The 72,089-nt window shown below is 32.6% G+C and overlaps 1 pseudogene; it reads left to right on the forward strand.

Moving 5' to 3' along the window:
* The first annotated feature begins 22,605 nt into the window (after positions 1–22,605).
* On the forward strand, positions 22,606–30,082 carry LOC120174236 (annotated as a pseudogene).
* Positions 30,083–72,089: the final 42,007 nt, after the last annotated feature.

The following is a 72,089-nucleotide window of genomic DNA, read 5'->3' on the forward strand; positions in this document are numbered from 1 at the left end:
TTTTCTTAAATGTTTTTTTATATCAAAAAGGGAGATTGTTGAAAACATTTTGATGTTTCGATATAATAAATTAAGGGTTATTGAATTTTAAGATTTCACAATCATTTTTAAAGTATATTCGATTCAATTATTCGAATATCAAAATATTACTCCAAGTTTTTTCAAAGATCAATTTCAATCTTTACTAAAGTGTAAAATTGTATTTTAAACTGAAAATATTTTTGAAACAATTTTTACAAAGTATTTCAAACCAAAATCGAGCCAAAAATTAATTTTCCAAAGTGATGTACCGATGCACTACATGATGCATCGATGCACACCCATTTCGAATGCATTTCGTGTACCGATGGACAATCTATGCATCGATGCACTCTTGAATTTTTTTGAAACATCGAATACATTTTGTGTATCGATGCACAGACCATGCATCGATGCACTCCAAGCTCATTTGAAACATCGAATGTAATTAGTGTATCGATGCACCCCCAGTGTACCGATGCACTAAGTCTTATAACGGTCAAAATATTTGAATTTTAAACCTAGTGTATCGATGCACCTTGGTTATGCATCGATGCACACACGCTCCCAACTATTTTATTTAATTGTTTTCACACACTAACGGCTCTATTGACTCCACTAATGATCCCCAACATTCAAAAGTGATCCAAGGAGTATTTGAACAAGCTTAGGAGCCATTGATCAACAACATTTAAAAAGAGAAGCTAGAGAATCAAAGAGAAAGCATCAAACCTCAAGTTTGAGTATTTCAAGCCAAAATTTCATTCAATATTCATTTTTCTTTCAAGAACACTTATTGTGATCAATTGTGTTCATTTTTTAGTGTTCTTTCTTCGTTCTAGAATTGTGCAAACATCTTACCTTGTGAGGTTTTCTGTAAGTTTGCAAATTTATGTATTTCTCTTTGGGAGAGAGTGTTCTCAAGAATTTGGGTATAATTCTTGAGGGAGTTATAAGGTTTTCTTTGTCCTCAAAAGAAATAACAAATTAGTGAATTTGTTGGAAAATCCTTAGTGTGGATAGCTAAGGTAGTGGACGTAGACTTTGGTTGAGAAAGTCGAACCACTCTAAATCACTGCGCAAATATTTTCAATTTTCTGCAAAAGCTTCCACCAAATTTTTTATTTCCAATTCACCCCCTCTTTGCTATTTCGGCGATCGATTAACTCAAAATTAGGGTATCTAGGGTGAGATCTGGAGCTGCATCGAAAACTGATAACTTCGTAAAAATGCTATATTTAGGGCCTTTCCACTTAAGTTATTGGCTATCTTAAAGCGCATATAGGTTCTTATAGACGCATTTAGGAGCATGTAATTGCATTTGGTGGATTTGTTTTTTCTTGGCATTTTATTTTGTGAATGGTGCTATTTTATGGGGAATGTCTGGTTTGGATGTTGATGTGCATGTTCTAAGAGCAAGGGTGTGCAAGGAAAATTGTTGTGGCAAACTGGATGAAAAAGACATGGCATTTCTAGGTGGTGTGCAAGGAGAATTATCGTGGCAAATAGCACTAAAATGTCGAGGCATTTCTGAGCGATAAAAAATGACAAAGAAGTTGAATATATTTTCACACAAGGCCAACTGTCTTTTCACCATGTGTTCTTTGCTGCCAATCGCCTATGAGGGGGGCACTGCCAGCTATTGTACTGCCCCTCACATGTGGGAAATGTGACTTAGGGTACCATTGGAATTTTGGCACAAAAACTTAATTCCCTTAGTATATATAGATTATGATGCCACAAATAAAAGGGGGTTTCTTCCACAATCTTCTAATTTCTATTTTTGAGCTAAAGAGGCGACTGAAAAACTTATTCTTTTTTTTATATTTTATTTATTCGTGGTGCTGCCCTATTAAACAAGCTTGAGGGAGTGGCGAGCTTGGTGTCCGAGAGGAGCAAGTAGCGCAAAGGCGGTTCGTGGTGGTCGAGGAGCATCTGTGCTCAGTCAGCTACTGAAGTGCCTTGGCACTGACTTGGATATCCACTGACTGTCATATTCTACTAAGGAGGAACTCGGGTGTCCTGACTATTTCTCGAGCATCAAATAAGGCTAGTTTTATGTAATTCTAGTTATTATTGTTTCTACTGTTCTGATACTTATTATTGTTCTCACTTGAAATCTTATTTATTGTTATACTAAGTATATGGGGTACCTCGAGTTTGATCCCTTAATCCTTGGATTATTTATCCAAACCTTTTCGTAGGTATCGATACTGACCATTCAATATCGATAATAAACCTTTGGCATCGATACCAACCTGTTAGTATTGATACCCCCTAATTGATGTGGATTGTTCGGTTGAGGCAGTATCGATACCCTAGGATGAGTATCGATACTTTGGTGATGGGGTACCGATACTTGGCTGAGTATCAATACCAAATTTTGGTTCTATGAATGAGTATCGATACTACTCCTTTAAAATTGTTTAATTTTTGCCTGAATGAAGAACATTATCGATATTGTCATAAATTAAAGAAAAAGTTACGACCATAAATTAAAGTTATAAGTGAATTTTATTTAACTTTATGATTTACATTAATGGTGATAAAAATTGTATTCACTTCATATATAATTTCACATTAATAGTGATAGATGAAAGGTTAATTTTCTACCAATTAAAGTTATGGTCAAAAATTAAAGAAAAGTTATGACCATAAATTAAAGTTATAAGTGAATTTTTCGTAACTTTATGATTCACATTAATGGTGATAAGAACTATATTCACTTCATATATCATTTCACATTAATAATGATAGGTGAAAGGTCAATTTCTTACAAATTAAAGTTGTGGTCATAAATTAAAGAAAAGATATGATCATGAAGTTATGAGTGAATTTTCTTTAATTCTATTATTCACATTGTAAGAAAAATGTACTGCTGCAAAACAAAATAGTTAGCATTGACTATCAAATAATTAAGGAAATAGATTGATTTACTGTGTCGTGGTATGAAAGCCACTGCCTTAGAAGCAATTTCGTTCGAATTGGTGTAATCCCGAAAGTGGACGTTTCTCCCAAGGTTAGCACAATCTTCCACACCTCATACACCCGAAGTAAGGAAGTGAAACCCTTGTGTTGCACTCTTCAATAATAAATTTTTGAGAGAAAATAATGAAACTGTCAATTTATGTGTGTTCTAATTAAGAAGTGGGGCTACCTTTTATAGGAGTATTAGAGGGGTAAAATTATCAAATGACAACTACCCACTCCAACTACTTCCTAAAAACGAGTAACATACTCCTTAAAATACCTCTCCACTATTTTTATTACCATCATATATTAATGGTGATAAGAATTATATTCACTTCATATATCATTTCACATCAATAATGGTAGGTGAAAGATCAATTTCTTATTAACTAAAGTTGTTGTCATAAATTAAAGAAAAAATGATGACCGTAAATTAAAGTTATGATTGAATTTTTTTAACTTTATATTCACATTAATGGTGATAAAAATTGTATTCATTTTATATATATTTCAAATTAATGGTGGTAAGAATTTTGTTCACTTCATATATTATTTCACATTAATAGTGATAGGTGAAAGGGCGATTTCCTACCAATTAAAGTCATGGTCATAAATTAAAGAAAAAGTTATGACTATAAAATAAAATTATGAATGGATTTTTTTAACTTTGTGATTCATGTTAATGATGATAAGAATTGTATTCATTTCATATATCACTTCAAATTAATAGTAGTAACAATTGAATTCACTTCATATATCATTTCACATTAACAATGGTAGCAAGGTCGGTTTCTACCAATTAAAGTTGTGGTCATAAATTAAAGAAAACATTATGACCATAAATTAAAGTTATAAGTGAATTTTCTTTAACTTTATGATTCATATTAATTATGATAAGAACTGTATCACTTGATATATCATTTTACATTAATAATGACAAGTGAAAGGTCAATTTTTTATCAATTAAAATTGTGGTCATAAAATAAAAGAAAAAATTATGATTATAAATTAAAGTTGAGTGAATTTTCTTTAACTTTATGATTCACAATAATAGTAATAAGAATTGTATTCACTTTATATATCTTTTCACATTAATAATGGTAGCTGAAAGGTCTATTTCCTATCAATTAAAGTTGTTGTCATAAATTAAAACAAAATTATTACCATAAATTAAAATTATGAGTAAATTTTACAACTTTATTATTCACATTAATGGTGATAAGAATTGTATTTATTTTACATATTATTTCAAATTAATGGTGATAAGAATTGTGTTCACTTCATATATCATTTCACATTAAAATTAGTAGGTGAAATGTAGATTTTCTACAAATTAAAGTTGTGGCCATAAATCAAACAAAAAGTTATGATCTAAATTAAGTTATGAGTGAATTTTTTTAACTTTATGATTCATATTAATAGTGATAAGAATTATATTTACTTCATATATATTTCAAATTAATGGTGGTAACAATTATATTCATTTCATATATCATCTCACATTAATAGTGATAGGTGATTTTTTACCAACTAATGTTATGATCATAAATTAAAGAAAAATATATGACCATGAATTAAAGTTATGAGTGAATATTCTTTAACTTATTCAGTGATAATAATTTTATTCATTTCATATATCATTTCATATTAATATTGGTGGATGAAAGGTCAATTTCCTACTAATTAAAGTTGTGATCATAAGTTAAAGAAAAATTGCAACAATAAATTAAAGTAATGAGTGAATTTTCTTTAACTTTATGATTTACATTAATAGTGATAAGAATTGTATTCACTTCATATATAATTTCAAATTAATGATGATAAGAATTGAATTCACTTCATATATCATTTAACATTAATGGTGGTAGGTGTAATGTCATTTTCCTACCAACATAGTCAGTGGCGGATCTAGAAATTTAAGAATTTGGGTCCAAAATTTTAATTTTCTTTTCTTAAAAATAATGAGTATGCAAAATTGAATTTTTTTCTTTTTCCTTAACACATTAAGCTAAATTTAACCACTTTTCCAAAATAATAGGGATGCTCTTGGCCCCATGGGGGCTTAGTGCATCCGCCACTAACTATAGTTGTGGCCATAAATTAAAGAAAAAAGTTATGAGCATAAATTGAAGTTAGGAGTGAATTTACTTTATGATTCACATTAATAGTGATAAAATTGTGTTCACTTCATATATCATTTTACATTAATGGTGATAGGTGAAAGGTCGCTCTCCTAGCGATTAAAGTTGTGGTTACCTTCCAGGATTGTCGATGACCCTCTACAAGCGAAATCTGATAACTGAAATTGGTGAAAGTATCGGCGGAAAAAGGACGTCGAGGCCGTTTCACTAGAATGACGGTAAGCATCAATATGAAAAAACCTTTGGTCTCAAAACTTCTCATTAATAGTCGTGTCCAAATCATATAGTATGAATCACTTCCTACGATTTGGTTCTCGTGTTAAAAATATGGTCATGTGCAGGATTTATGTTTGAGTAAGAACCGGAAAACCAGGCCGATACTTTTGAATGATTATGTCCCAGCCTTAGAAGTTCACCCTACTCCTCCTGCCTAGACAGCTACTGAAACTTATGGTCCATGGATGATGGTTGAAAAAAAGACAATCAAAATACTAAAACATATTCACTCGAAGAACTTGACCAAGGATCCTTCTGGTTCTAGATTTTAGCCCATCTCTGATTTAAACTAATGTAACCGCTAATATTCAACCAACTAAAGCAGCTAACACACGCTCAACCTCAACATGTGATATCCCTGGAAATGGTAAACCAACATCAATTTCCCCAAACCATGGAATGCAACCAAAAACAGTAAGGAAAAGGATTGTTAGTGGTCCGGAAACAACTGACTATACCTATTGTAACTGTTAAAATATCAAGATCTTTCCTGGGTCAATCCAGTGGTTCTTTTCATCAACCTAATATACCTTCTTGAGTCACAATTATCGACAGGGCTAAGCACTCAACCCTTGTACTCCCCGAGAATGTCGATCCAAATGTCACTGGAACTGTCCCTCTACGTGAATCCACCTTTGGACATCATATTGAAAAATAGACTCGAATTCTTCCAGATTTAAATCTGCCTCTTAAAGATTATAATCTCCATGAACGTATTGCTATGAATGTTGACTCCTATGATCAAGTTGCATGTGCCAAGCATGATGTAACCAATAAAAATCATGATGATATCATGGAAGCTTAATCAGGTCCTTCCCTCTCTTAATATCTCTTTTATGGATTTTAAGATTATATGTTGGAATGTACATGGCTGTGGTCACCCCCGATTTCACATGACTGTCTGTCAATATTTGAGAGAATTCAAACCTAACTTGGTTGTTTTTGTTGAAACACGAATAAGAGGAACCCATGCTAATGTCTTTAGTTCAGCCATTGATTTTCAGCATTCTCATCGTGTAGAAGCCGTTGGCTTCTCCGAGGGAATATGACTTTGCTAGTTCGATTCTATTCGTGTAAAGATATTACTCAAACCACTTTCAATTCATTCATTGTCGTATCTCGCAGACTCATAATGGATTTTCTATTTTGGCTACTTTTTTTTATGCAAGCCTGAATTCCACTAAGCGCAAGCTTCTTTGGCCGCACCTCAATTCTCTAGCTTCTACTATCACTACCCCATGGATCATCATGGGTGATTTCAATGCTACCCTCGTTGTTTCTGATAGAAGAACCTTCTTTGGCATCACCCACCCCAAAAAAGATTTTTAGGACTTTATTTTGATAGTGGTCTGAGCGATATGGGATTCCAAGGAACGGAGTACACTTGGAATCGCATGTTATCTTTTGCCCACCTTGATCGTGTTCTTTGTAATTGCCAATGAGACGAGTCTTACCCAGAATCCACGGTCCGACATCTCTATAAAATGTACTCTGACCATAGACCTTTATTATTTGTGTGGGTACTCATTCTTCTCACAATCGATCCTCACAATTCTGATACTTCTCACGTTAGTCGCTTCACGAAGACTTTGGCCAAATGGTTGAGGAAAATTGGCACACCTCTAGTTCACTTTCTAAATCCATCGCCAAATTCACTACTATAGCTGTGAATTGGAATAAACTGGTTTTTGGATATATTGGAACAAGAAAGAAAATTGTAATGGTGAGGCTTAGGGGTGTTCATAAAAGCTTGAATCGTCATCACTCTAATTTTCTCATTAATCTCGAAACTGAGCTGTTAATAGAACTTGAACATCTTCTTGATTTAGAGGGACAATTCTGGAAACAAAGGACGAGGTCGGACTGGGTCTCGCAAGGTGATAGAAACACCAAGTGCTTCCACCAAAAAGCCTCGCAATGGAAACAAAAGAACAAAATTTTGGCCCTCAAGACCATCTCTGGAGATTGGTGCTACGATGACTCTAAGCTTTGAAATGAAGCTACCCGTCTCTTCTATTCTATGTACACTTGTGACGAAAGAATTATTGGTACTGTTCCCTTCACTGATTGTTTCCCAAAAGTCCTAAACTTGATCATGAACCCCCTTACTGGAATATCTCCTCATTTTGAGATATGTGAATCCCTCTTTGACATGTCGCCCTTGAAAGCGCCAGGCTATGATGGCCTGCATGCGGAGTTTTTCCAAAAATAATGACATTTAGTAGCTAAGCAGTCTGAAGCATAGTACAGAGTCTTTATCTGTAGAACCATTGAGCCCGAAATTAATAAAGCAAACGTTGGTTCTCATTCCAAAAATTGAAGCGCCAATTACTTTCTTGGACTTCCGTCCAAAAAACCTATACACCGTCATGTATAAGCTATCAAGATTATCGTTTGTCGGTTGAAGCATGTGATACCTTTATTGATAGGACTAAACCAAACAAGCTTCATTGTTGGCCACTCAATAACGAAAAATATCATCATCAACAAGAAATTGTCCACTCAATGCGCAATATGAAATGCAAACAAAGATGGATGGTGATTAAAGTTGACCTTGAAAAAGATTTTGATAGAATCTGTTGGGATTCATTAAGGATTCTCTCATTGAAGTTGAACTCCATCCCAATATGATCTACATAATAATGCACTATATCTCATCCTCCACAATGCAAATTCAGTGGAACGGTGGTAACTCCGTCTCTTTTAAATCTGAAATAGGTGTTCGCTAAGATGATCCTCTATATCTTTATATGTTTTTCTTGCCTTGGAAAGACTCGAACACATCATATACTATCATGTTCACTCTGGGACTTGGAAAGGCTTCGCTCTTACTCGACATGGTACCCCTATTTCCCATCTTTTCTTTGCCAATAACTTAATGTTATACACCAAGGCGGCTCTTAATCAAGCAACTATTATTGATAAAGTTTTGTCTCAGTTTGGTTACTTGTCGGGCTATAAAGTGAACAAGAGGTAAACTCAGATACATTTATCGCCGAACACAAATACATACATAAGGGACGCCATTAGCACTGCTTTAGTATTTCAACAATTTGACTCTATAGGAAAAATACCTTGGCATCCCGGTTCTCTCTGGCAGAAATAGGTCAAATTATTTCAAATTCATCTTTGTAAGTTCCAAAAAAGATCAATGAGACGGCGGTTAAAACTCTCTCTACGACTGGTCGAGTTACTCTGGCGAAATCAGTTCTTTCTGCAATCCCTGTTTACTTTATACAAACTTTTGCGTTTCCAAAATAGGTCTGTGATGAAATCGAATTGCATATTAGGCAATTCATTTAGGGTTCTTCGCCTACAAATAAAAAGGTCTCCGCGGTTCGTTGGGAGGTTGTCTACCAACCAATCGAAAGGGGAGGTCTTGGTATCATACATCTGTTCGAGCAAAACAAAGCCTTCCTTATGAAGCTGGGTTACTCATTACTCATGAAAAACGCTCTTTGGGTCAGCCTCCTAAAGTAGAAATATAGATTTCATGAAGAATGTCACGACTCTATCACTCGTCCACATTGTTTTCACCTTTGGAGAGGTATTACCAAGGTTTGGTCTACCCTGAAAACCAATCTTACGTGGATTGTGAATAATAGTGCAATCGTTCGATAGTAGGATGATGTCTGGATCCCATCACTCGACCCCCTCCACGATTTTTCTATCAATCTGAACGTTGACTTTTTTTAGAGATTTCATGACTAATAATGGACAATGGGATACTACTGCTTTGTCCAATTTCATAACCCTAAGTGCTATTGATCACATTGTCAATGTGAAGCCTCCAACCATAAGCACCACTCCTGATCAACTCTCCTGGCGGTGGACCAAGGATCTCAATTTTGACTTGAAGTCGGTCTACTCCACTTTAGTTAAAAATCAATGGGAGCCCAAAGATAGAATCTGTAAACAAGTTTGGTTCTTTCACATTCCTTAGGGGTGTTTGGTTCAAGTATTGTGGGATTCTCATGGGATGGGAATCCCACATCCTCATGTTTGGTTGGCCGGAAATCTCATTCCCGGTAATGTTTTATTACCAATAGTAGATTTTTTGGGGTATATTACCGGGAATGTCATTACCTCCCTTCTCTTAGGTATTGTAACATTACCGGCGTTTTGGACTAAAATGCCCTTAAATTTTATTTTTTTTCAAAAATATCATTCTTCTGTCATTGAATAATAAAAATTCTACGAAGGTTAAATTATAAATTTATCCTTAATTATTTTAAATTTTTTAAAAATCTATAATTAAAATTTATTTGAAGTTCAGGGGTTAATTTTTTTTTACCCTTTTATTAAACCTTTTTTATATTTTTAATTTTGTAAAAAATTTATATAAATATTATGAATTTAATTTTTTAAAGAAAATATATAAATATTTTACAATTTGTAATATTATACAAATATAAATAAGGACAAATTGGTCAAATATACATTCCAATAATCTTTTATTCCTTTAACCAAACACGGTATCTTACATTCATGTTAAACCAACCAAACACAAATACAACATTCCCAGTAATCATATTCCCTGGTAATCTTTTATTCCCACTGGTAATCTACATTCTGTGAACCAAACGCAAGGCTTCGATTTTTCCTTTGGCTGGTCCTCAAAGAGAAACTCATGACCGACTATGAGCGAGGTAAACGAATGCTTATTGACAGCCTTGCTTGTCCCTCATGTGGAACTGCTATTGAGACGGTCCTACATGTCCTAAGAGACTGCTATAGAGCTTGCAACTTATGGCTCCAATTCGTTCCTCCTGGAATGCGGAGATCTTTTCTCACCACTACCTTCGAACATGGTTAATGAACAACTTATTCTTGATGAAACCCTATCAAACGGGGAGCCAACTTGGTTTTCTTTCTTTATTTCAATCTTATGGCAAGTTTGGAAACAAAGGATGATCTTGTCTTCAACGATGTCGCAACACCAGCAGAGGTAATCTCCATATAAGCTATAGCTGGGCAAGGTGTTATGAGAGCCAAGGATGGGTACAGTCAAAGACAGGAGATCGAGAACTGTCAATGGATAAAACCTTCTATGGTTGGATTACTAACTAATGGAGTGTTTCTTCCAACAATAGAAGAGGTTGAGGAGTCCTTTGTGATTAGAGTGAAGATTGGATTATGGATTTAGTAAGAATAACGGAATCGGCTCAGTCATCCAAGCGAAACTTTGGGGCATTCATGAAGGTCTTCTTGTTGCCTGAAACCTTGGCATACATCGTGTCATTGTTCAAACTGACAGCTCATATGCTATCAGAATGATATCTAAAGGTGATCCCGCATGCAACCCGCTCTCATTAGTTCGAGATTTTGCTGCCTTGTACAATCACCCGTGGGAACTTCAATTCCAATGGATCTCAAGAAATGCAAACAACGTACACAATCGAACGACCAAACTAGCATCTGATCAACAATACAACCTAGTGCAGCTCAATTCCCCCTGTGGGAACTCTCCACCTGCTCACCTTGATACTACTGATAATCGACAGTCGTTTCCACTTAGTCCTAGCTTATTGTCTTAGTCTCTTTAGAATTCAGAAAAAAAAAGTCATGGCCATAATTAAAATAAAATTTGTGATCACAAATTGAAACTTTTTTCTTTTAATCTAGGGTGTTTAAAAGTGACAATATATGTTTTAAGAACTCTCAATCTTTTGATAATGAATGTTCAAATACCCTGTAATATTCGATGTTTAAATTTGAAACCTCTAAAAATAACAACAATTCTTTCAATTATTGAGGTCGCTTGGTTCATGCATAAATTAAAAGTTGTTGATGCAAGAACTACTAAAAATATGTATAAACCAATGAGGTCCTTAGTACAAATATAAGTTCATGAAGTATATCACCAAGTGATGTGTTTAAGTGTTTAGAAGACTTTGATATTTTAATTTTTTTTATAGGTTTAAGGGTCACTTTTACTCTTATTGTAGATTCAATGTATCATTTTCGTCCTTATATTATTTCGTATCAATTTAGTCCTCAAAGTTATTTATTACAACATCTTATACCCTAAACCATAACTTAAATCTTAAAATTTTAATCATGAACCCCAAACTCTAACTCTTAGCCCTAAACTCTAATCATTAACCTTAACCTCTAACTTAAAACCCTGCACAATAAAATATTTTAAACATTAATGCAATTGAGAAAATACGAGAATTACATGATACGAAAATATCATAGGGATGAAATGATAAATTTTGTCTACTACAAGATAAAAGTGACTAATGTGATTACAACATCCCAATTGGATTTTAATTAAGACCAAAATTAGAAATATATTTTTAATTTTTTTTTGGTGTTTTCATGTTGAACACATTTCTAGTTACGTATTTATCTTATTTCATGGAAGGAAATTATATTTATTTTTTATATTATTTGAATAAGAGAATATGAAAGATATGAAACAAAAGTTGAGTTTGAGAATGTAAGCATCGGTTTCGTTGCTCAGCCCTACACCATCCCATGTTCATGTCTCCACCAACCTTCTACCATTCCATGTTTCCTTTTCCACTACCTTCCTTCCACCATTCCATGTTTCCTTTTTCCACTACCTTCCACCATTCCATGTTTCCTTCTTCCACCACAACAATTATTTCTATTATATATATATATATATATATATATATATATATATATAATATATATATATATATATAAATGTATTAGGCTATAAAAGCCAAGGAGAAAATGTAAAAGAGAAGGAAGCTTTCTCCCGAGAATATGGAAAAAAGGGTGACATTTTGGCTCATTTTATTTTGTCTCCATTTTCCTCTTTTTATTTGCGGTTCAATGTGGTCCATAGGAGGTGGGTTTGTTGGTCAGTTGAGCTACCCCATCGGAGAGGGTGTCACCGAGGTAGTCGGGATGTTAGCCGGCGGTGTTGAGCTTTGAAGCTTGGTAAACTTCTTGGATGTTTACGTAAAATGTGGTAGGGGGGAAGTATTTGGTTTTATGGAAAAGGGGAAAATCACGTATCTGGTCCCCTGTTTTAGTATGTTTATGTTTTGTTCACTTAGTTTTAGGGTCAAATCTCAGTCTAGGTCCTCATAGTTTCAGCATGTTTTACGTTTTGATCACTATCAGGGTAAAAATCTTTAAGCCCCTTATTTTAGCTTCTTTTACACTCTGGTCAATCACTTTATTGTTTATTTCGAATCCATATTGATTTTAATAATTTTAGAATTAGTCACTATTTATTTCTTATTAACTATGAACTTTTATTTTCTTGCATTTTAGTCAATGTAACTGATTTTAGCAATTAGGTCCTTGACTTATTTATTTTATTTGTTATTTATGTTGTTTTTACTATTTTATTTTTTTATTTTTATTTTAATTATTTTAAGTAAGTTTATTATTATTTAATTCATTCCATAGTTTAATTTTTTTAGATGTAGTTTAATTTAGATTAATATTTGAATCAAGTTTAGTAATTAGGATTTCACCTTAGTTTAATTAGGAATGATTCGATTCGAGTTTTCACATAAAATTCCCTATTACTCGAATTGATTGTTCGACTCTTAAAATTTATTAATAATTAATATTTTCTAAAAATACTTTAGGTTTAATAATTAGGTTTTAATTAGCCCCTAACTTTAGAATTTATCAATTTAGGTCCTTAAACTTTTAAATCTTTTAGAACTCGATTTTAGATCTTGACATTTTTTAGTCTCGAACTTCAATTAGTGTTTTAATATTGACATAATTAAATAGGTTAATAGATCCTCCATTTAGGTTAGATTTTAAACTAGTATTTAATTTAGGGGATAATTCGAGTCGACCCTCACGTAAATGCTCGGAGACCATCTCGATTATTCAATTCGATAATTGATTAAAATAAATAGAGTTAATATCAAAGCCTACATTTTTAGGTTGAGCCTTTAGGTCCTTTAATTTTCATAATTTGACACTTTAAGTTAGAAAATAACCTTAATTTACTTTAGTTTAATTAAGATTAAATAAAATTTGTTTGATCACATTTTATTTTCAAACCTAAGGCAATGTTCACTTATTAGGGAATTAATAGTATATCTCCCGCAATCATGCTCAGGGGGTGACTACTGATGATTCCCTAATTAGGTCAACATCCTTTTTAAAACCGCATTATATTTTATAAAAAACAAGGCAATGTTCGGTTATTAGACACAATAGTTGATCTCCCGCATTTACGCTCGGTGGTGAATGCTATCGGTCTCAATAAACGAATATCATTTTCAACTTTGCACCTATAATGATTTTCAAATTAAATAAAGATCGAACTCAAAATTTCCAATTTTAAATATAGGGTAACTAACTAGGTACCAATTTTTGGGCGCTTGTGGGGGTGTTAATCATTCCTTACGCGTAACTGACTCTCAAACCTGATTTCTGGATTTTTGCATATCTCAAAACTTGGTATTTTATTAAAATCACCCGATTTTTATGGTGTTCCAATCTCACCTTAAATGATTGGTGGCGACTCTTCACATTTCGAAATATTTTCAAAGAAGAAAACCCCGAGTTGGTATCGCTTTTCCCGCCCGGGCGAAACGGTGTCGACAGCTTGGCGACTCCACTGAGGACTTTTGTTTTAAACAAATTGAGAGTCGAGCCACGAGTTGGTTACCCTATATTTTATTTTGGAAATTACGAGTTCGATTTTGTTTAATTTATGGTTCATTATGTTATTTCATAAAAAAAACAGATTTCTCTCTGGTTAATGCTTACACTTTTGTGAATATTTAGGACTGTTGCATATCATAGCTCTAAACCCGAGCTCAAACCCGGTTTACCTAAGTAGAAAGAAATGTCACACCTCACGAGGAGCATTGGCCTTCCTTGTGTGGGTCTAATAAAGTATCTCTGGAAAGAACACGAAGTTGCTTATCCGGATATCAAATCCAAGATACGTTTTAGTGGTGTGATCTCCTGAGCTGAACCTGGTTCGCAAGTCTATAATGGGCCAGAATCGGGGGTAACCTTAGCATGTTGTAAAGATGGCTTGGGAACCTTTGCTAGAACCCATCCTCATATAGAGAATTTAGTAAGCCTACCCCGCTAGAGCCATGTGGATAGCCTAGGAGAACTAGAACGCATGTGGTTAGGATTATTAATTTTCTTTGTATGCATTTTTTTCAGTCTCAACTTTGAGTCATTTTATTTATTTTTGCTAAGATTACATTTTTGGACTAACATTTCAACTAACTTGATTATTTCTGTTTGTTTATACTAACATGGTTTCCTTTTGTCTGCTTATTGCATTTTGCATGAACGTGACATATCATTCAAAGGTATTGATCCCTAAATAACTGATCATTTAGAAGGTTTTTGAAAAACAATACCACAACAATACCTTTCGTTAGGATCGATAGGATTTTGAAGATGCTCCACGTAGATTAAGTAGCGTCAAGAGGGAGTCTACATACCAAGGAGAAGAACAAGACATTTTCCTGCTGAGGTAACAAGTTGGACTCGAGATGGTTCGACGATAAAGTCAACAGTTGAAGATCATAAACCAACTTGAAAGATTTCTAGAAGTAGGAGATGAAGTAGAAGCTTTGAAGACGATGCAAAACTATGATGCTCGAGGAGCTAGTCGACTTACAGATGGACAGGATCTTCACTTCCCCAGTGTACCAAGACATTGTCGATTTTTCGAGAATTATTCTAGGAACAATTATTTTGGGGTCAATTTCTTGTTGCATTTGCACTCCCATTTTTGCATCTTTGCATTTGCATGTGCATCTTTTGCATTAGTATATACACATTGTGCATTACATGGTATATATTACATCTGAACATTTGCATTAATCACGGATCCCGAAAGAAACTCATGGAGAATCTTGTGATAAAGGTTTTAAGGTAAATTGAAGTTACCATTTTATACTTAGAAAAGAATTGAGAGCTAAAGACGTGATGTTAGTGTCGTCTAAAGTTTGAGGTACCTCATTAAGAATGGTGGGGCATTGAAGTGCAAGGGTCAAAATTTAATCTATGTAGGGGTATAGATTTTAGATGAATGATGGGATATTTGATGCAAATTGAGAAAAATCATTACAACCACTAGAAACTTTTGATGCACTCGTATATTGTCTTGTTTGAATTTTTTTCTTTCTATTTTCATTAAAAAGTTTGTAAATAACTTGACAATCGAACATTTTAAGTAAAATACTACCTTCTGAGGTTATGAGCAATGAATAATTTTCAGACTCGAAATTCTTTAAATATCCACTGGATTAAAAACTCTTTTAAGAATCAGAGTTATAGATCTATGACAAAATGACAAAATTGAAAATTGATAAAACAAAGACCCTTGACCTTACCACAGATGATAAACTCGAACCCCATACCCTTCTCTTATAGGGACCATTATAGCTTTCTCCTCTCATGAGGAAATTATTAAGAGGCTTGTCATTCAGGTATGAATAGGAGCGGACAACATGGGACATCTCTTGTGTATGACTTTGCAAAACAGCCTAGACTACATTTCTGTTGAGGACGTTCAGTGATGATCCTAATCTTCACAAATGGAATAGTGGAATATATGAATTTAGTTTAGGTCAGTTGTTTGGGAACTGAACTCTAAATGTGAGATTTCCTGACCATCAATGATATCTAGACTATAACAGGTTCTTCTCGATGAGCTTAAGAAATTTTAAATCTGAATACTCTAAAAGTTAATAAATTATTACTATAGATTATACAATAAAGATGAGATAATCCGCTAAAGCAATTGGTTATAGAGGCAACTCAAAAGGCTTGGCTTTATGAATAGATTGCATTCAAACCATGACATTATTCAGATACTCGGCAGTTTGGTGTTTGCTCCACTGTAATTGTCAAGTCAAAGATCTTGTGATGAGACGAACCCTTCAGCTAGCCCAATGAGGGCAATTATAAGGTATATACAATAAAGCTGAAGTAAATGATCATATCTCCCGAAGGCCTTTCCTCCACATGCAGGAGCAAACAAACTATTGATCGTCTTCGAGATTGTTTCTCTCGAAACAAAGGGTCGTCTCGCTCGAGACAAGTTTTCTTAAAAACAAATTTCATCTCGGTGGAGACAATTTTCTTTAAAACAAAATTAATCTCACTTGAGATTGTTTTCTCTAAAAAAATTGTCTTACTTGAGACGTCTTTCTCTCAAAACAAATTTCGTCTCACTGGAGACAGATTTTCTTTAAAATACAAATTCTGAAATTGTTTCACTAGAAACAAAATTGATAAACTTTGAGATTGTTTCCCTTAAAACAAGTTTTGTCTCTATTGAGAGAGTTTCCCTTGAAACATAAACTTTGAGAACGTTTTCCTTGAAACATAAACTTTGAGAACGTTTTCCTTGAAATGAATTATGTCTCTCTTGAGATAGTTTCCCTTCAAACAAAAGATTTTGTCTCGCTTGAGACAGTTTTTACTCGAAACAATAAGATTTATTTCACTCAAGATTGTTTTTCTTAAAAGAAGATTTTTTCTCGCTTGAGACAATTTTTACTGAAAACAAGACATTTCATTTCACTACATGTTGTTTTTCTTAAAACAAGATTTGTCTCGATTGAGACAATTTTTACTCAAAAGAAGACATTCCATTCACTCAAGATTGTTTTTAAAGAAGATTTTATCTCGCTTGAGATAGTTTCTCTCGAAATAGGAGATTTTGTCTCGCTTGAGATAGTTTCCCTCGAAACAGAAGATTTTATCTCGCTTGAGATAGTTTCCCTTGAAACATGAGATTTTGTCTCGCTTGAGACAATTTTTACTCAAAAGAAGACATTTCATTTTACTCAAGATTGTTTTTAAAGAAGATTTTGTCTTGTTTGATATAGTTTCCCTCGAAACAGAAGATTTTGTCTCGCTTGAGATAGTTCCCCTCGAAATAGAATATTTTGTCTAGCTTGAGATAGTTTCTCTCGAAACATAAGATTTTGTCTCGCTTGAGATATTTTCCCTCGAAACAGAAGATTTTGTCACGCTTGAGATAGTTTCCCTCGAAACAGAAGATTTTGTCTTGCTTGAGATAGTTTCCCTCGAAAGAGAAGATTTTGTCTCGCTTGAGATAGTTTTCCTCGAAACAGAAGATTTTGTTTTGCTTGAGATAGTTTCCCTCGAAATAAAAGATTTTGTCTCGTTTGTGATAGTTTCCCTTGAAACAAAAGATTTTATCTCGCTTGAGATAGTTTCACTCGAAATAGAAGATTTTATCTCGCTTGAGATAGTTTCCCTCGAAACAGAAGATTTTATCTCGATTGGGATAGTTTCTCTTGAAACAAAAGATTTTATAAGAAACTAAGTTTGATTCTCAAGGTTTTCTTGACGAGTAAGTCTTTCGGGTCATCAGTTAGTCTTTTGAGCATGATGCTTAAATCTTTCGGGTCATCTATAAGTCTTTCGAGTATGATGATAAAACCTTCGGGCAGAGTGTTTTCAATATTTTCGATACTCGATTCATCACATATGGAATTGAATCAGCAACACCTCACTCGAGGGACCGACATTTTCAGTAGAGAATTCATTACGAAGAGCTTGTTCAACCTTTTCTTGATTCACGACATCTCAAATAAGGAACGCCTTGCTAAAGGGATCAATTTTTCAGTGGAGAAGACTGAAGATGAAGACTCAACCAAGAGAACGAAACAAATATGACATCATTTGCAGCAAGGACCTGACGAATTTCGCAGAAAGAGAAGAATTGACATTCCAAGTGAAGAGTTCGCAGCGTGATAAGAAGAGACCAATAAGAAAAATTGTGTTTTTATTATCTTTGCTTCATTTTCGTTTCACAGCAATGAGCAAAGAGGGGTAGCTATAAGCACAATTTTTTTTATTATACCCTACCACTACAATGCCTTCACCAAGCTCCCACCATCCTATATTTCATGCTCCACCAACCTTTCACCATTTCATGTTTCCTTCTTCCAATATCTTCCACCATTTCATGTTTCCTTCTTCCACCCACAACAATTATTTTCTTATTTTATATATATGTAATATGCTATAAAAGCCAAGGAGAAAATATAAAAGAGGAGGGAGTTTTCCCCCAAGAAATATGAAAAAAATGGTGACATTTTGGCTCATTTTCATTTTCATTTGGGTGTCACCGGGGTAGTCGGAACTTTAGCCGGCGGTGTTGAGCTTTGAAGGTTGGTAAACTTCTTGGCTGTTTACGTAAAACGTGGGGGGAAAGTATTTGGTTTTATGGAAAAGGGTCAAATCACGTATCTGGTCCCCTGTTTTTAGTAGTTTTATGTTTTGTTCACTTAGTTTTATGGTCAAATCTCAGTCTAGGTCCTCCTAGTTTCAGCGTGTTTTACGTCTATCAGGGTAAAATTATCTTTAAGCTCCCTTTTTAGCTTCTTTTGTACTCTGGTCAATTACTTTGTTGTTTATTTCGAATATGCATATTGATTTTAATAATTTTCGAATTTAGTCACTGTTTATTTCTTATTTAAATATGAACTTTTATTTTCTTTCATTTTAGTCAATGTAATTAGATTTTATGCAATTAGGTCCTTGTACTTATTTTATTTTTATTTGTTATTTATGTTGTTTTATTTGTTATTTTAATTATTTTAAATAAGTTTATTATTATTTAATTCATTTTATAGTTTTTTTTTAAATGTAGTTTTAATTTAGATTAATATTCGAATCAAGTTTAGTAATTAGAATTTCACCTTAGTTTTAATTAGGAATGATTTGATTCGAGTTTGCGCAAAATGCCTGATTACTCGAATCGATTGTTCAACTCTTAAAATTTATTAATAATTAATATTTTCTAAAAATACTTTAGGTTTAATAATTTAGATAATAATTTGGTTTTAATTAGCCCTAAACTTTAAAATTTGTCAATTTAGGTCCTTAAACTTTTAAATCTTTTAGAACTCGATTTTTAGATCTTGACATTTTAGTCTTGAACTTCAATTAGTGTTTTAATATTGACATAATTAAATAGGTTAAATAGAACCCCACTTTAGGTTAGATTTCAAACTAGTCTTTTAATTAGAGGATAATTCGAGTCGGCCCTCACGTAAATGCTCGAGGGACCATCTCGATTATTCAATTCGATAATTGATTAAAATTAAATAGAGTTAATATCAGAGTCTACATTTTTAGGTTTGAGCCTTTAGGTCCTTTAATTTTCATAATTTGACACTTTAAGTTAGAAAATAACCTTAATTCACTTTTAGTTTAATTAGGATTAAATAAAATTTTGTTTGATCACATTTTATTTTCAAACCTAAGGAAATGTTCACTTATTAGGGAATTAATAGTATATCTCCCGCAATCATTCTCAGGGGATGACTACTGGTGATTCTAGAAATAGGTCAACATCATTTTTAAAACCGCATCATGTTTTCTAAAAAACGAGGCAATGTTCAGTTATTAGGCACAATAGCTGATCTCCTACATTTACACTCGGGGGCAAATGCTATCGATCTCAATAAACGAATATCATTTTCAACTTTGCACCCGTAATGATTTTCAAATTAAAAATCGAACTCAAAATTTCCAATTTTAAATATAAGGTAACCAACTAGGTATCAATTTTTGGGCGCTTGTGGGTGCTAATCTTTCCCCAAGCGTAACTGACTCCCGAACCTGATTTCTGGATTTTCGCAGACACTAAAACTCGATATTTTATTAAAATGAAATGTTTTATTAAAATACCCAGTTTTTACAGTGTTCCAATCTCACCTTAAATGATTGGTGGCTACTCCTCACATTTCGAAACATTTTCAAAGAAGAAAACTCCCGAGCCGGTATCGCTTTTTCCCGTCCGGGCGAAAAATGGTGTCAACAAGAAAGAAATTTAAAAAATGTAAAATTGAGGATTGGATTGATTTTTTCACATTTACTAGATGAACAATGTTGTTTTATAAGAATAAAATATTTTATTTTAAATTTATAAGATCGATTAGAACATGAAAAATAACTCTTTTTCTTAATGATATAAGTATAATAAAAAAAATATGTATAACATTTGGTTAAAGTCATTTTTAGCATGATTTTTTTAAGTATTTTGAATTTAATGTCTTATTTTAAGATAAAAAGATCTAATCATGAATGAAAATTGTTAGCAAATAAACGGTTAACATAAAAAAATATGAATAATTTTTCTTTGATAAATATAAAATAATAAATTAGTTTTTTAGTAAGCTAAGTTAATTATAAAGTAGTATTTCTCAATCATTTGACAATGAACGCTCAATCATCTACTGCAACCACTGGTGTTCGAACTCATGACCTTTAGGAACAACAACGATTTTCTTAACCATTGAAGTAAGCTGATTTGTGCAAGAAAATAAATTACTTGAAAAAAAGAGAACAAGATCTTTAAAAGATATTGACTAAAATAATTTTTTATTAATCTACGGTAAGTACAATGAAGTATTTATTTAAAAATAAAATTTTAATCTTTTGATTAAACGCTCACACCCGTGATATTTATAGTGTTTGAACTCGAGATTTCAAAAAAAACAATAATCTTTATTTAATAGGCAACTTGATTTGTATATTAAATAATTATTTAATTAAATATTCCATACATTTATTTATTATCCTGACATTATTTTATTCATTAATGCTTTGTACATTTAAATTTCAAAAAAAAATTGTTGTTGGTTTTTCCATTTTTACTTGTACGGATCGCCTCCCCGTATTGCTTTACAGCTCAACAAATGTGATATTTTATTTAAATGCAATAATTAAGGTAATTAGTGGAGGGCAGATTAATTTTTTTTAATTGTTTAATGATTCAACTACTACTGTTCTGACAACATAATATAAACTTTCCATACATATTGAGCTAATTAAAAATCAAAGGTATAATTATTTAATATTTAGAATAAATGTTATTTTATAATCACTTGAGTTTAATAAAAAAAATTGAATATAATTAAATTAGTTAATTAATAAAAAATAAAAATGTAATATATTTAAAAATAAAATAAAAGTATTAAAATAATTTTTATTAAAATAATTAATATTTACTTTATATTTTTCATAATTTTATTAATTTTTTAAATAAATATAGTTAATTTAATGTTAGCAAATATTTTAAAAAAATTAAACTAGTAAACATATTAAATATTTTAAAAAAATCAAACTAGTACACATATTAATTTTTAATATATTGCTTTGATTAAATGCATATTTGAATTTACAAAAAAAAAACTTATAATCGATATTTTATCTAAAGTTTAGGAGTTAAAATAAAATTTAAATCTTTTTACTAACGGGTCACGTCATCAAACTAACTTCATCCAACGTCCAAGCGACCAAAACTTAATTAAACGATAACGTAAGTGACACAAACTTAATAAAACAATAATGTAAGTGATCAAAACTTATGTTTTTTGAAAGTAAAGTAACCAAAACTTAATCCACGTATTATTTACGTGAAAATGATATAATTTTAATTTTATATATTTACCGTGCCACATTAGCAAACTGCTAAAGGCTTAATGACAGTTAATCTTCGGTGACAACATCTTAATTTAAATTAAACGAAAGTGACAAATTCTTTTTTTTAATTGAGTGAAGAAAAATTTATAAAATTCAAACAGAAATTACCATTTTTGTAGTTTACCCTTATTTTTTTTCTATTTGAATAAGTTTATGTATATTCTATAGATAATATTTTTATTAATCTAGGGTAAGTTATCTGTTCAAATATAACTCTCAATCATTTTACATTAAACGCTCACACCCTTGATATTTTTTGTGCTCAAACTCTGGATCTCAAAGGATAACAACAATTCATTTCCACGAAGGTCACTCTGTTCATGGTAGATAATATTATCCGAACCCATATAACAGAGAAAAAAATATCACCCTCTACGTACTTAGACCACTTCTTGATTTTAATAAAATTAACCTATAATGATGTGCATTAAAGATGTAATCTTAATTATTTACTGTAATTTGTGGGTGAATAATTAATTCACTACATAATTAAAAATGGGCCTAAGGCCAAAATATAAGTTATATGAATTACAGTTGGGCTCGGATAGTCAATTGGAGAGCATAAACCGTCAGGAAAGCCGAGGAGTCGACGTAAAAACGGAAACTCGACAACCGTTTGACTGACTCCAGAAGCCCAAACGCCGACATATTTATGTATTTTTCATGTATTCTATCCAAGTTCCTTCATTCGGCCTTTTTAATTGAACGAAGTTCTCTTTGATAAGAAAAAAGTTAAAGATCCAAGTTCATTCATTCCTTAAACCTTTTTCCCCAAGCGAAAGAAGAGTTTGCTCGAGAATCTGGATTTGTACTTGTCTGGATGATTAAACTTTTCAAATCTCACATGCAAAGGCGTTTTAGCTAATGAATCTCTGAATTTTGAACTTTCTTCTTTTTCTTCTACATTTTCCAGAATTTCCGTTTTTCTTTTTCTTTGTTTCTATTTGGCCGTTAGGCCATGGAAGTTCGCGTGAAGGAAGAAATTATGGAAACGTTAAGCGCTGAAAGAGGGAGAGTAGGCGGAGTTGTACGGCAACAAACTTCCTCGGTTATCGAGCTCAGCAGCAGTAGCAGCGATTCGGACTCGAGCGGTTCAGGCGATCTGGACGAGAACGATAATGTAAACGGTGCCGTTTCTGCAGGGGAAGGGCCTGAAGGTAGGGCTTCGAAGAAGCGGAAGGTGAATGATGTTGGCTTTGTGCTGCCGGTGGGGTTTTGGCTTCTCTACCGCGGATGACCGGCTTCTATGCCATTGACGGTGGCGGAGGCTTCCGCGACGACGAACTCGCTGGAACAGGCGGCAACTAGTAGTGTGAGTTCAACTGTGATTTGCAAGCAGTTCTGGAAGGCCGGGGATTATGATGTTGGTCCATCTAGCGCTTGGGAGATATCTACAGGTATTACTGTTGATTAATAATGTTGTATTTCAAGTTATTAGTTATGTATCTTGCTTGCAGGATGACAATGTTAATTTGGTTCCAAATTTGAAACCTAGAGAAGCAAAGACATTTTGGAATCTTTTTTTAGTATATGATATTGTATGTTGCCATGGGAAGATGAGAATCTACAAGTTATATGAGCAAACTTGAAGACAGTGGGGTGTCTGCATTTTGAGTTTTGCATTGCTTGAAAAATATGCTGACCTCTTTATACCCTTAACTCTGTTTTTGCATTTCTAAATTTATTGGGAAGTTCAAATTATAATTTAATCATGCGGAGCCTAAACATGTAATTGCTTGATATCGGTTTCTTTATTTATTGACTTTGTTCAATGCTTGTGCCCTTAATCTCATTTGACTGTAGGTGGTATGGATCATGTCAGGGTTCATCCAAAATTTCTACATTCCAACGCAACGAGTCATAAATGGGCCCTTGGAGGTAGAGTTGCCTAACATATATTCATATCTTTGCTATGCATTTTTGCTTTTCTTCTCTTGTTAACGTTTCCTTGCTTTTATGGGCCTTCTTGGCTATGTTTATTATTTTACTTCTACAGCTTTTGCGGAACTTCTGGACAACTCTTTGGACGAGGTACTTGAAGCCAACCCTTTTCCTATTGTGTAATATTTGCTTTCCTTTTCCCAGTTTTGCAAGTGTCTTTCATTTTCTGATTTCAGGTTTGCAATGGAGCTACGTATGTTAACATAGATGTGCTCAAAAGTAAGAAGGATGGTAATAGAATCTTGGTAATTGAAGGTATTTCACTACGTCTAACATATGTGATATGATTATTATGCATTTTGAGTTGCTTATTTCTATATATTTAAAGTTGCTTCTTGAAATAGTTAGTTTTATGGTGTATTTATTTTCTTCACCCTTTTAATGATGTTATATGGAAAAAGTATCACATTTTCTCTGGTCCTGAAAGAAACAAGATTTTCAGTTTTGTGTTGATAACATGACAAGTTGTGGATGTTTATCACATTTTAATTGCAGATAATGGTGGTGGGATGGATCCTGATAAAATGCGGCATTGCATGTCCCTTGGATATTCTGCAAAAAGCAAAGTAGCAAACTCCATTGGACAATGTACGTATGAATTTCTATCATTTGGAAAAGAAATACTTTATAACCACTTATTTGTCTTCCTCGTAAAGCAGTTTTAATTCTCATATTCCTTTTCTACAGATGGCAATGGATTCAAGACTAGTACCATGAGGCTTGGTGCAGATGTTATTGTATTTTCTCGGTGTTGTGGAAAAGATGGAAAGCAGTTAGTCTTTCTTAATATTTTTGAGCTAGTATAATATTGTTAATTCAATTGTTTATGATGGGTTTGTGTAACTTCATTTTCATGGAATTATTGGTAAAAAAAAACTTTTCTGCTGTGTGTGTGTTACTTAAGTGGTAACTGTGTATTGTGCCTACTTGAGAAATTAAATAAAGTGGTTGTACTTGGTTTATCAGTATTTACTTAGACCAAGGTACTAGTGGTTAATTTTGAGTAGATTCGGTTCTTTTAAAGGGTAAATGGGTATTGTTCAATGACTTATTTGATTATGAACATTTTGCCCGTTGAGTCTGGCTGTGGCTAATAATCTTCACCTTGTGTTCATCCTCTTCTTATGGGTCCTGATGCATTGTTGTGACAGTGGCAATAATTTCCAAATATTTGTGTGTGACCATGTGTTTTCTCTTCATGCATATCTGCCATCATTATTGGATTTTATGCTTTTATTTTTTACATACAAAAATTCTTCTACTTCCTATTTGAACTCCACTTTTTATTTATTGTTGCTACAACAAGTAATCTTATTATCTGGTTTGCTTGTAGCCCCACGCAGAGCATTGGATTGCTATCCTACACTTTTTTGACAAGCACAGGAATGGAAGACATTGTGGTGCCCATGGTAATGACAACTAGGAAATTTACGTTGCTGCATGATGAATATGGTGGTTGTAATTCTCATTGCATTTAGAATGGTGGTAGTAACTTTTATAACCAAATGAGTATAGGTTCAATGCAATAGAAGGTTTATTTCTTCAGCTCAACTTATGTTTTGACAATATGCAAGCTTGAGAGAATTTTCTTAAGTGAATCACCAATTCGTTACTCCATGCTATTGGTTTAGTCTGTTATTTCTCAATCATCCGTTATTCACTGCAGAGGTTGTTAATTTATGGTGTTTCTCCTATGAATGGCTTACATAAAACTAGAGGTTAAATAATCTTGTGCTTAAGCCAAGTAATTCTGTTTTTTATTTGCCTATTGAAGCCATGCTAGAAGTCATTTCTTTCAGGATAGAAAAAATAAAAGATAAAGTTGAGGGATCATATGTTTGTGTAGCTTAGAATTTTATGTACTTAAAGATGGAAAGCTACTGCAGAAACTATGCTCTAGTTGTGCCCTTTATTCTTTATGGGGATTGAAATGAACAGCTAGATTATGAACTTCATAGAATCTTTATTGGTTTAGTCTGTTATTTTCTCAATCATCCCGTTATTCACTGCAGAGGTTGTTAATTTATGGTGTTTCTCCTATGAATGGCTTACATAAAACTAGAGGTTAAATAATCTTGTGCTTAAGCCAAGTAATTCTGTTTTTATTTGCCTATTGAAGCCATGCTAGAAGTCATTTCTTTCAGGATAGAAAAAATAAAAGATAAAGTTGAGGGATCATATGTTTGTGTAGCATAGAATTTTATGTACTTAAAGATGGAAGCTACTGCAGAAACTATGCTCTAGTTGTGCCCTTTATTCTTTATGGGGATTGAAATGAACAGCTAGATTATGAACTGCATAGAATCTTTATTGGTTTAGTCTGTTATTTTCTCAATCATCCCGTTATTCACTGCAGAGGTTGTTAATTTATGGTGTTTCTCCTATGAATGGCTTACATAAAACTAGAGGTTAAATAATCTTGTGCTTAAGCCAAGTAATTCTGTTTTTTATTTGCCTATTGAAGCCATGCTAGAAGTCATTTCTTTCAGGATAGAAAAAATAAAAGATAAAGTTGAGGGATCATATGTCTGTGTAGCATAGAATTTTATGTACTTAAAGATGGAAAGCTACTGCAGAAACTATGCTCTAGTTGTGCCTTTAATCTTTATGGGGATTGAAATGAACAGCTAGATTATGAATGGCAACAAAATGAATGGAGGAAGTTGATGCGATCTACTGTCAGTGATTGGGATAGGAATGTAGACACTATACTACAGTGGTCTCCATTTTCAAGTGAAGTAGACCTCCTTCGACAGGTAATTCTGGTTCTCCTTTCACAATTCCAAGTTATGGTCCAAGATTTTGTTTTTGAGTTAAAATCATTTTGATTGGCAAAAGGAAACAAGCACAATTTTGTTGCCATTAGAAAGATGATTGCTGAAGATGTGTCTGGGAAAGTAGCTGTTTCATATTCTGACTTATATTCTTTGCTTTTGCACTGTTGTCAGTGTATTCCCTTACTGTCAGCATTTTTTTGTCCATTATTTTTTCATTATGCGTTTGGTAATTGGTACTTGTCTGTTTAGCTTTTCTTGCTTTGTGCTTTTCTATTATGATTGTGGTAAATTGTTTACTTTTCCTGTTTCTAGTTCAATCTCATGAAAGACCACGGGACACGAATTATTATATATCTCTGGGAGGATGACCAGGGGCTATCGGAGCTTGATTTTCATGCTGACCAACATGTATGTCTCAATTGTTCTGGACTTTTTCTTTACTATTAAAATCCAAATACAAACAGAATAGAATGCATTTGTTATGTTAAATTTATGGGGTGAATTATTCTTGGCAGGATATCCAACTCAGAGGCGTTAACCGTGATGAGAAAAATATACAAATGGCTAAAGAATTTCCGAACTCTAGGCACTTTTTGTCGTATAGACATTCATTGAGGGTAACACATATTTTCTGGCAGAAAAAATTATGATTTATACTGTTGATGCTCGTTTTGTTTTATTATGCCTTAGCTTGAGACAGCACATATATTTTTGGCATATATTATTGATTATAATTTACTTTCTGTGTTCATTTGGCAGAGTTATGTATCAATTCTTTATTTGAGACTTCCACCTAACTTCAGAATCATCCTACGTGGGAAAGATGTTGAGCACCACAACATAGTTAATGATATGATGCTGACTGAGATGATAACTTATAGACCAAATCCCAGTGCTGAGGGAGCTCCCAAGGATTTGAATGTAATAATAATTGAGTAGTATTATATTTATCTTCTATTTGCTTTGCTATATGCTTGTTTGATGCTGATTTTCGTCACTTTTGTCATCAGCTGGTTGCTGTGGTGACCATTGGTTTTGTGAAAGATGCCAAATATCATATTGATGTTCAAGGTTTTAATGTTTATCACAAAAACGACTCATCAAGGTTTGTTCCATATTTTCTTCGAATTTGATGTATCAGAAGGATTGCCTATACATATTCCTTTTATTAAGTTCTCTCTTTCGTAATTTGCATACTTTTTCATATTTTCGTAAACTGGGTCCTTCCATGCATGTCTAAGATGTCTGATTTGATTTTCAGAAGGGAGAGATGTACGATACTGCTTTCCTCTGGTAGCATAATTTTGTGATGTTTATAATCCACTCTGGGTCTTCCATTGATTTCACTTATATTTTAATTGACGCATTTAATGAATGTGTGTTTTTGCACTTTGCTTAACATGCTTGTCGATTTTACATCCATGTGTTTCCGTTTGATATTGCTCTTCCCTGATGCCTTCTTTTAACCTATTTCTCCAGCCATTTTGGAGGGTCTGGAATGCTGCTGGGAGTGATGGTCGTGGGGTTATAGGTACATTTTTGGCACTGGGCACACCTATTTAGTTCACTGGTTTATGTCCTTGCACGCTGGGTTTGCAACCCCCTCCTCCTCCCCCACCCCCCCAAAAAAAATGTTCTAATGTGCTTCCTTCTTATGACAGGTGTTTTTGAGGCTAATTTTATTGAGCCAGCTCATGATAAGCAGGGTTTTGAGCGTACAACGGTTCTTGCTAGACTTGAAGCACGACTAAAGGAAATGCAAAAAACTTACTGGTTTGTCGCCAACAATGTTACCTTTTCTTTCAATTCTTGCTTTTGATCCAAGCTAATTTCTAATGGCTTTTAACTTATTTATTTTAGGAGAACCAATTGTCATAGAATTGGCTATGCTCCACGGCGTAATAAGAAAGGTATAGAACAGTCTTTAGACAGAGGTATGCCACTTCTCTCTCTCGTTTTAAAGACTTGCTTGTTGCCGACAGTGAACTTTAAGTTACTCCCTGATTGATGTCTAACTTTTTGATCCCGTAGATGCCTCTCCCAATCTTGATATGCAACAATCTACTCAATCTAATAAGAAGAGTACATCCAGCAGCAAGAGACTGTCTACAGAATCGGACAAGTTGTATTCACCCTCAAATTGGAATAAAAGAGGAAAAGAATGTCGGGAATTTCCTAAAGATGGTGGAAATGGACATGTGTTTAGCAAGGGTGAAAATAGCAGAAAGGCACCGGCAGATAACTGTACGATGGTCACTCCAAAATCTGGAAAAGGATTAAGCTCTTTTAAATCATCTTCTCCTTCTACAGAAGATGACAGCGATAATGTGTGTGAGGTCTTGCCTGAGAAGCATGCTAATGGGAGCAATAAAAAGTTTGTTACACGATCAAAGTCTAAGGTTATTCTTATGCATTGCTTATCTTTTATTCAATTGTTTCTTTCAAGCACTTATTTTCATATGCACATGCATGCGGACGTGTTATTTTTGTGGTGTAGTTTTTTGCCAGAAAAAAATGGTCTTTCTGAACCGTTATATTTAGGTGTTTCCAATAATCACTTTCTCTTCAAATCGCAGGAACTTGGTCGGAATGATGATGATCCATCCCTTCCCGAGACCGATTTGCATATCATAGAGCAGTTGAAACAGGAAAATTCAAGATTAAAAGAAAGGTTTTTAGAAATTATGTATTTTATCATTTACGAGTTTCAGGATGACCTGACTTCAATCTAAAAGATGCTATTATCTTTTTGTAGATTAAAGAAATTTGAAGGAGGACGACATCAAGATCATTTGCTCAACGATTTGCAAGAGGAAAAAAACAGGCATCAATCACTCGAAATTGAGGTATTTCCCTTCTCCAACTAGCTTGGAGTAAAATGCAAGGAATTGTTACACTTCATTTGTTTATTTATTTTGTTTATCAGCTTGCAGAGGCACAGAAAAAAATTGAGCAACTGAACCTTGAACAAGAAAGCCTCATTGGCATATTCTCAGAGGAGAGAGATCGAAGAGACGAAGAGGAAGAGAAGTTGAGAAAAAAGTTAAAAGTATTGTATTCCATCCACTCCCCTTTCTATCGTCTTTCATCGCATCTTTTTACGTAGTAGATGTGTTTTTCTTGAAAGGGACATGATTATTGAGAATGGTTTGCCTTTTAGGACGCATCCAATACCATCCAGGAGTTGCTTGACAAAATTAAGGTGTTGGAGAAGATGAAATCTCCTAATGTCAAGCGGGAGCATCGGCAGCCACTGTAGCACTATTTGTTGTCACAGTGGTGTACTTTAACATTTTCACTAGCAAGCAACCAGAAGTGATTCTCGAATGTATAATCCGATGAAGTTTCCGGAGCAACTGGTTCTTTTTGTTACTATGTTGAGTGACGGCACCATTTTCTCACATCACTAACATGGTAGAACCGTTGTACATGCTTTGGTAGTGGTACTGATTAACGGGATATGTAAACATGGATGTTTAAAGTTTATCAAAAGCAGAATCAAGTTTCAAACTTCGCTTAGACCCAACTTTCTTACGCCAAAAGAATGGTTAAATGACTATTTTCAACGGGGCTATGTTCTCTTTCTAGCTGAAGAGTTAACTAATGGAAACTGAATTCACCAATAGAATCTGACGATGTGTCTCATTAAGGAAAGTTATGATTTATCATAGAGAAAATCGCCTCAGTGACCAAAAAAAAGTTATAATATACGATTTTAACCAACTTTTTTTGGATTTGCCAAAATGACCAATAAAATCGCAACGCGAAATAAAAATCGCAACGCGATCCCCAGAATCGCAAATCAGTTTCCAAAATCGCAACGCGATTCTTGAAAATCGCAATGCGATAGTACAAATTCGCATTGCGATTTTCCAAAATCGCAACGCGAATATGAAAATCGCAACGCGAACACATAAATCGCAACGCGTATCCGTAAATCGCAACGTGTATCCGTAAATCGCAACGCGTATGGGTAAATCGCAATGCGTATCCGTATATCGCAACGCGTATCCGTAAATCGCAACGATAATCCGTAAATCGCAACGAGAATCTGTAAATCGCAACGATAATCCGTAAATCGCAACGATAATCCGTAAATCGCAACGAGAATCTGTAAATCCGGTAGGGCATATGTCTGTAAATCACAACACTGAAATTTTGGGTATATAACACTGAAATCATAAACTAAATCCCTAAATCGCAACTCATTCCATCTCCATCTATCACTCTCTCCGGCGACATCCGTTCCTATATCCAACGACATCCTTCCCAATCCGGCAACAGGTTTTAGTTTCGCAGCTCGTCTGTTTAGTAAATTAATTTACAACCATGAAATCATCTAATGTTGATCATGTTTGGATAGATTTGTGTTTTGGAGGGTCATGGGATAATGTAATGGTGTTTTACAATATATGCCTTTACCCATGAATCTTCAACTAAAATTGTCTTTACAAAAGTTAACTTATGAAACTCTAATGCTACGTGTTTCAAATAAATTGAATTTAGAGCCCCTAAGTGGATTTAGGCTATCTTATCAGAGAAATGGTAAAGTTTATTTGTTAACCGACAATGAAGATGTTTAACGATTCATTGCTTACATTAGTGTTTCACAAGATGATGTTACATTGTATGTTGTTGAACCTAGAAGTAGTATTGTTGGGTCAGTAGCGGGTAGTAATCAACTAAGTTTTTCTCAAAACCCACAACCTTTCTCTAATCCAAATCCCAATCAACTTTCAGCACCAAATTCCGGTTTTCGTATTGACCAGTTAGACGATGATGAGCCAACAGAAAAAATTGTGAGTACTAGTCAGTATTCGAAATTTGGTCTTGGTCAATATCCGGACTTTGATATTGGTCAATACACGGATTTTGATGATGTTTCAGAAGAAGAAACAGACCCTGCGTGTAATGATTTTGATATTGGTCAATACCCGAATTTTGATGATGAAACAGCCGTTGCCGAAGAATGTATTGATGATGATAATGAGGAGGAAGTTACGACTGTGAATGAACATGTTGAACATCCATTCTGTAATTCATATAATCCTGAAGAAGAAAAAGAAGAAGAAAAAGTCCCCGAAGAAAAGAAAATGCCACGGGCGTATAACTGGAATATGCCAGAATTACTTCAGATACCGGAAGAAGAGTTGATAAAGAAAGCAGTTGATTGTTACACAAAAGTTATTCGTATCAAGAAAGATGATTGTTTTGATACAAAGGAAGACTTGAAGATAGCTTTGTATACGAAATGTGTGGAAGATGGCTATCAACTAAAAGTTAACAAATCAAGCAAAGATCGTTTCGAAACAAGGTGTATGATTGACAAAAACTGTACGTGGCGTATGATTGCAAAGAGAATAAAAGATTGCAAAATGTTTCAAGTTAGGACTTTTATTGATAAACATACATGTTCAAGAACCCAAGTTTTCCTCACCATAGACAGGCAAACAAAAGGTGTTGGGTGGTTTTCTGGTTGAGTTAATGTTTTTGAATGGCAGGGTATATCGGGGACATGAAATTATGACTGACATGAATGCTCGGTTCAAGATTAGTATATCATATTCTCAAGCTTGGAGAGCCAAATGTTATGCCTTGGAATTGTTGAGGGGGTCGCCAGAAGCATCGTTTGCCCAACTGCCGGCTTATTGTCACAATTTAAAGCTGAAAAATCCTGGGTCGGTAACTCATATCAAAACAGATAGAGATGGACGCTTTGAGTTTCTGTTTATCGCCATTGGTGCTACGGTTAGTAAATCAATATAATTTTGTTGACTCATTTTTGTTAGTTACATGCATTTCACATTTAAATGATTATATTTCTTGTGTATATTTTGTAGATTCGTTCGTTTATTACTTGCATGCGCCCAGTTATTATAGTTGACGGAGCACATTTGAAAGGTCGATACCTTGGAGTAAACTTATTAGCAGTAGCCATGGATGCTAACAATGGGATATTGCCAATAGCTTACGGGGTTGGCAAATCTGAAACCTCTGATTCATGGACATGGTTTATGGGGCATCTTAGGGATTGCATAAGTCCTATTAGCAATCTGACAATCATATCCGATAGGGCAAACTCAATTGACAACGCTGTTAGAAGGTGTTTCCCAGATGCTTTTCATGGACTTTGTGGTGTTCATTTGTATAGAAATCTAAAATCAAGGTCTGCTGGTATAAAAAAGCACAAATGGACATACTGGAAGGCTGTAAAAGCTTATCGGGAAGTGGATTTCAATAAGCATATAAATTGTTTAAGACGTGTTTTGCCTCAGTGTGCTCAAACACTAGAAGATGTCGGGTTTGAAAGATGGTCAAGAGTACATCAACTTGGAGTAAGATATGGTTTCATGACGTCTAATAGTGCAGAATCAATCAACGCTCTAAGTCGTCATTCCCGGAAATTACCCATTACTATGTTAATGGAGTTTTTTCGAGCCTCTATTCAACAGTGGTACTACAAGAAAAGAAACCATGCAGGTATTATTTCTTTGAATTCGTAACTTATCATATTTATATATTTTACTAAGTATTGTTTATTTAAATTTACAGGAACATTGGAACATCGTGTTACACCATGGACTGAAAAAAAGATAACGAAACGTGTTGTGAAGTCAAAGTCATGGAGAGTTGAACCATGTTCAAACACTTTGTTTCAAGTACTGGATAATAACTTAAATGGGCTAGTCGATCTAAATGCAAAGACGTGTAGTTGTATGAAATGGCAAACATCTGGTTATCCGTGTGGCCATGTTATAAAAGTTGCTCTTCATTTAAACCAAGATGATTCAAGCGCATACGCTATGGATTGCTACACTACAGAAGTTTATCGACAGACTTATGCCGAGATTGTCTACCCTATTCCACTGTCGGGTAGATTTGATGTCATGGTCTGAAGCCATAAATGGGTCAAATTAGCATATCCACCCGGATGCTGTACTCTCAGCCATGGCCCGAAGCAGGTTTCCTCAAACAATTGTCTTTGAGCAGGTGAAAGCTTCGAAGCAATTGTAGTGGCCAGGCTGACTTTATTTCTCAAGGTCAATTGAGCCGAAAAAAATTTCTACAAAAACAATAAACATACCAAGTTAGATATACCAAAAACTACACTGTGAAGATATACTAAAAACAATAAACATAAAAAGTAGTAGTTTATTCTTGAAACTAAAATTTGCAACACTGTTTTGTCTTTGGGTTGAAATGAAAATCGCAACGAGAGAATCGCAACGCGAAATGACAATCGCAACGAGAGAATCGCAACGCGAAATGAAAATCGCAACGAGAGAATCGCAACGCGAAATGAAAATCGCAATGCGATTTTGGTTTCGCGTTGCGATTCTCTCGTTGCGATTTTCATTTCTCTCGTTGCGACAGTCATTCTCTCGTTGCGACTCTTCTGCAAATTGAAACTTGAATGGATTGCATTACTTCAACCAAAAGACAGAACAAAGACAAAGACAAATACTAACTTGAAAATCGCAACGACAGAATCGTAACGCGAAATGAAATCTAAGTGAAATAGTTAATCTATTATTGAAATGACCAGTAAACTTATCATCAGTTTCAATATGAAAAACCTACAATAATGCAAACATTTCAAAATAAAAATAATTAAAAAAACTAACCCTCGGAGGTTGATTTTCCATTTCTGAATATTGTGAGGGATTTCTGACCGTGAATGGTTGTGAGGGATTTCGCCGGAGATGGGGACGGAAATATTCGGAGATGGGGACGGATTTCTTCGCCGTAGAGAGTGAGAGATGGAGATGGGACTGAGTTGTGATTTTAGGTTTTAGGTTATGAGTTGCGATTACGGGATTTTGTCTTAATATTCGTTTTTGTAATTTGAAAATAAAATACGCGTAGCGATTATAATGGCGCTTTAAATATCGCGTTGCGATTTACGGATTCTCGTTGCGATTTACGGATTATCGTTGCGATTTACGGATACGCGTTGCGATATACGGATACGCATTGCGATTTACCCATACGCGTTGCGATTTACGGATACACGTTGCGATTTACGGATACGCGTTGCGATTTATGTGTTCGCGTTGCGATTTTCATATTCGCGTTGCGATTTTGGAAAATCGCAATGCGAATTTGTACTATCGCATTGCGATTTTCAAGAATCGCGTTGCGATTTTGGAAACTGATTTGCGATTCTGGGTATCGCGTTGCGATTTTTATTTCGCGTTGCGATTTTATTGGTCATTTTGGCAAATCCAAAAAAAGTTGGTTAAAATCGTATATTATAACTTTTTTTTGGTCACTGAGGCGATTTTCTCTTTATCATATACTTGATGATCTATTGCATTTATTTGGTAGTTTTGTATTACTGAGTTTTTTAAAACTCACTCTGTTACTTACCAATTCAGGTTAAAGAGTTTGATTATGTGTTTGTATTGACATTAATAAAGGAGTCACACCGGCATTCCTTGCGGAGTACGGTACAGTAATTAGGGGGCATGTAGGTTGTATTATGTTTTTATATTCGAGTCTGAAACTTGTTTTACTATTGGATATTGGTAGATTTTATTTTAATATATATAAATGATTTTTTGAACTTGAATTTTATCTATAAATTATTTTACGGTTTTAAATGGAATAACAAAAAAAATTAATTTTTTTTGAATTTTTATTGTGGGTCATTCCGGTGACACTAATATGACAATTCGAATCAGGTCGATTCACCCGCATCAGTCTGATGGTATTTAAGTAGTTCCCTAAATAAAGTGTTTTGTACCGTATTGAGCTAATTTTGCCCTCGATTCTTTCTCTCAGGCTTTGTATTCCCTGGGGTTTTTTTATTCAAATATTACATATAAAAAAATATGTTACTCATATTTATATTTATTTTCGATTAATTCTCAGAATAATATCTTTTTCATAATATGATGTATCAGGTGAGGTACAAGTACACTTTATTAGTCGTTCCTTTCGACAGAGTCGTTTGTATGGTGTCTTTGTATTAAGCAACATGTTCTGTCCAGTCAGTAGGTAAAGGAAGAAAAGGAAGAGATGTAGATAATTATGTGTCTTTCTTAATTTTTTTTTAGATATCTTTGGGATGTTGTCCGTTTCAATTCCCTAGCCCCTACTGAATTTTACGTAGTTAAAAAAACTTTTTAATCTTCCACTCGAAATGAAGGAACCATTGGGGTTTGAGACCTTTAGATAAACCCTAATGGGATAAATTATTTATCTAACCCTTACTGGATATTTTGTTTTTCTCTTGAGATTTTTCAACAACAACAACAACAAAATCCAATTCACATATGTATGGGGTAAGGGGGAGGTAGGGTAGTAGGCTACCCCCAACGCCAGGTTGAGAGTAACTTCCGTGGAAGACCTCCGGCAGTCAGAAAATTAAAAATTTAGATAAAATGCAATGCATGTATAAATAAATACATAAATACATAGCTAAACAGTATTCATATGCAGTCATTAAAATCATATGTGCGTCTGTAACGGGAATTAATCCCTGCATAATAATCCCTGCGAAAGAATCTCTGCATATAGACATAAACATAAGATAAGATCCGGCTAAATTTAAAAGAGGAAACATGAAGAGAATGATACACAGAAGTCAACGTTAGCAAGCCCAGTTCTAATCCTTCATAAATACCAATAACAGAAACGTATAAAAAGTATAAGTCATGGGAAATACTACAAAGACATTAAAAGAAGACAGAGATGATACACCCTATAGATGTGACACACACACTACTCGACTACCCTAGTCTTTAGCCTCCATATTTTCCTATCAGAGGTCATGTCTTCGGTAAGGGCTAAATCCCTCAAATCAGATCTCAAGCAGTCTTCCCACTTCGCCTTGGTCGTCCTTTCCTTCTGGCACCGTCGACTGTAATCGACTCTATCCTCCTTACCGCATCCGACGGTAGTCGCCTAAGGACATGCCCAAACCACCGTAGTCTTCCCTCCCTCAATTTTTCGGAAACAGACACCACCCCCAAGGACATCCTAATAGCAGAGTTTGTCGTCATATCCCTCAGAGTCTTACCACATGTCCATCGAAGCATTCTCATTTCTGCGGCCTCAATCCTCCTTACGTGATCCTTCTTGGTTGCCCAACATTCTGATCCATACAACAGTGCTGGTCTTATTGCCATTCTATAAAATTTTCCCTTAAGTTTTAGAGGGACCTTCTTGTCACACAGAACTCCAGTAGCGGCCCTCCACTTTAGCCATCCCGCCTTTATACGGTGTGTAACGTCATCATCTACACCCCCATCTTTATGTATCATAGACCTTAGGTACTTGAAACAATCCTTTGAGGGGAGAACGTGTCCTTCTATGCATACTTCTACATTTTCATCGTTTTGGTTCCCATTGAAGTTTGAACATAAATACTCTGTCTTTTCAATATTGATCCTTAAACCTTTTTCTTCCAAAGCAGTCTTCCAGGTAGCCAGTCTACTATTCAACTCAGATTTTGTTTCAGCAACTAAGACAATGTCGTCAGCGAAAAGCATACACCATGGTACACCGTCTGGTGTCGCACAATAGATGTCGTCCATGATCAAGGCGAAGATGTAAGGGCTAAGAGCCGACCCCTGGTGGAGTCCGATTTCCACCGGGAATGCCTCGGTGTCACCAACTGTAGTCCTGACGTAAGTAGTAGATCTACAGTACATATCACGAATCTCCCGGATATAAGCAGTTGGGATCCGTCTCGTTTCCAAAGTCTTCCAGATCGTATCGCGGGGAACACTATCATAAGCCTTCTCTTGAGATTTTCAAGTTTGTTATAATTGATCTTTTGGTCCAAATTAGTGAGATTTATGATGTTTTGTATGATGAAATGTTTGATTTATTTTTTCTTCGAATCAAGTTAAACTTTAGTCAGTTGATATAATATCTTTGATCTGATTTTTAATAAAGTTTGGGTCGAGAGTATTACAGACGGTTAAACGTACAATATCACCTACATATCAATTATTATATGCTCAACGTAGTAGTTGTTAGTGATTTCACGAAACGACTTACAAATATGGTGTACTTGATAAAATTATAGGCCGCGTATTTAGGGGCAGAACTAAGGTGTAGGGGGTAAGGAGAGTCTTAGTCACCGCCAATTATATTTTTAATTATTAATTAATATATAAAAAATATTTTTTTAAAAAAATAAATAAAGAAAAAATTATCAAACTCACTCAATTAAAAAAATTATATTTATAAAAAATAAAAATATTTTAACCTGCTGTAATAAATTTTTAGTTCCGTTCCTACGCCTATTGCACAACACGCTTTAAAATATTCATTAAGACGTCACTTGAAAGATTGAACAAATTTCAAACATTTTCCATGAAATCAAATGAAAATTTTATCTAAATTCTCTCGTACAGAACTAAAAATTCATATTTTTTTCTTCGTATTACAATTTTTTTGTTCTCTGTAAAGTAACGTAGATGGTTTATCCTATAAAATTCATGATTATTTTATATTCAGTCTAAAACTATTTTTTATTGTTACTTTAAATCGATCATTCTTAATGCAACAACCGTAAGTACTTTCTAATTTGTTTTCAAATTTATCATTCTTACTACATTAATTTCAAATTATTTTTTAGTGTTACTTTAGATCGATCAAATATATAAAAAGATGAATATTAAGAAATAGTCGTTAGATAATTTTTGAGTTTCTCAAAATATATTTATTATCTTGGTACGAAGGTGAATATGGTTACACTACAAGGAAATACATTTTTATTGACAACGTAAATAGTCACTAAAAGTATTTAGATTCTAAAATGCATAATGACAAAATTTAAGTCTTCACTAATAACTTCGTCACTATTATATCAGTGACAATTATTCTAAAATTTGTCACAATTGTTCATTTTTTACGATCATCTATTCGACACAATTATCAATATAAATTTATATGAATTTGTTTGACACTAAAAAATATATTTAGTGGCCATCAATATTGTCACACTAAGTATTTTTAGTGACCAAATATTCAGCACTATTAGCAATAACCTCATCACTATTATATTAGTGACGACTTTAATGAGTTCTGTCTCAATTACTTGTATTTTTGTGACTACATTTTTCGACACATAAAGATTAATAACAATGACAGAGATTTAGACACTAATATAATCCTTATTGGTGGCAAATATTTTATCACGACTAAACAATTAAATTAATTAATTAAAAATTCATTATGAAATCAATTATAATAGATATTACATTTTTAGTTGTATTCATCTTCTTTAGGAACTTGCATTAAAATCATTGACATCGGTTAATTATTCATTAACAATAGTTGATGCGATATCCTCACATATTATTTTTTGATAAATTAATACAATGCATGGCTTTTAAGATGATTGAACCTGGAACCTTCAGGGAAAGAGTGCAATGTTTAACTACTATGCTAAGCAAGAAATATTTGTTGTTGACAGAAAACTAATATTTATGTTAAACTATTGTTAGAATTAATTGTATTTATTTTAAAATATATAATATTAATTATTATTATTATTATTATTTAATGAAACTTTCTATGATTCTTAATATGAAATATGTTAGTGGAAGATAAATATAAAAAGTAATTGGGTTTATTTTAAAATATAATCATATAAATATTAAGATTTAAATCTAAAATAATTCCAAGTTTCTTAAATTATATTTAAAAAATAAAATAAAATAAAAATATTTGACAATGTATTAACCCCTTGTGGTGAAAGTCCAAAATTAAAAAAAAATAAGTACTAATAATTAATTGGTATTTGCAAAATTCATATATATCCCAATAAAATCATAAGTTACATATAAAATCTAATCAAGTTTTTGAAGAAAAAACTAATAATAATTGAAGATTAAATGGGTCTATCAAAGCTTGTAGTTTCGTCGGTCATTTATTTAGTTAATAAAAATAAAATTTGTAATAATATAAAAATATATTTAAAAAGTTAAGGTAATTTTATTAGTCATATAATCGTCATAAAATTTGGATTATAATTGAAATTTAAAATTTTAAAATGTATACAAACTAAAATTGATCAAATTAGAGTATAATAACTAAAACTACAACTTGCACATAGTACAGGGACTAATAACAAAATTTTATCTTTTGCCAAACTAGTTTGCCTTAACAATAATTTAATTATTATTGATGTCAATATTTATCATACTAAAAAGTAAAATTTTAAGTGACAAGTAATTTTATTGTCACCACAAAAATTAAATAATAGTGATCACTTTATATGTTGTCACAGTCATATAATTTCTCACCAAGAAAATAATTAGTGTCAATTTATGTATTCTAATTGTGTAAAAAAAATTGTAAAAGTGAAATTTGTGTCACTATTATATATTTATAGTGAGAATTTAATTGTGAGAAAAATATAATCATCACAGTTATTATTATAACAGTGACGAAATAAAAATATATCACAATTATTTTTATTAATAGAGTAGTACAAATTTTTGTCACCAAAAGTTTAATATTTGTGACAAAACTACTAATAGTCACTATCAATTTGCCAGTAAAAATTTTACTCTTGTAATGATACTTATTACGTAATTTAAGACTATCACAAATATATCATTATAAAATGATAAATTTACTAGTAAAAAATGTTTGTCATAATTATAAATAATAATAGTGACAATTTAATATATTATAATCGTTACATCGTTTCCTGTGAAAAAAAAGTTAATGTCAATTCAAGCATTTTATTAATGACCTAATAGAAGTATAACACAACTATTCATTTCAATAGTAATAAAAATAATAATCGTCACAGATTATTAATTAAGGGTCAGTTTAGTATGACGTTTGAAAAGTGACTTTTAAAAATATTGTAGAAATGAACTTTTAAAAGTAGTGTATAAAAGTGTAGTTTAAAATTTAATTGTTTAGGATTGATGTTAAAAAGTGAGTTTGAAAAGATAAAATGTTCATTATAGATATTATATTGTAAATTAAAAATATAGCATTTAAATTATATTTACACTTACATATGAATCATATCAACTTAAGCTATAACAAATTTTAAAAAAATATTATTATATATGAACTATATCAATTTAAACCATAATAAAAATGTAACACCCCAATTTAGGGGCTAAAATTTAAAAAAATTATAAAGTGGTGGATTTAATTGGTATTTTGAATAAAACGGTAGATTAAATTGTAAAATTTCAAAGTTGGCAGACCATTTTAAGAAGTGTAGAAAATTCAGTGGCTAAACTCATGATTTGACCATTTTTTATGAGAAAATATAAACTCATTTCCCCGATTGTTTCTGCGCATATTTCCCAGTTTTCCTCCTCATCAACCCTCCTTTCAACTCTGATTTACTCGTCGTCCGACCTCCGATCGACGAACCGAAACCACCATCGTGTTCGTTGTCGATCGATGAACAAAATCCCTCAAACCTTTCGTTATGAATCGTCGTCGTTCGTATTTAATTTCAGTTGGAAGTATCGTTGGTTTTAACTCAATTTTCGTTGGTTTTTCGTCGATTCACGACTATCCGATCATCCGTTTTTTACACCTCCTGCACCATCGCGTTCCTTGTGTCGTTCTGAGTCTACTGGTGTCCTCCTTGTCTCCGTAAGCGGCGGCGCATGAGGAGGTGAAGCGGTCAAAGTTTCGAATTTGTTGAAATCGAGCTCTCCACCGTTCAAAATTATGAATCGAGCTTTGTAAGTGCCTCAAAATCGCTTAAAATAATTTTTAAGAATTTTTCCGGGAAATTTCCGATACAGTATCACTGTTCACGCGTCACCCCTGAGAGTGGGCATCGTCTGGCCGCAAGGTGTTAATTTTGTAATAAATTTTTGTTTGGGTACTATTTGTGTAAAATTTGGGTGTTAGTTTTGTAAATAATTGTAGAAGTGGCTAATTTTGTAATTAATTTTTGTTAGGGTGATATTTGTGTAGAATGGTCGACCTTTGACTAGCGTTGACCAGAACTTTGACCGGTGTTGACCGGACATTAAACGACCTTTGACTTTGACCGGGTATACATATTCTGACGTTTTTCAATGTCATGAATCTGTTTTTGGGGTCCATTTCTCCAAATTCAAACCCGGTAAGTTGGTTTCCACTGATTAATCATCCGATTCGATTCATTTTTCGGAATTAAGCTCCATTTTTTATGGAATTTATATTGTTATGTATCTGAGGAATTATTGAAAGATGATTTCAAGATTGAGGGCGTTCGAATGAAATTTAATGGTTGATCAGTTAGGCACAGAAATTGAGGTAATACATTACTACCTCTTTATGCTTTATAGAACATGTTGGTATTGGTAAATGCATGAATGGAAATGTTTGGTCTCATATGTGTAATTAATGAAGTTCTACACTCGATACGAATGCAGTAGAACGTAGGTAACTGAATATGGCTCAAATGACTATTATAAGAAATTGAAGGACAATTGAAATTAAATTACAAGTTCTGGAATTAAATGATAAATGAATCAGCTATGGATATGTAGATTATAATTTATCTCATTAAAGGTACTTAGATGATAATTTATGAGAATATTTCGAATAGGTACGAAATTACCCTTATGTTGTAAAATGACAAGAATTGTCCCTGGAAGTGGATTAATAAATATGAAAATACATATTAATCTGATAAAACTAGTGATGTGCATAAGAAATGTTAGTTTTACTTGGAAATTGTGGATTACCGGATTTTAAACCCAAGAGAGTTTATGCAATATACTAAAAGTCTGTTAATGAATCATTTCAAGATCAGATAATGTTCGAGGAAGCAATTAACCATAGGATCTCTAAATTATAAGTATGCTCGTTAAGAGTTAATACCGAAATTATCTGGTTAAGAAATTATGAAAATGCCCTTGAAAGGTAAAAATAGCCCGAGTTGACCCTGAATAAGAAAGTACTTTGAGGATTTGTACTTAACTCAATGAATTACAGATTTAATTGTTAAGATCATGTCTTTGTACAAAAAATTCCTGATAACCTGTTGGTAACTTCTTAGAAGACAATTGACCTAAAAATCTCCGAGTTACGAATAAATTATCGAGGGTGCTCTTTTATCAGAATTGTTTGAAAAGTCTGGAAATGATGATAAGTTGGAATTAAATAATAAGACAGAATGGAAGGAAATGATTGAAATACACCAGATCTGTAAAATGACCAGAATACCCCTGTAATGAAAATGACTCAAGAATATCACTAAGCTCAGGAATGATTGGATATCCTCGAGATCTGAAAATAATGGAAGGAAACTGAGCACCAGAATGACCAAAATACCCTTATGGCCTAAACTTAGTAGAAGTGTTGGATTAATTAAGGAATCCAAATAAACATGGATGCGGTACTGCTCTTAAAAGTTATGGATCACATATTAAGCCGAGCAATCAATGCTAGTGTTATATCAGTACCTGAACGACATAGATATTACTTGAATGTGTGTTTGTCTTCTCAAGTGTGGCTCGATGATAATTTTGGAAGTATTCAGCTTAGCTCAACTCTATATCGTATTCAGTATTATGAATTGGATATTTGTTCGACAAATCAACCACGAAGACCAAATTGAATTGAACAAAATTACAATATGTATATGAAATTCAGAAACGTCTGAATTACCCTGAAAAATCCTAAAGTAACTGTAATGGACTTGACTGCTAAATGAATTAATTAACCTCAAGGAATAAGGATTAAGTAAGTGATTTGGATGAGTCTGGAAACGTAATGAACATACATAATATAATGTTCTTATGATCATGAACTACAAATCAAGCACGTCAGCAGTTCATGATATAGTGAAAGCGTGAACATGAAATTAAGAGCATTGGAATATATGTTCGTCTCCTTAAGATCTGTTCAGTAATAACTCAGAAGATGATCTGTGGAAAAGAATATTTGGTATTAAAGAGTAAATACCCTGGAAGGTTAATGAATTGACAAGTTGACAAGAATTAGTTTTGGGAGCTATTCATATGGAGTTGTTAGATAATCCGAGTAATCGACATAGATTGTAAAGGTCATGAACCTTCATTTATTCCTTATTAGCTCAAGTTTCATTCTGAATAACTGATGATTCCATCAGTTATTGATATCTTCCAATAGTGACTCTAAATTCCAACATTCTATCGACATACTGAAGATCTTGTTTTTCTGTTTGATAAGATTATTCAGTACCTCTGAATAATATCTGTAAACTCTGGTGTGTTCCCTAATCATATAAATATTTTATCTGATTTCCGACTTGAATTCTGTTTTGATACATTACCTGAATTCTGTTATGATTTCTGATATGGATTTTGTTCTGATATCTTATATGAATTATGTTTTGATTTCTAATATCTCCATTTACCGACGGAGAAATGTTTTATCTGGGGTGTTTATTGTTGGAGGAAGATTATCTGCAGGCTTCTCGGCTGTGTGCTCAGGGCCTTATTGGTTGTGCGGGGTGTATGGTTCTGGGGAACCTACACAAACAGATTATGAAAGGATGGGGGTGTATATATATATGTTTTAAAATAAAAATATGTATCTTTTTACTGGTTTTATGGGAACACACTAGATAACCTATTATGATCTCCTGAACCTAGACATCCGAAATATTTCCATCTGAACTGAAAACTCATTGTCCGTTACTATCTTAAATATCAGTAGGATCTCCGCTCTGCATGAAAATCCATAGGTGTTCGAAACCAATAAGAAAATATATGTTTATCTATATCTGCGCGTTTTTCAACATCATCTGGTAGTTCTGTATTACTGAGCTTTCCGAAGCTCACTATGTTACTCACCTTTTCAGGTTAAAAAAATCGTACCAGTGCGATTATTGACTTCAGTAAGGGAGTTCTTCTGGGGTTGCTTGCAGAGTATGGTACATGTGATTAGGGGGCATGAAATTGTATTTTGTTTTATATATGAGTTTGAAAACTTGTTTTATTTCTGAACACTGATAAGTCATTTTATGATTTTACATGTTTTAAGAAAAGTTTTAAATTTTCCGCTATTTTTTACAGTGGGTCGCTCCGGTTGCCCTAATATGACACTCCAGATCGGATCAGGTTACCCGCATCGGTCTGAGGGGGTTACAAAAAATATAAAAAATACAAATAAAAATGTAACTATAATACAAATATATTTTATTTAACTCACTATTAATATTTTAATATATAAATCATGAATTGTATTTATTTTTTAAATAATTAAAATAAATTATTAAAAGTAATAAATTATTTTTTAAGGATGTTAGTATCAAATTATTAAAATAAAATGTAAAAATTACATAACTTAGTGGAGCTCATGCATTAGTAAGGATAAAATTATAATTTGCTTTCAAATGTGGTTGGTTTGAAATCATCATTTTACTGCAATTTTTTTCATTTTTTATTCGTTTGGCATTGATTTTGGTGTCAAAATAGTTTTTTAGCTAAAAGTGTTTTTATAAAGCGTTACCAAACGGACCCTAAGATTAGTGACAAAATATTTTTGTCACAATTATGAATAATAATAGTATGACATCAATTTTACCATTCTATTAGTAACTAATTTATAATGACAAATTGCTTTGGTAACAATAAAATACTATTAGTGACGAATTATTTGTGATGAATTTCAAAGTTGTCACAATTATTATCTAAAGAATGACCAAATAAAAATAAGACAATTTGTTATTTCAAAAGAGATAAAAATAATTTTCATCATAAATAACATATTTTTATGACTAAATTCTTTAATGTCATAATTAAATAATCACTAAAACTCTTAAATTTTTTATAGTAGTAGGAGGAATGTGGTAAATGCGTACTTTTTTTATCATACTTTAATTTTTATTCTAACTCATGAAATACACATTTTTTTCATCACATCTTTCACTTCAACCAATAAAATATTTATTTGCCGGACATATCACGTAAAATAAAAATGTATTCCGTTAATCACATTTTTAAAAGACATGTTTGATAAGATATACATGTATTCTATAAAATATGTTCGATCAATAAAAAGATATTATTTTAGAAAATAATAAAATGAAGGTCAATTTTAAAAATGGTTTTTATATTGATATTTGGATTAAAAAAACACTATATAACATCACATTTCCTTTACTGTTTTTAAGTTGAAATAAACTAAGCGTCTAAAACAAGAAAAAACCAAAGAGTGAAACCGCCCAAGCCCCCGTGTGTGTTTAGGGTTAGGGGTTATTACACATTTTCATGCATTAGTCCCCCACCCATCAATATCATCATCATCATCATAGTAATAATTTACATTAATAATAAAGCACCTTATTTAATGCGACTATGAGTACACCAACTTAATTCAAATAAAACATCGTCTATACACATATGCTCCCAAACAAAAACAGTCTCTCTCCTAGTCAAAACCTCTCACGAAATACATATCGAACTAAAATTTAATTGATTAATTAAATAAACACTAACCGAATAAGGGTGTCATCTTAATTTATAGGAATAAGTTGATTATAGATTTTAGGATCGAAATTTGGAGTGCGTGAAATTATTTTTTTTAAAATCAATCAAATCACTTTTAAGTATAATATTAATATATCAAATCGAGATCAAAATGATAAAATAAAGAATAAACTATATAAACTATGTTTGATTATAAGGTATTGATTTGTTGAGTAGACTATTGAACATTATAAAATAATTTCTCGACTAGAGTTCTATTTGGTTGAGTTCTCCGACTATTAAAAGTTACAAAATTGTCACTCCATTATTCATATATTTCAAACTCATCATTTTCTGTTAAAAATTTGATGATCATTTGAGCTATACGTTAACTTATTGATTGGAAATGATAAAATCATATTTTAATAGTGTCTACCGACATTACCATTGCTTTCAAGTATTGGCTCGACATTATAACGTTTAAAGCACTGGTTTGACGACAAAAAGTAAACAAAGAATTTATCCATAAAATATAGCTCAAACGGTTCTATAAACAAATTTTATTATATCTCAATCAACAAGTTAATGTCCAACTCAGACGACCATCATTTTGTAACGAAAAATGACGAGTTTGGAACATATGAATAGTCAAGTGACCATTTTGTAACTTTTAATAGTCAGAAGACTCAATAAAACATCATCCTATAATCGATGATCATTTTGTAACTTTTAATAGTTGAATGACTCAATAAAATAAAATACTATAGTGGGAATCATTTATGCACTGTACCCAAAAATTAATCCATCTTATTCTATTTCCAAATTAATCAAACCTCAAACCCTTCATCTTCTTATCCTCTTCCTATCTGTCTTCAGGATTATGGCTTATTGAACTTTTTCATGAATTGGTCCCCCACCCATCATCATCATCATCATAATAGTAATAATTTACATTAATGATAAAACACTTTATTTAATGCTACTATAAGTACACCAACTCAATTCAAACAAAACACTTTATACAGACATATATGCTCCAAAAGAAAAGTAGCCACTTTTGATGGATGTAAAATTGAACTAAAATTTAATTGATGAATTCACATGTCAAAATCTAGTAATAAGAATGGGGATCCCATTTAATGTATATACCCTTTAAAGCTTAAATGATCACATACCCAATTGCTTGTTTTGAACTATTTATTTCCGTTGTTGTGTATCATCTATATCACCCATTCATTCCCATTACTTTGTTTTTATTTTGTCAACATCTTGTGATTTGATTATCTCCCTTACCCTTTTGTTATTCGATCATGCATTCGCAAAAGTTATTGTTATAAATTCTGAATATTTGTTTACTCCACTCATATAAATAAAAAGACGTAGCACGAATCAACTTACCATAGTGGTTAAAGAACATATATTACTTTCTAATCATTTTAGCTTAATCAAAAACTAAAAAATAAAAAAGCATAATATCAAAATTAGTGTCCAACGTTTATGATTCCTATTTATGAATGGAAATCGTCAGTTAACAGACGATTAACGCTTTAAAATAGGGGTATTTTTACCCTTAAATGAAATGTTTAGTGCAAAAATGATTTAGAAAAAATAATAATGACCAAAGTGACTATTCAGTCTAATATTTGAGCCCTTTTTGCTCTAACATAAAACGTCGGGATCAAAATGTTCCAAAAATAATAATATATGTCAACATGACTATTTTAATAAATGTTAGGAGTTAATTTTGACATTATGCTAGATAAAAATTGCGTAGTATTTTTACTCTTCTCATAAGTTATTTCTATAGATAATTACATTATAGAGTATAAGTTTTAGTTTATACAAGTTTCTTTTATTTTTGATGATATATATGCCTTGTTTAAAGTTTAGGATTTTAGATTCTAAAGTTTAGGATTTTAGATTCTAAAGTTTAGAATTTATAAACTATGTTAAAATTTTTAGTGTTTAAGATTTTAGATTTTAGTTTGAGTTATTATTTGCACAAATAATTTACCTCAGTGGTTAAAGGAATCGTTATTGTTCCTAGAGGTCACGGGTTCGAGCATCAGAGGCGGTAGCAGGGGGTGATTGAGCGGTCATTATCAAATGGTTAAGAGCATTTAGAACAAATATTACTTTGTAATCACCTTAAATTAATAAAAAATTGAGTTATTATTTAATACACAATTTATATAGACATATGTGTTAGAAAAGATGGTTAATCTGAGATAAAAAAATAATAAAAAATAAATATTATTATATAATCGAACAAAGAAAAATAAATAAAACTTAAATAGAGGCAAGAAATTGGTTTACTCATATTTAGACAGAGTAACATAAATCGAAGAAGAATTTTGTTGAGACCTGTATGAACAGTTTCCTTAAGACATATTCGTCCTCTCCTCGGTGTTTTGAGTAACGTTGGACGTCGGTCTCCCAGGATACAACAACAAACGATCACAACAGTAAGAACAACCGTAGTGATCAATCGAACACGATCTTTCATTTATCTATCATCGAAAAGAACTAATTTGGAAGAAATATTCTAAGTATTTTTCCTATTCCAAAGTTCTAAACTTGTGTAACTTGTAACTTGTGTGTTGTTTCTTAGAATTGTGCCTTAAGTAGCCTATATATAGAGGAGGAAATGGATTGAAGGGTTAAGACCTTTCGATGAAAGGACTTAATCTTTCAATTAAAGGACTTATCCTTTTGATGAAAAGTGTTTAACCATTTCATGAAATGATTTAATCTTTTCATGAAGAGAATTGTTAAATAAGTATGATTGAATAGATGCAACTTTAAACCAAAAATTAAGTCAATTCATCAAGTGACATGACTTATTATTAATTAGCTATAAATAACATCAATTCATTTATTAATTTTTCCAACAATCCCTCACATGAATGAACTTGATGGTTCAAACATTGACTCGATATGGTGATAGATTCTACGTTCAATATTTGCATAGGATAAGTAGGTGTCCCCCTTGAACCTTCTCTTGTGAAAATATGTTTACCTTACTAGCTGTCCAGTAGACGTGATGTCCTTGAACTATCCTGCCATTGGTGTAAGAGATGGCATACCTCACACAAATATCTCACTGACAATAATTTAGTTCTCATGGTTATGTTCATATAGTCCTGGACATCTCCTGGTTCTGTAAGAGTTTAGAGAACTATGTCCCAATAGTCTCTTTGAAGCGGCTCCACTTCACTCTCACATAGGTGACTTATGTTGTTCGGCTCACCGAAACACATAGTGGTCATTAAAAGCATTACTTAACCTTTTCCACATTTTATTCAATGTTTTCATCATAGGAATGGACTTGGGGATAATAACCCCCACAGTGACCTCACAAGGTACTTAGCTATTGGGATCTCCAGTCAACTAAGTTGGGTTTTCCTTCACATAGCGCCTTAAATATTAATGGGCTTTAGTCACATTCCTTTCGATGTTCATAAACTTGATCTCGATTCAACTCATTGTTCAGCGGATACATAATGTTATCTTTTGATCTTACAAAATCAATATAGATAACTCTAGTTGAGATCAATTGTTTAATGATATTATGTCGACGACATATGTATATCGACTTACCATTATACTTATAGAAGGAACCCCCACACTTTTATGTAGTTGTAAGAAAATTTTCTACATTTACATAACTCATATGGTGTCTCACCTATTTTCTTGTAAGTTACCTTATTTAAAGGTAAATTGCTAATAAACTAGCTTCCCCACAAGTTCTGTGACAACTTAGAATATGGCCAAATGTCATTCGTAATTCTTTAGCAATCTTATGGATATTATACACTTCATATGGTGTATCTGACAATCCATTCAAGATGTAATTCTGACATAGAAACTTAGAATGGTTTCAAGCTTTAATGACAACAATGTCTAACTCAACCTCTCTATGAATAGGAGGATCATCCTATATTTGACCATATTCAGCATGATTAAATATAACATCTTATGTCTCTATGTCTTGAAATTTTATCCATGAATTTCACATGCTTCTCATTGTGGCTCACAACCACTGACATCGTTGAATTTTATTCAAAGTTTGAATAGGAATCAACATTTCAAATCACGAGTTAGGTGAATTAGTGGGGTTACCATTGTTTCATTTAAAACACGTAACCAGAATTTGTAAATATTCCAACAATAAATTGAAAGTTAATTTAATTTATTTTACCATTTGTTTCTGTTAAACAACAAAATTTAATTAGAAATTAAAATTCTAAAACAAAATTTGTAACAATGTTATTACCTCCAAACGATTTTTGTTATCATCAGTAAATCAAATAAATTTTATTGAACAACATGATTAAAACCCTGAAACATAATTATAGGCACGCTTTTTGTTCACAAACATATCATAATTCCGTTTGGTACCTTATTTATCGCAACAAATTTTAGTCAAAACTAAAATCTAATAATTAAGTAATTCCTATTAAACGGCAGGAATTTAGTAAAACTAAAACCCGAAACATAAATTCACAATCAACACTATTTTGTTGAATTCGTTAAATGTCAGGATTTAAAACTAAAATCCGAAATAAACCAACTTCTGATGGACAATGGGATTAAAACCCGAAACAGAATCAATTTCTGTTGAACGATGAGAATTTAATAAATTAATTCTCGAAACAGAACTAACTTCTTTTCGATTTCTTGATCGAAATTCCAATATTGCCAACTAGAATTTAACAATCAACCTTCGGGTTAAAGTGAAACTCAACCACAAAGGTCAAGGCTAGTGCTAAACTTGAATTGAAGAAATTTAATCTAACAAAGAACATTATAATTCAATAAGGCTTGGTGCACAAGTAGTACCTTTTCACGCTTGAAACAACGTAATCCTTATCCAATTTCTGGAATTGCATATTGGACTTTTTTGTACTTCGTTCTACTGCCTCCTTTTCATTCTCAATTTCTCCACTAGATATAGAGAAATCAAAATAAACGTGCAGTGCATGTCTTGTAGGTAAATCAAAATAAAAGTTCCTTACTGCACAAAAGTTGGTGGGCAACTTTTTCTTGACGTGAATTCATTTGGAATGTTCACTCAATCTCTAATTCTCTTTTCAAGAAATAATTTCATTAATGGAAGACAACAATTGCCTAAATAAAGTATTAATCAATAAGGAAAGAAGCAATACATACGCACCATTGTATATTCAATCTCCAAATCAAAGCGACAAATAGCTTGGAAATTTCACTTTGGCGCAATTCCTCCTAATGACATGCAATTTTCTTTTTGGAATCTGCAAATTGTATTGGAACCTACAAATAGTCTCCAATATTTTTCCTGGTTTTTGATATCGTTCATACACAGTCTACTTAAACGCCATCGTTTGGTTCTTCGTATGTATTGGTAATCTGTTTGATCTTAAACTCAAAAAAAAACTTTGCTCGCTCGTCTCGGATTAGAATAAAAAATATCAAAATATGTCTTAAGATTGTTAGAAAAAATGTTAATCCATGATAAATAATATTATTATTATTTTTAAATAATCGAACGAAAACAAAATTATTATAAATAATTAAAATAAAAGAATGAAACTTGTTACTCATGTGTAGACACGGAATCATATGAGTAGAGTAAGATAAACCGAAGAATATTTTTGTTGAGGTCTGTATAAACAGTTTCCTTAAGACAGATTCGTCATCTCCTAGGTGCTTTGAGTAATGTTGGATGTCAGTCTCCCAGGATATAACAACAAACGATCACAACAGTAAGCACAACTGTAGTGATCAGTCAAACACAATCTTGCCTTTCTCTATCACCGAAAAGAACGAATTTGGAATGAATTTTTCTCTATCACCGGAAAGAACGAGTTTGGAAGGAATTTTCTAAGTGTTTTTCCTATTCCAAAATTCTAAACTAGTGTAACTTATGTCTCATTGTGCCTAAACTAGCCTATATATAAGGAGAGAAAATTGATTGAAAGGCTAAGACCTTTCGATGAAATGACTTAACCTTTTGATTAAAAGACTTCTCCTTTTGATGAAAGGGCTTAACTTTTTTATAATAGGATTTAATCTTTTCATGAAGAGAATTGTTGAATATGTATGATTGAATGGATGTAACGTTAAACCAAAAATTAAGTCAATTCATCAAGTTACATGACTTATTATTAATTGCTATAAATAGCATCAATTCATTCAATAATTTTTCCAACAATGCTCCAAAAGAAAAATATTTTATCTCGTCATCAAAACGTCTCACGAAATGTAAATTACGAAGATATAAATATAAATTTTATTATTGCTTTTAATACACGGTTTTTTTATACAAAGTGATGAAGAGCTAGTCTAGAACTTGAGCAAACAGCATTCCTGTGTAATGCACCTTAGCAACCATCATGCGTGAACCGGAAGAACAGTTTATCATTCTGGACTAAATCAGTAATGACATGACGTTGTTACTTTAATACAAAGTTGATTCTATTGAAAATATTTTAAAGAAATAATATTTTTCATTCTATAATTTGTATCTTATATTGATTATGCACATAAATTTAAGAAGATAAATTATCTTATGAACTATTTAAGTCATGTCATCAAAGGTCTCAATCAATTAAAAAGATACACATTAATTTTTTTTTTCATATCATTCAGACACATGAATTTTCTTTTCTAAACCAGTTTCTTCATTAATACATATCAAAATAAAACCTAAATTTAAGCATTATTTTTAGAATTTTCATTAAATCATATAATTTCTTTTATCTCTCTTCATCCAAGTTTTCTTTCTTCCTATTTATCAAATTCTTTTTCTTCGTTCAAAGTCACTTTTTTTATCTCAGATTTATAAGATTTCATGGTTTATGAAACTAAGATTTTTATGACTAACTGTATATAAAAATTATGGAATAAATATTCATGAAAAATATCAAAGTTATTTCTTCTCTATATGAGGTTTGACGAAGGCACTGACTAAAGGACAATAAAAATTAATTTTAAAATATTAATCTAGTTTGCATTGAGGGAGATGTACTAGAATGAATCATGAACTTATGGCGTTGACAGAGTCATTAACATCCAAATACAATCCTACACTTGGCCTAGTTTTTATGGATTCATTCGAAGCATGTTGTTAACTATTTTTGTTGGCATGAAGATGCAACAAAGTTTTTAAATTTGAGTTTTTCAATGACCATCATGCATTAATAAATGAAAATTTTAGGTGCTTCAATCTAGAAAGTCATAAAGAAACTTGGATGAACATAAATAAAAAGATAAACTTTGAAAGAAGAAAAAATAGATGAAGAGAGGTAAAAACTTTTTGATATGAATTAACGAAAACCCGAAAACAAATGCTTAAAATTAGGTTTAATTTTGATATGTATTAATGATGAAACTTATTTGGAAAATAAAATTCATGTGTGTGAATAAGATGGAAAAAAATTAATGTGTCTTTTTAATTGGTTGTGACCATTGATAACGAGGTGAAAAGGATCCATGAAATGATTTCTCTTTTATGAGATTTATTTGACTAAAAGAAATGACAAAATTATTCTTAAAAGGTAATTAATAGATTTGATTGATTTTGTTTTGATATGTGTAAAAGAGTGAGAAGTATATGGTTAAAAAAGGAAATACACATAATGTTGTTTGTTGACTTTCCTAATAAGACATTTTAGATGAGGCAATTTTAAAAACTAAAAGAGACACATTTAGTGAGACATATGGAGTAGTAAATTTAAGGCTTAATGCCCAATTAAGGGCCCAAACTATGCCTTTTGTGCCTAATAAGTGCATACTTTTTGTTGGCCCATTTGGGTGCTTAACGTTACAAACGTTAGCACTTTAGGTGCCCGGGCCATCAACACCATTAGTTCTCCCCGTTAAGTGCCATAACCTGGTAATTTTGAATTTTTTTATTAAAAAAATTATTATATTTATAAAAAAACCCTACCTTTTCTTATATTATAAAACAATCCTAAAATCCCTAATCCTAACCTTAATCTGTTATCGCCGCTCTCTCCGGCCACGATCACCACTGTCATCATAGTCCTTGCAATCATCCTAATTATATGTCGTCGTAGTTGTGGTCGATTAACCATTGAAATCACGTGAGATCATAAATTTCTTTCTGGGGTTCGTGGCATTTAAAACATCAATTTATCTTTGATCGGTCATCAACCGGTCATGATTTCATAAGGGTTTCGGTCATCGGGGGGAGGGGAGATTGGGTGGAGATTCTTCGATGGAAAAAGGCAGCAGTCGTCAGTGGTTTAGGGGTTGAAATGAAGGTTTTCAAAGTTTAGGGGTTATTTTAAATTTTTTGTTTTTCTTTTTTAAAATATATATAATTTTTTTAAAATTTTATATAAAAAAATTTAAAATTATCATATTGTGACACGTGTCACTTAACGAGAAAAATTAACGGTGTTGACGGTCCGGGAACCTAAAGTGCTAACGTTGGCACCCGGATAGACCAAAAAATAATGTAGTTACTTATTTGACAAAAAAGCATAGTTTGGGCATTTATTTGGACATTAAGCCTAAATTTAAGCTGACAAGAGTCAATAAAAGATTTTCTTGATAAATTTATTTAATTTTTAATAATTTATAAATATCTTTAAATTTTAACATTATGTATTAAAATTTATAATTTTTATCACGTCTTCGTTAAGATATGAATATCACGTCATTGTTAACGGTCACATTAGTATAGTGACCTTCAACATCGAACAAATAATGATATTAATGTAACTAAATGTGTATGAGGGCAACACTGATATAATTAAAAATGAATATAAAATTATTTATTTGAATTTAGTTCATAAAAATAACTCATTGAATTATTTTTCAAATTTGAAATTAACGAATAAGTTATACAAGTGATTCTAGAATTAACTCGAATAAAATTTTTATTTTATGAATTCAAGTGAAGTTATTTTTACAATTTTAAATAAATGAAAATAATTAATAAATTGGTGTACCACTAGAATCTTTGTCAATTTAAAAAATTGAGCAAATTGCACCTATCAACAAAAACTTTAAAATAATCTTCAAGTTTTCCTATATATATATATATATATATATATATATATATGAGTGAAACCCTTTAATTTTATACAGATTTATGATTATTGGATAAGTGAAAATAGATTATTGATATTGACTCTCTTTTTTCCTAAGAATATCTTCACATTTCTTATTGTTAATCTCAATTATCTATTTTCACCCATCCAATAGTCCTAAATCTATGTAAAACTAAAAGAATTTTACATTATGTAACATGATCTTATCCCTATATATATTGCACCTCTCAACAAAAACTACAAAATAATCTTCAAGTTTTCATAATATATATATATAATTTCAATGATTTTAAATATATATATATATATATAATCAATGATTTTACAAAAAAATATAAAAAATAACAAAATTATGAAAATTATATAATATCCATAAATTTTTTCTAAAAAGTTACCCCTCTCACCCAAAACTTTAAAGGCAAAAAGGCATCATAGATTCATGTATTAAAAAATAATAATATGACTCTCATATTATTTTTCTCTCAATGTAGTCCTCAAACTTAAAACAAAACTCAATATCATCCTTTGACAAAAAAAATTTTCGTTGATCGTTACGGTGTTGACATAGCAATTTACGGTGCTGACGTGGTAGTTCATGGTGCTAATGTGACAGTCAACGGTGGTGGCTGACGTGACGAGTGACATGGAAGATGGATTAAATTAGTTTCTGGTTTTGTTTGAAGGTCAAATTGATTTTTTTAAAGCGCAAGGATTTATTTAATTTAAAAAAACTTAAATTATTTTAAATTATAAATATAAAAGTATTCAAATTTTCAAAAAGTAAAATATACAAATATTAAAAATTAATTTAAATTTCTAGAAAATTGAATATACATATTAAAAATACTAAAATTATTATCAATTTTTAAAAAATATATATATAAAATATGTTATAAAATAATTACTTATAAATTATTAAAAAATTAAAAAAATATTTTTAAAAATATATATTATATATAACATATACATGTAACACATAGATATATCATCAACACTTATACAAAATATTTTTATTGGAATAATCGAGTATTATAAAATTTAAATTAATCGAGTCTTAATAATTTTTGAATTAGTCAAACCTTATTATCTTTTATAATTGTCTTTTTGTAAGTCTCAACTAATTTAAAAGATAATTATATAATAAGTTTCGACATAAAATATAATTAGAAAATATGGTAAGTTTTGATTAACCTAAAATTTGTAAATCTCGTCTAATTTAAATTTTGTAAATCTCGATTAATATAGTAAGAATATTTTGTATAAGTGTTGATGATATGTCAATAAATTAAATATATATTATGTATAATGTATCGTTTTAAAAATACTTTTAATTTTTTTAATAATTTATAAGTTATCATTTTATAACATATGATATATATTAAAAAATTAAAAATATATATAATAATTTTAGTATTTTTAATATGTTTATTCAATTTTTATAATAATTTAATTTTTTAGTATTTTTATATTTAATTTTTGAATATTTAAATAATTTTTTATTTAAAATTTAAAATAAGTTTTATTTTTTTAAAAAAAATTAAATAAACCCTCAAACTTAAAAAACAATTTAACCATCAAACAAAATAAAAAAAAAACAATTTAACCCATTTATCATGTTATCTGTCATGTTATCAGTCACCGTAGACTACCACATCAGCGTTGTGAACTGTTACATTAGCACCGTTGACTACCACATCAGCGTTTTGGATTGCCTTGTCAGTACAGTGAACTGCCACGTTAACACCGTAATTGTGAACAACGTAAAATGTTGGTCAAAAAGTCACATTAGGTTTGTTTTCTGAATTGGAAGGTTACATTAAAAAGAAAAAAAAATAATACGAGGACAACATTGATTTTCTTTTAAAAGTATTGTTGAACTATATTTTGATATAATAATTTAAGGCAAAATATTTTTTGGACTTGAATTGAATTTGTTTAAAGCTTTTCAAAGTTTTCAAAAATAATTCAAAGTCCTTAAAGTGGAATTGAGCACAAAATATGTTTTTCTACAAATAGTACCGATATTGTTCTTACAGTATCGATACCTCATTAATAGTACCTATATTGTTCATATGGTACCGATACCAAGGTAAGGGAAGTATTGATACTCACTAGGTAGTATCGATACTACCAGGTTTGCTCAAATTCCAGAATGCAAAAATGGTACCGATACCCAAAAGACTGCCGATACTACTTTGTATAGTAGTACCGATACCATTGCCATAGTATCGATACCATCAGGCCCCAACGGCTAGTAACGGCTATTTGATTTAAATATAACAAAGGTAGTACCGATACTTCCTTTAGGAGTATTGATACCCCTTGGTCTTGGTAGCTTTATTTTGCACGAAAATTGATACCTGACGGCTTCAAACCACCTCAAACGGCTAGAAACGACCACAACAACATTCCAACACATAAATACAAGTTGTGGACACTTGAAGAAGGGTTAGAACACCTATTCAAGCAATCAAACACAAGAGAATTCCTTTTCACTCTTTATTCCAATTATATTGTAAATATTTTGTTCTTGTGAGCTTTTAATTTGTAAACACCTTCCTTTTTAGAGGTTTTATTTGTTTACAATCTTTTTCCTTGTAAAGGGTTTTTTGGTTCTATCTTAGCCATTGAAAAGATAGAGAGTTGTAAAGGTTATCTCTTTATCCTTGAAAAAGAAAGAACAAATTAGTGAATTTGTTAGAAATCCTTAGTGATGAACTAAGGTTGTGGATGTAGACTTGGTTGATAAGTCGAACCATTTTAAATCCTTGTGCCAATTCTTTATGTCTTTTGTTCTCCTTACTCCCTAAATTCAATTTTATCTATTTAACTTCTTTGCACTTTTTCGATTTTTCAGTTGAGACTCTTCATAATCCCAACAAGTACAATGGCCTCTGGTGCATTTTTACCAATTTTAAAATAAAATTTATTAATTAAACTTAAAAACTTTTATCATTCAACTCAACTAAATTAAAAAGTTTTAGGCTAAACTATCAGTTTTGATACATAAATTTTTATTTTTTTAAAATCATACTTAACATTTAATTTTTTATCATTTTAGTACCCGTCGTTAAAAAATTAACGCATTTAATACTTAAAGTATCATTTTTTATCCATTTTAGTACTTAGTCTTTTATTTTTTCTAAAACTTTATGTTAAGTTTTTAACATGATACTAAAAATGAAACAAAAATTAAACGTTTTGTATGACTTTGAAAAAAAATAAAAGTTTAGATACTAAAACGGATCGAAACTGATAGTTTAGGTTCTAAACAAATAATTTACCCAAACTTTTATCACTCACCTCGCCGTGATTTTAACCCACCTACTTAAACCTTTTAAAAGGATTGGCCGCACGTGACTTTGTCCACTTACCCCACACGCCCACACCCTGATGTAATCATTCCCTTAATCATCATTTGATGTAAAAAAAGTAACTTTACATTATAATATTCTAATATTAAAACAATACGTTTTATTAATTATTAGACAATATTGCCTTAATTTCCGCTTGTGAGTTCTTTCTTTACAGTAATATTCAAATTATGAAGAATATTATGGATCAATCATGAAGTTTTGTTTTTAGTTATTTGCCTTTACGTGGTATAAAACATATTTGCGAGCATTTTATTTTTTAAAAGATATTATAAGCTTTATTGTATAATTGAATACATACACTCTTATTTATGGTATAAATTATATTGGCTATTTTCCCGAAAAATCACCGGTGACCGGTATATTTACCGATCAAACATCGGTCAGACTATATTTCTCGATCTAACACCCTTTGTAGTAAAGTGTGCCCCCTGCACTGCGCTATATGCTGATTTGGCGCCACGTGAGGTAAGGCGCGCCCCATGTACCGCGCTATATGCTGACATGGAATACACGTGGGTATAGCGCGGCCCCTAGGGCGCGCCTTACTCCACGTAGGGGTATAGCGCGGGGCAGGGGTCGCGCCTTACCTTTAATTCTGACATAATTATATATAGCGCAGGGCAGGTGCCACGCCATACCTTTAACTTATATAATTATATGATTTATATGATGATATGTGAATTGTACGATTAAATGAGTAAAATGTTGGTTAAAATGCTAGGTATAAGAGGATATGTACGAAGTGAGATAAATAATAATGATATTGATAATGAAATTAGGCTAATGATGGAAATGATGAGTATATGTGTATATATGTTCTTACATGTAATTATATATTGCATATGTGTTATAGGGATTTGTTACATGAATAAGGGTATGAGTGATAGCAGTAATAGTTCATGCATAATTACAAGTTATAGTTTACATTATATGTTTGTTTGCCTCACTAAGTCATAGACTTAACGTGTGATTATTTCACACGTAGGTTACAGAAGCGAGAAGAGGAGTGAAGAAGAGCAAAACAGGTCAGCATCCCCCTTACAAAATTTCAGATCAGAAAATAGATGATTTAAATGTGTTTGGTTAATTTGAATATAGTTGGCATGTACTAAGTGATTGGGTTGAATATGCTCTGATCGATTTTGATTATTTTGGTCAATTTATGTAGATAAATCGCTTTTATTTTAATGAAAGTTTTAAATTTTCTTTGAATTTTGGTCAAGAGTCAAAGTTTGAAAAGTCAATGTGACACCTCAGACTCGTAATCGGGTCGGGTACGGGTCTGAGGGTGTTACATTTAATGATATCAGAGCTACGGTTTAGTCGATTCTCGGCATAAACCGGAGTCTAGAGTGTCGTATAATGTATACATGCCAACAAAATAGCAAAAAATTTCTGATATGATAGTGTAAGGAATATGTTGTCTTGCTGATAGAATAAGTTTAATAGAATACAATAAAAATGTGATTATAAGAAATGACAAAGTGAATCGATAGGTGCAAACCTAATGGTGGTAGCAATTCACCTGCCCTGGCCAGTCATGATGAAAAGCGGACACCTCAAGAAGTGCCTCGTAAGACCAAAGGTTGATTTCAGAAATTGAAATCATATCTGAATAGTGATGAAAGGTTTTCCCTGTTTCGAATCGAAAAAGTGATGTGGAGAAGTTTTGTTATAAGTGAATAAGATAGAATATAGTGAACAAGTGTCACCATAAGGACGTTAAGAGATCAAATGATTGGGTTAGAATTGAAAAAAAAATCAAGCATAAGTGCATCAGTGACAAGTGTATAAGGGATATGAAGCCAGAGTTTATGAGTTTGATACAGAGGGAAATCGTAATGTGTATGGACAAGAGTACAGTTTGATGAGTAGAGTGAAAGGTTGTGAAGATAATTTAAATGAAAACGATGCATACAAGTGATGTGTAGAGGGTTGGTGCCTAGATTAAAAAGGAGTGCTATAGGTGTTGAAATGGTTCCCTTTTCAAAAAGTGGTTATTGTGTTAAGGTTCTGGAGAGAACTCAAAATGATTAAGGGAACTAGTATTTCATAAATCAGTACTATCGAAGAGAGATAGAGATTATGATTTTCAACTACAAACTTGGTTGGAATTGATTTTATTCCAAGTTAAAAGATCAAATTGGAGGAATGACTTCAGAGTTTTGGTATAAATTATACAAAGTGAAGAATAAGAAGTCTTTTAAATGGATCGAGTGATATAGATACTGTTTTGCATTCTAGAAGGAAAAAGTTAGCGTTGGCTAACAAGAACATATGATGGGAATGTACTGGAAGTATAAGATTATAAGATATTTTATGGATATGATAACCAAATATGAAATGGATCTGGATACAGTTGTATATTTGGATCATATTAAGGTGGTATAGTAAAGGAAATAAGGATTTGTATATTTGAGTAAAGCTGAGGATTGATAAGAAGAGTTTGAGAATGTGTATATCGATGATCAGTTTATAAGACAAAGGAAGTTATAATGTTGAGTTTGAACAACGGAAATTACAGGATGTATGTGAATAGAGGTGAAATTGATAAAATAAGTAAACTAATTTTTGAGATAATTTCGATTGGAAAGAATGTATATGATTGGTTGACTAGGGCTTGTGCCCTAGATTGAACAAATTTATTGATTAGCTATCAGAGTAAAGGTGATAGAGTTATAAGATTGGAGGAAAAAATAAAGTTGAGTTAATCAATTATGATGTGAATCTGAATATAGTTGTGTATTATGATCATATAGCTATGATGTAAAAAAGGAGATAAGTATTTGCATGGAACCTGAAGGAAGGAAAATACAGGTATAAGAAATGATAAAGAATGAAGTTCTGTATAAGAAATGGGTTATCAAAGTTATGAGGATGCAACGAAGATTGGTACATAGCGATGAGTTTAGGTGATAAGACAAGAGTAAGTAAACATGAAAGGAAATATATGATTTGTGTATAAGGAATAAATAAAGGAATAATGAAATAAAGAAATGAGAGGGATTGAGTTAAAGGATCAGATACGATAAAGGTTATATGAAAGTGTAGATGATAATTTTGATATAAAAGTAAGAAAAGTGTGCAAGGTGATGTGAAAAGATTCTTTAAAGTATATGTTGAATCATATTTAAAGAAGATTTAAGACCGTGTTCTTGGTTAAATGATGATGGAGAACGAATTTGGTTATTATTATAAGGTAGTTAGAGATGGATTTATGATGTTGAGTGATGAAAATAGATTGAAGTTACTGGTTGTTGTTTAAATGATAAGTGACATGATATGAATGTATAAAGGAAAAATGTAATTGAAAAGCTAAAGGATTGAAAAGTAAGTTTTCTGATGATGAAAAGAAATATTAAGTAAATGAAGCAACATGAGAACATTAGAAGATATGTTTTTATCAAGATGTTCAGTGAAAATTCGAGGACGAATTTTCTTAAAAAGAAGAGGAGATTTGTAACATCCGCAATACCGGGTTAGTGACTAAATTGTAAAGTTTCAGAATTTGGTGATTAAAGTAGAAGAATGAAATAATTCAATGATTTATTCTGAAATACTGCCTAAAAGATGTTAGTAATTATAAGGTGAATTGAAGGGCAAAAGGGTCATTTGCAAGGAAAATATTTAAATATGATTATATATTAAACACGTGGAAGGGAAGAGGAAACAAAATGGTTTCCAGAATTCTCTTCATCTTTCTTCTTCCTTCACGCGTAAAAACCAAGAGCCAAAGGTGAGTTTTCTAATTATTGAGTTTTTGGTTAAATTTAAGATTGGGTTTTGATTATTAGATGATAACTAAGCTTAAGGAAAGCTTACGTTATCTTAAAATCAAAGTATGATGGAGTTAGGAGGAATTAAAGATTTGAGGTTCTTGGATGAAATCTTGGAATAGAGTTCTTAACTAGAATTGGAAGTCAAATTTGGCTTGTCATCAATCTAATTAAGAGATATGAAGTAATAAAATTGGATTTGGAACATGTTAGAAATTGAGTATGATTCTTGAATTACATATAGAGAATAGGATTTTGATGTTAAAGAGGTGATTAATGAATAAAAATGAGTTTGAATATGAGTATGTAAGTTAAGAATAAGAAAGGGGAGGATGTATGAAGTAATTAAGCTAAAAAGAGTGGATTTTCGGGCATAAATTAGATTTCTGGGCTAGTGTGCATCGGTACACATTCATCATGTACCGATGCATCAAGGGTAAATTTCCAGAAATTGTTCAGTGTGTATCGATGCACAGGAAGTGCATCGATGCACCCTTTAAAAATGGAAACATCGAATGCAATTAATGTATCGATGTACCTGTTAAGGGATGCATCGATACACTGTAGAATGCATCGATGCACTTCAAGGGGAAATTGAAATAGACATTTCTTTTGATATAAGAAATAATAGATTAGAGTATATCAATGGGATACTGATATGTATCAATGTATGATTATGTAGATATCGAACATGAACAAGTTCCGGAACGATTATCAAGTTATGATTCGATCGAAAGAGAGGAAATCATAAAAGTGGATTGGAACTTAGTGAGGCCAAGGTGAGTGCATATTATTAGATTGTTCATATTATTATATGGAAATTAAACTTGTGATAAGTCTGTTTCCAATATTTCATGTTTTCATGAATAGAAGCATGATTAAGTTTGCATTATGTGTATATGCTTTGTTCATATTATATGTTATAATGTATGAATTTATATGATATGGGTTATATGGGAATGAAATATGTAACTATATGTGAACCTTATAAGCTGTATGAATATGTGAAATAAGTTATAAGGTCACGAATCATGTATAATAGTAAATGTTGTATGTGATAACCATAGAAAGAAAATAAGTTAAGTGATCATGAACATGTAAATATATGTTTAGATGAAGATATAATAGCAAAACATAAATCACATAAGTCAAGTTTATGGAAACTATTATAATTTACTTATAGTATTAAATGAAAAGTGAGATAAACTAACTAGCATTGATTTATAGGACAATATGAAAATAGAATATCAATTAGGAGATATGTACATAAATAATGATAATCATATGAGAGATAAGCTGTATGAGAAAGATTAATGTGATTAAATGAGCTATGATATAGAAATTACATGGTAAAGATCTATGAAGTCATAGGAAAAGGTTATGTAAACTTGAATTAAGAGAATATAAGAAATTTATATATAAATGAATTTATATAAGTGATATATGTTAGTATGCTACATATATGTTATAGGATCTATGTAAGCATAAGAGAACAAAATACGAGCTAGGATTTATGAATATAAATGATGATATGATTATGTACAATAAATTAGGGAATTATGATATAGGTGTTTATATGTCTATAAAAAGGTATAAGAACAATATATAAGCTATGAAATAGGAACTGTGGGATTTTAGTGCTATATAACATTATCTATGTGATTAAGTACAAATGTGATATCCATATATGACAATGATTTGTGAAATTGTATGAAAATGTGATAGGATCTACGAGATAATAAATCATGTGAATTATATGGAAGTGATTTGTGTGAACATGTCTGATATGTCTTACATGATATGTATTATTTCACAAGAAATGACATGAGCTATGTGATTACATGATTATAAGAGATCAGACATGCGATAAGAGATAAGTGTTATGAATGTATGAATATGAAATGACATAAATAATAATACCCATGTTATGTGTCATGAGAGCTAGGGGTATAGTTGGCATGCCAAGAGTCGAGGGTCTACGCGGTTCTTCGGGACATATACATATTCTTTGGAACATTTATGAGGTCTTTGAGACACATACTTGGTCCTTGGTATATCTATATGATTCTTAAGGAATTTCTATGTGGTCCTTATGGACATTATATGGCACTACAGTGCATTTCTACGTGGCACTTTGGTGCAATCCTACGTGGCACTATGGTGCATTTCTAAGCGGCACTTCGGTGTATTTATACGAGCTGTGGTGACAGCATTTGTGCACAACCTCTATAGACTCACATATATAGTTCTCACATGTGTACATGGGCTAATAAAGAAATAACAACAAACATATTACATGTGACTTGTATGATTTTATGCTATGAATTGTATTATATGATTTATATAATGATATGTGGATTGTATGATTAAATGAGAAAAATGTTGGTTAAAATGCTAAGTATAAGAGGATATGTACGAAGTGAGATAAATAATAATGATATTGATAATGAAATGAGGTTAATGATGGAAATAATGAGTATATGTGCTCTTACATGTAATTATATATTGTATATGTGTTATAGGGATTTGTTACATGAATAAGGGTATGAGTGATAGCAGTAATAGTTCATGCATGATTACAAGTTATAGTTTACATTATATGTTTATTTGCCTCACTAAGTCATAGACTTAGCGTGTGATTATTTCACACGTAGGTTACAGAAGCGAGAAGAGGAGCGAAGAAGAGCAAAACAGGTCAGCATCTCCCGTACAAAATTTCAGATCATAAAATAGATGATTTAAATGTGGTTGGTTAATTTGAATATAGTTGGCATGTACTAAGTGATTGAGTTGAATATGCTTTGATCGATTTTGGTTATTTTGGTCAATTTATGTAGATAAATCGCTTTTATTTTAATGAAAGTTTTAAATTTTCTTTGAATTTTAGTAAATAGTCAAAGTTTGAAAAGTCAATGTGACACCTCAGACTCGTAATCGGGTCGAGTACGGGTCTGAGGGTGTTATAATTAACTTATACAACGTTTAAACTTTCGAACAATGATGATGTTGAAATGATGGTTGAAGCTCAAAGTAATTATTCATACGCCGATATTGAGACGTATGCACATTTTGTTTAAGTGTGTGCTGTTCGGGGTCAATCATTAAGCTCTCACTATGGGCTGGTTGAACAAGTTGATCAAGTTGACAGCCCGACTACAGTAATGTGTAATGATTTTAATGCCATAATGGGGAGACATTCATCTGCAACTCCTTACGATATGTACCGAGGTAGGTCCATGAACAATCCGTATGGCAACACCGTGTCCAGTTCAAGGGGAAGGCATTCATCTACAAATTTCTTTGGCCATATGGAGATGCCATCGACGCAACCATCTGTGCAGTTTTCATTTGACACGATGGCTTCAAGTTTCAGAGGGAGGCATTAGACTGCGAGCTTTTTCGATCTCAATGTCGATATGCCTTTAAGTTCAAGGGGAATGCGTATAAGTAGTAGGTTTTTCGATCTAAATGTGGAGCACATAGAGGAACCATCATCTCCACCAGAAGAACCACTTCGTGAGCCTGGTGCGGATGGTGCTGAGACTGGACTATTCATTCACCCAAAATCACCGCAATTCAACTCCGATGATGATGAAGTTCCAGGAAATGTGGCACAAACTGACCCTCTTGCACACATGTATGAAGCTAATTATAGTGCAATGTACGATCTAGAATTTGCGGATATGCCTCATCTCGGTGACTATGGATATTACTCATCAATAAATAATGGTGAGTTATCTTTAGGCATGGAGTTTTCAAGCAAAGAAGAAGCGGTGATGGCTATAAAAAATTACAATATCCGTAATTCTGTTCAGTCCAGAGTCAACCGATCCACGACCGAAAAATATGTATGCTACTGTGCCCGACACGAAAACGGATGCAATTGGATAGTTCGCGTATCAAAAATGAAGAGGAAAAACAACATATGGGAACTAACAGTATACAACGGTCCTCACACATATTGTGCTGGATGGGTCAACTAAGATCATCCCAACTTGGACTCTGAAATGATATGCCAAGCCATCATGCCCATGGTAAAAACAAGCTCTCATATAGTTGTTGCAGTGTTGATTTCAGCTATACAATCGCAGTATGGGTACACTGTCTCCTATAAAAAAGCTTGGTTGGCAAAACAAAATGACATTGTCAAACTTCATGGCGAATGGGATGCATCTTACAACGAACTTCCAGGTTGGTTTAGGCTAGTGCGAACGTTGAATCCTGGGACAATTCTGGACTTCGAAACCTCCTATGCATACTATAATGATCGAGTTCTTCGCGATCGATGCCAATTCTACCAGGTTTTTTGGAGTTACCCACAGTGCGTTAATGCTTTCAAATACTACAAGCCTGTGGTCCAGATCGATTGGACTTTCTTGTATGGAAAATACAAGCAAGTTTTATTATTGGCAGTTGTCCAAGATGACAATCGCAACATTCTTCTAGTTGCATTTTCTCTTGTCGAAGGAGAAGATACATATTCTTGGGATTTTTTCCTCCGAAATTTACGTGCACATGTTATCACGAGGGAAAACATCTGTGTCATTTCAGATTGCGGAGCTGGGATCAAAGCAGCAATGGAGTCTTTGGGTCCAATGTGGCAACCACCCTTTGTCCAACATAGGTATTGTCTCCGACACATTGCTGCGAACTACCAAGGAAGGTACAAGAAGAATGATGAGCGCCAATTAATTGTGCGCATGGGTAAGTGAAACTGATGTAGTTTGTTTTCTTTCGATTATTTTAATTTTGGAAAGAAAGCAAGTTAGTAAGTTATACATTTTTTGATCAGGTTAGGAACTACTTCCTCGAACATTTGAATCAATACTTCAAGATTTACGGGCGAAGAACGAGGACGGATACGATTACATCAGCCTCATCTATAAAGAAATGTGGACGAACACATATGATGGTGGATATCGATATGGACACATGACGACCAACTTGGTAGAGGCAATCAATTCAACCTTAAAGGGTGCACGTCACTTACCAGTAGCGGCTTTGGTAAGGACTATATATTTTGTTTGGGGGCACTTTTTGCGAAGCTCGGGGGACAAGCTCAAACCTAGATGCAAGGCGGTCATGTCTATCACCCTAGATTAGTTGCAGATCTACATAATTTTTTTTGCATAAAATGGAATGTATGTAACAAGTTTCTCTAGAAGGCATGAAATGTTTCGTGTCACAGAGTTGCCGCGACCTCTTCAAGGGATTGAAGGTGTGTTGTTAAGAGTAAATCTAAGGGATAGAACGTGCGACTGCAGGTTTTTTCAAGCTCTGAAGTATCCATGATCTCATGTGATAGCAGCTTGCTCGCATACACGTCAAGATTATAACCATTTTGTGGATCTCGTATACCTACTATATGAAGTTTTTAAGGTATACGAATTTGAGTTTCCCCCCATAGGTAATGATAAAGACCCTGATGAGGTTCAAGATTGGCTTCCGATTGTACCAAATCCGAGTTTATTAAGGAAGTGTGGTCATCCAAAATCCAATCGAATTCATTGCGATATGGATATTCGAGAAAGATCTAGACAAGACAGAATATGTGGCATTGTAGAAACCCAGAACATACTAGAAAAACATGTCCACTTCTGTTGCCATCAAGTAACAATTGATGAGGAAATGATGTATTTGTTTATCAAATAATAATTCTTGTACTTTAATTTGCATTTACTTCAAGTTAATGTCATTCGATAATCGCTGATGAAGATTAAAAAATGATACAATAATACGATATTGGACGTTTGCGTTATATATGATTATAATAAAAGAGATAATAAGTGACAAACGTAAGAAAGTTATCGAACACAATCATTAAATTTTATCAAACTAATAACAATTTGGTATTTCAGAATAATTTTAAATACAACAAACTTACAATAAGTATTAAATGGTAAATGATAACAAAATTACAATAACTGATATTAAATGGTAATAAACAAAATTAACTGAAATACATTAAAAAAAGTCCAACAAATTTAACAAAATAAAGTAAGTATTAAATAAAAAATAATAAAAAATTACAATTAAAAATTCCAATAAACTAAATACAAATATAATAAAAAAATAAAATCTATCGATGCCTGCGACGCGAATATGTTCCGCAGGGCGGTGGCTGTCGGTCTCGAGGAGGATTTCTTCGTATCACTGGTTGTGACTCTTCGTTGTCATCATCATCACCATCATCGTCGTCGTCGTCGTCGTCGTCCTAAGTAGGTACATTAGGTTGATGAGGAGCTGATGACGATGAAGCACCTCCATAGAATAAGGACCCTGGAGGTGTATGACTGACTATCCCACCGGCCTGCGAAAAATGGGAAAACTCATAAAACCCAGACATCGCTGAGTGTGAAAACTGTACAGGAGGTGTCTGTGTTGCAGCCATGGGTGATGAGGCTGAACCCGCCAAATATCCAGTATATGAACCCCAAGTCAGATATGTAAACATAGACCCATAATAGCCTCCAAGAGGGGTCATCTGTGACGGTGGCGGCGGCGGGGTCATAAAACCAGGTGAAGGCGGCGGCGGCATCTGGTAATGGAAAGGCGGTGGCGGCATCATATATGGCTGTGGTATGTAAGTCGCTGGAAACGGTGGCTGTTGTGAAGGTCCTGCTGGTGCAGCTGAGGATTAACCGGAAGCACCTGCTCTCCGTCCACGAGTCGGGGGACGATAGTGCTGTGTCGGTGAATGTCTATGTCTATGTCGCGGAAAGGTCTGCCCTCGTGAATCCTCGGGAAGCAGAAGCGGTTTCTCGTTACTGTTAAACTACTCATAATAACCGTCAGCAACCATCAAGAGGTCAAGTAAAATGGGCTCTCTACGGGGAAAGCGCCGATGTCGATCCTCCCACAACACTACCCACTCATGATGCCTCACCAGCCAATATGTATCTGTATTGTCGCGTCTATCTGTGCTATACAACTCATCCATATTGCGAGGTGCTTCCGGAATTGATTGAAAAGAACCAAATTGTCGGAGCACGCGATCAGTGGAGTGCCACTAGACGGTTGCATAACAGATCAAGGGGACCATCGCCATCCAAACATCTGATGGGCTCCTCAACTCAGGTGGGATCACCGCCCTCACATCATCAATAGAATATGGCACCCATTCAAACTAAAACAAATATATAATTTTTATCAAAATAATAATCTAATTATATAATATACTCTAAATCGATTTTTAAATAAAATTCATACATGTGTGTCAGCCTTCTGATCGATTAACACCCTAATTTTTCTAAATCATCAGTAGCTCTTGATGATTTTTCCTATCAGTAGACCATCTATTCAAGGAAAAAATTTATTATACGCTTTATAAAATTATTAATATACGAAATTAGTTTTATAATTACCTTAGGAGTAGTGGAAATACGTATGGGTTCTTCACAACGGGACATAAAAGGGTAATCGATACCATGCTCAAGACTGCAGCAGCAGGAGACATCCGCCGATAGTATTACGCCTGTAGTAAGTGGCTCGACACATCTCCCTGTACAGCAAAGTCAAAACTGCTGAGCCCCAACTGAATGATCCGGCCAGATGAAAGTCGCTCAGATGTCGCAACCACATGCAGTGAACTTGGTTGCGCGATTTGTCCAGCATCAACAACCCTCATATCAGCTACAGTATGCATGCCCGTGCATATATTTTAACTTCATCCTCAGATGTGTCCTCGCTCAACTCCCGAAAATTGGCATATAACCAATTTAACAGTATCCGACCACCGTTAAAACTTTATGGGACACGTCCTAGATTTTCCCGACACAAAGTAGTCTAGAAACCCTGTGCGATCCCTGATATAACATCCCCATCCACCGGAAGCCCCAGGTGCATAGCAACATCCTCAAGTGTAATCGTGCACTCTCCGCACGGAAGATGAAATGTGTGGGTCTCCGGCCTCCACCGCTATACTAAGACAGAGATAAGGTTTGGTTCTATCTTACAGTAACCCTTATATCTACCTATGTAACCAAATCCAACATCTACTAAATACGGCAAGACACGACTAGATATCACTAACTTAAGGTTCCTAATAAAAGATTTAATACACGGTCCTTCTCCTAAAAATAAATAATTACAAAAATTAATTCTTAATCTAATAATCATGCATTAAATAAATTAACAAATTATTACTAATAATTTAAATTAAATTAAAACGTTAAAATGTTATCGTATCAGCAAAGTGTCGAGATATATGATTTTCCTCCAAGCGAAGTAGATCGTCTTCCATTATATATCTGCAAAAAAAAATTATATAAGTAAAATATTAAATAAATTAAAATACTTAAATAAATTAAATACAAAATATTAAAAATATAATAAAATATACCTTAAATAGAGAATATAAGAGTATTTGAGAGAAGTTGAGAGAATTTGGTGTGATGAAAGTGATTGAGGATGGAGGTATTTATAGGGAGGATTAGGGTGTGAAGCATCGGGGTATGGGTGTAATTAAACATATAGCGCGGGGCAGGGGCGCCTTTCTGACGCGTGGCAGATATACAGGAAAGGCGCGACCCTTGATCCGTGCTATACCCACGTGTATCCCATGTCAGTAGATAACGCGGTTCAGGGGGCACACTTTACTGCTAAGGGTGTTAGATCGGGACATATAATTTAACCGGTGTTAGATCGGTAAATATACCGGTCACTGGTGATTTTCGGGAAAAACGCCAATTATATTTATCAAATTCTTTTAATCATATAGTAATTTTCAAAGTTGGAATAATAAACCCCCTTTTGTAGAAATGTGAGCAATTGAAATAGATTAACATAATTTTAGGATTTTGTATACATAATTACACATTTATCAAATAATTACTATATATTATAAAAATGAAAAAGAATTGTCTAAGATTGATATTAGGGTATAAAATCAACGAGGACTAAAATAAATATTTTGTCAATACAATCAAATCTCACAAATTTAATTGAAAACTAATCAATATTTATACAACAAGAAATAAAATAAATGGTTCATTATTAGACATTAAACATGTACAAAACTCATACTATGTCTATATCAATGAAATATTATTTTGGGTATTTTAACTCCAACATATATTTGAATTTATTGTATGATTTTATTGATAATTTTTTTTTAAATAAATTGAGTTCGAATAATTATTTTTCCTGGAGCTATAAATTACCCCACATTTCTCTTTGCCTCCTACCTCCATTTTCAAGCAAAAAGGAATCCCAAAATGCTTTCGTCTTGATTGTTTGCTGCTACTTATCCTATCTATATCCCTCATTGGCATAAGGTGAAGATCCAGACTTTGTTCCCCTCGTGTTTTTAATTAGATTAATAGCTGAAAAAGAAGAAAAAAAGTTGAATGTAGGTAAAAAATTGTTTTTTTAATTCAATAATGGCGATGAACTTTCATGGGATGCTATTGTTTTGTCATTTCTGTCATTCAGGTTCATCTTCCTGCAAATTGTCTCTCTGCAAATATATATATATTTAGTTAAATAAAAAAGGAAAACAAACTCATTAATACAATTCATAGAAATAAATAAATGAGCGCAATTCTATCTGGCCTGATCCTCCTCTGCATCGCTGTTGCATTGTTTGTGTACAGTTGCTCTGTCAGTTGCTCAGTAAATTCCAGCATCCTTTTTATCTCTTTCGTTATTTTAGCCATTGGAATTTAATTTTCTATTTTTATTCAACTTCCACGGTGTATCTTTATGTGTTTCAAACTCTTTTCCCCCTTTCGTTGCCAACATTTCTTTCGCTTTTTCCCCCCTCAAGAAGTGCTACTTTTAGTGAAGAGCGTTGAAATGAAAAGGGGGTTTGGAAACTCTTTGTTTAGTGAGTTGGACCGGTACGAATCGCCGTCGTTTAGGTCACTGTTTAGTCTGTTTTGGTGCCTACACTTTGTCTCTCG

The sequence above is a fragment of the Hibiscus syriacus genome, unplaced genomic scaffold (assembly GCF_006381635.1).
Source record: "Hibiscus syriacus cultivar Baekdansim isolate YM2019G1 unplaced genomic scaffold, ASM638163v2 tig00112044_pilon, whole genome shotgun sequence".
Classification (NCBI taxonomy): domain Eukaryota; kingdom Viridiplantae; phylum Streptophyta; class Magnoliopsida; order Malvales; family Malvaceae; genus Hibiscus; species Hibiscus syriacus.